Raw genomic sequence first — 71,818 nt, forward strand, 5'->3', positions numbered from 1 at the left:
AGAGGACTCCTAGTGACTTACCAAGCTGTGATGACTGGTCCCAGTCACCTGAGGACTTCTCCTGAACTACAAAGGGTTAATCTGGGAGGAGGTACATGCTAATGAGAGATGACATCACATGCTAATGAGCTGTAGCATCATAGCTGATGTAAGGTCTAACTGACCAATCAGAGAGTAGGACCGCGAGATTCAAGAACTTTCTATGGGAAATCTTTAAAAGGCCCTTTGAGGCCATGCGCTCCTTTGTCTCTCCCTGGATCCTCTCCTGAGGGGGAACCAGATGATGTCTCTTGGAGTCTGGGAGGACCCAGACTCAGGAATGCAGGTAGAGTTGGCAAGGAGCCAGCTCCCTGGTTCCAAGAACTCCACAAGGACTACAAATCCCATCATTGTGTGAGTAGTTCAGGAACAGTGTTAGTCAGTACGTCTAGGTCTTTTTGTTATGTTTATCTAATAGCTTGCCTGAAATGAATATCTTTGTAACTGTGTTTTCTGACCTGCAAGGCAAGGAGGCCTGGCATGAGTGATACCTTCCTATTCTCTATTATTTCCTTAAAATAAACTCTTTCTTTTAAAAGCATCTGCTGTCTCTTTGCTCCTGTACACGTGCCTAACTCGGTTACTGATTGCTCTGGGTTAGTAAGAAAGGAAACTAGATCTCTCTCCCAAGCAAGTCTCAGTGTGTGCTTGGGAAATATAGTTCATTGACAATTCACTGAGTGGTGGCAGCGGAAAAATAGTTCTTTTAAGGGATTCCCTGAGAGTAAGGGCCACGCACAGGGCATTGCTCGCAAGGGGAACCATCACACAAGCCTTTTACCTTTTCCACAAAAAAATTCCTCTCCTCTCTCCCAATTCTGAAACGTAATCAAATCTGTTAAAAATGGCTTTTCAGATCGAAGTCTTACCGAGAGGAAGGCGCTTGGGTTGTTCAGTTCCTTGCAGCTCTTTCCCTCAGTCATCATCTGCTTAACAGCCTGGAGTCTCTGTCGGATCTGCTCCAAACGGTCTGTCATGTCCTTCTGGGCCACCTTTCCATCCCTATCCAATCTGGCAAGCATTGTAGATTGCCTCTGGTGCAGTATCTGGTGCAATTCAGAGAACTTGGCCTGAATGTCTGCACGAAGTACTGCCGCTGAGTTCTGAAATGTATTTATGGATCTGAGTATTTAAGCAGTAAATACTCAGTAAACAGATAATACATTAGAAGTGTACTTAGGTGTTGGAAAATGGGGGAGGTGTTCCTGGATATGTGGTGGAATAAAGTGTGGGACTTATGGTTACTTGAAAAACTGTCTAACAGAATGGCAGGTTATGCAGGATGACCAAGACCAGAGTTTTTCTTTGATTGATGGCTTTCATTCATTGACTTGGTAAATAAGGACAGGAACAGGAAAATACAACCTTCATCTCATCTGGATCTCTGGTCAGATGTTGAGGAACATATCCACATCCAGACAGCACTGGATTTGGAAAAGATCAAACGCTTCAAATAATACAGAATTCAAGAGGATGACTCTAAACATTGATTGTAATTGTGAGATTTGTTATCTTGTTTTCTTTTACTGTTTTGTTATTCTATGTCCATACCTATTTACAATAAAAATTACAAAAAAGAAGATGTGCAATCCCACATAACTCAATAGTTCACAAATTAGTGTCCCCTATATCATTCTCCCCAAATACTTCCTTAGTGGCCAGCAAGTCAGAGCATATCCACATTGCACAATTATAATGGTTTGATATCACTTTAATTGCCATAGCCTCATCTACAGAATCCTTGAGATTTGTAGCTTGGTGAAGTGCTGAGTATTCCCTGCTTGAAGAGCTCTAACCCAATTCCCTTGAACTACAGCACTAGAGCTTCCTCATCAAACTACAAATCCCAGGATTTCATGAAATGGAGCCACGCCCAGGGTGACCAGAAGTCATCACATAAAGGAGGATAAGTCAATGTAAAATGTAGGTCATCCAAGAAAAATGTAGGGCGTTAGAAAATAAAAGCTGAACTCACTAATAGGAATATAAATTTATGCCTTTTAAGTTATGCTCATCATGCTCCAGAAATTCTTCATAGTCAGAAAATTGAAATGTAGGGCAGGTCCTGGAAAAGGATGACATCTGGTCACCCTAGCCACAGCCATGAAAACATGAGCAAAGTGCTTGAATAGTGTCATGTACACACAGCCCTGAAGACCTCTCCAGAGGGTTTCATGGCAATTCTCCAGGCCCAGAGCATCAAAAAGTTATTTTTTAGGTAACAAAACTCCCAATATCTTCTAGCCAGCATGCCAAAGGGATTATGGGAGTTGTAAGGTTTTTCAAGCTCTCATGTTACCTTCCTCTGACTTGTTATTAGTTGAACCTTTACATTAAAGATACTGAAAAGTAAATATAATAGTTTCTTCATGAAGGCTTTCTTGTGTATCTTACCTACAACATGAACCATGGGTGTTCCTCAGCAATCTGTTGTATGTTCTAGCACCTTATTTACAGTGCAATGTGAGGATAAGAGAGGATGGAGGGAACAGCTGTTATGGGAACAGAACTGGGAAACATTTCAATTTTTTTTATTACACATCCCCAAATATTCCAGCTAGCATGGCCATTGGTTGTGGTGGCTTGAGGTATTCTGGGAATGATAGCCTAAACTAGCCCATTTTACCTACAGCCTAAGGACTGGAGCGCAGCTTTGGCGCAGCTTCTGGCCTCTTAAGGTGTGTGTGCCATTTAAACAGCGTACCTGCAAAGTGACCCGAAGCAGCTTTATTTTGGCCTGTCTGTTCGGGCCCAATTGTCTCCAGAAAGAATGAGAAGAAAATCAAGACAGAGAAAATGCATGCCCTTCTTCCATTGATCACAACCTCTGACATTATACAGATGAAAGTGAGGTAACATGTGTGGTAAAGTATGGCAAAAGTTATTAATGAAAAAGAACACACAAGCTAAGAAAGAATGCAGCAGTTTGCTTTTGCCTGAACCTACTGGGAAAAGCAAGATTCCACCCATTCCTCTCCTCTCTTCTCCTTCCTTTTGAGTTAGTAAACTGAGTGCAAACTACTTCTGTACAGTGTTACACGCTGGGATTTGGTTCCAAGATCCCCCGTGGATAACAAAATCCGTGGATGCTCAAGTCCCATTAAATATAATGAGATAGCAAAATGGTGTCTCTTATAAAAAAAAGGAAAATGAAGGTTTGATATTTGAAATTTATACTTTTTTTGAACATTATCAAACCGTGGATGCTTGAATCAGTGTATAAAAAATCCATGTATAAGAAGGGCCAACTGTACTTTGACCTCAGTTTGCAGCAGCTGAAGTAAACTGAGAAGGAAGAGGAAAATTGGGTGGAAGAAAAACAGAGGTACTGTATTTTAAAAGCAGTTGAAAATGTGGGTTAATAAAAGATAAATAAGGTCATCCCTGCCAAACTGGAACAGTTGGAAGGTATGCAGTAGTCTTAAACAACCTATACTGTGGTCTTTACAATGTACAAATATATTCAATGTCATTACTTAATCAATTCATTAAATAATATCTTAACCCACTGCTTTGTTTTTAATAGCTAATCTGGCTAACTTGTTTACTATGCATTTCAGCATATTTTACAGCAAAGGATTAAAAACGTCTAAACACCAACAAGCTATGGCCCCACTCTTACCTGGAGAGAACGTATCTTTTCTTTTTGCTGTCCTTTGTTTTTCTCTAGTCCCATAATTCTGGTTTTCAGAGACTGCAGGGCCTTGTCTAGTTTCTCCTAGGGAAGGAAGATAGATTTATGAGGTGAAGGAGACCTATGTGCTTTGCGGTGTTCCCCCTTCTTCACAGCACCTTTCTCTTGCCCACTCACCTTGTAAATCTGAGCCCCATCCTTCAAGGAGCTAAAGTTGTGTCCAGAATGAGCAAATGAGTTGATGCAATAAAAGCAGATTGGGATCTCGTCGGTGGTGCAGAAGAGCTCCAAACTCTCACCGTGGACTTCACAGTGTAGTTTATGCTGCCCATCTTCCTTTCCCCCTTTTGTCTGTCCATTCTCCCTGATTTCTGGAGTCTTCTGGGGAGTGCTGCTGTTTGTTCTCTCTTGCATTTCCCATGCTTTTTTGGCCAAGTTGCCCAGCAGCCGATTTGGGGTGTGTTGTCTATCAAGACAAGGTGCCCGGCACTCCGGACAACTACAAGCTCCGTTTTGTGCATCCCAAAAGGCAGTGATGCATTTTTTGCAGAAGCAGTGTCCACAACCAAGCAGCACTGGCTCCGTGAACAGATCCAGGCAGACTGCACAAGTGAGGTCCTGATGGAAAGCCTCTGCCATGTGTTCCAGATATACAAACAGTTTCTACAAGCTAAAGCACCAGCTTTTTCTGTCCTTCTTCTGCCCACACCTTTAAGGGAGGAACTAGGAGCTGCTGTAGCTTGTGAATTAAAGAACTGAAAGAAAGTCCAGGTGACCATATGTTCAAGAGGGTGGTGTCACCTCACCTGCAATAGTTTGCAGGTGTGATTTCAGCAGGTATAGCTTGGGGTATAAGCCACACCTGCTGACATTCTCTCTTCTGCACAGATATTAAAGGTGCATGAGCACCTCTTTGGAATCTGGCCATTCAATAACAGGAGAGCAAGTGGGAATAGACTACAATAACCATCATCCCCAGCCAGTATAGCCAATTATGAAGGACAATGAGAGCAGTACACCATCAATATCTGGACAGTCCCATACTCTGTATCTCAAGGGAATTGGTTTTGTGCTTTTAGCAGAATGCAAAACACAGTCTGGTCTGGTCTTTTCTCAAATGCATTTGTGAACTGAACAAACACCCTTGAGGTATCCATTTCCCTCAAATTAAATAAACTCTTTAAAAATGCAAACTGTAACATAGGGTATATTGGAACATATCTCAATATTCCTTAAGAGTAAAAGAGTGCATACTTTGGCTATAGTAGCAGACCCCAGTAACTCAAGTTAAAGGATCTGTCAACTAGGCTACAAAGAGTTTTCTGCTTGGGACCCTCTTGTAGAGAACATAATACTGTGCTTAGTTTGTTAAAGGTAAAGGTAAAGGATTTGCTATATAGCCAACATGGCTACCCCCAGATAGGGTTGCCATAAGTGAGGACCTCCAAACCGGGACAAATGTAGGACAAATGCAGGACAACATTTTCAAATGTAGGACACATTTTATAAAAATGGAGGACACTCAAAAATTGAGGCTTTTTTAGAAATGTTAATATAAATGCATGTTTCTTAGGCATGATCAAAATGGAGGACATTTTGACATAATTCCTAGACAGATCACGGAAATGTACTTCCCTTTCTGGCCACCCCCCTCTCCCCATTCCAAACAGCACATTTGAGCATTGAACATGGCTTTATTTTAACATTGCCTCTTGCATATTTCAGAGGCTTATTCCACAACCAAACCCTTTGGTCAAGGGACTTTGGTTTTTCTTCATTTTGGCTTGTTTTGTCCGTATTCCTCCCCACTAAATAAAGGAGACATGAAATGGAGTTAATGGGTACAAGTTGTTCAACAAAAAAGTCTTGTGAGACTCTGTAGGCAAGAGGTGCACCATGTTAAGAACTGCATTAAGCACACTTAGGCTGCTGCCACACTGCTTTCACTCTCATCACTCCATCCTATGGAATCCTGGGATTTGTAGTTTGTTGTGGTGCCTAGGCTGGGCTTTGAAATCTCAGGCATAAGAGAGGCAAAAGGCTTGGGCTGCATCTACACTGGAGAAATAATCTGGTTTGAGACCACTTTAACTGTCTTGGCTGAATGCTATGGAATTCTGGGAATGGTGGTTTGTTCCAGCACCACAGCAGAATGGCAGTTAACCCCTGGAAAGCTCTCTGACCAAGGTGACCAATGCCCTCTCCTCAAAATGTAGGGCACCCAAGCAAAAATATGTAGGACATGGCCAAAAATAAAAGCTAAAAACACCCATGTACTTATAAATCCATGCTTCTTAGCCATGATCCAAATGGAGGACCTTTTGAAATTTGACCGAAGAGGACATGTCCTGGAAAAGGAGGAGGATGCCTGGTCACCTTGTCTCTGGTCCAAAACACACTGCAGAAATAAAACAATGCTGGACTGAAATGCCCAGAGTTCCTCACCAAAGCTGCATCCACACTGAGGAAATAATCCAGTTTGAGAGTGACTTAACTGTCCTGGGTTAGTGCTGGGGAATGCTGGGAATTGTAGTACATTGTGGCCCCAGAGCTATCTCTGACAGGGAGTCCCATAACCCTCCAAACGTAGTTGAACTGCAGTGCCCAGAATGCCTCTCCAGGTGCAGCATCCACACTGAGGAAATGGTCCAGTTTGAGACTGCTCAGTGCTGGGGAATCCTGGGAATTGTAGTCTATTGTGGCCTCAGAGCCATCACTGACAGAGAAGTCTCAATGTCTCCCAAACACTAGCATTCCCAGGATTCCCTAGCACTGAGTTAAAGCAGTCTCAAAGTGGGTTATTATTATTCCTGCAGTGTGTGAGAAAGATATAAAAGCTAGGGACTGGATTCATTTGGAGGATCTCTGTGTCCAAAACACACTGCTTGGACTGCCAGGGCTCAGTGCTATGGAATCCTGGGAATGGTAGTTTATTGTGGCACCAGAGCTCTCTGACAGAGAAGGCCAAATGCCTCACAGACCCCAGAATTCCAGAGCATTGAGCTTTGGCAGTTAAAGGGGTCTCAAAGTGCAGAGGGGGGGGGGGGGGGAGAGAAAAGCCAGGGAGTGTGAATGAGCTCTGAGAGGAGGAGGAGGAGGAGGAGGAGGGAGGGAGCCAAGGGGAGTGGCCAGGACCATCCGGAGGAGCCCCTGCTTTTCCTCATCATCGCAGCCTCCTCTCTTCCACCGAAGACTGCTGGCAAGAGGCTCTGCCCCCAGGCAACGCCTCCTCTGTGGACCATTCCGCCTCCTTTTGTCAAAAGAGCTCTGGTGCCACAAGAAACTACAATTCCCAGAATCCCATAGCACTGAGATATGGATGTTTAAGGGGGGGGGGTGTCAAACTATTTCTGCAGCCTTTGCAACCCCAAAGCCTTCTATTATTTACCAGCAACTTGCAAGGCAAAATCTCTTCCTTCCAAGCCATTGAAAACCAACCCAAATGGAGGGCTGATTGCTTCTTTCCCATTGGTCAGCTTCCGGAGAAATTTGCATATTACAAGGAAAGGTGTTTAGGGCCTCAAAAACGACCCTGTGATAAAGAATTACAAGAATACTGAGTGGTAGACATTTAAAAGATGAGGCATTTAGACTCCCAGGGAAACAGGAACAATTGATGGACTTTTTTTCTTTGCTCACTGTAACCTGGAAAGTAATGCCTCTTGCTGGGTATATATACCAAGTGGGCTGGCAATAGCTCTGGGTGGCAGATGTCTTGAAGACCTGCTCTCTAGGCTAAGCCAGGCAGGGAGGCGGGGAGGGTGGCACACAGCCATGGGGAGGGATGGAGCTGCCTCCAGGGCCTTGCTGGGGGGGAAGGTCCCGGGGAGGGGCCAAACTGGGGTGGGACCGTGTGGCCCCGCCCCAAACTGGGAAAGTCCTGCCCCCAGGCGGGATATGGCAAGCCTAACTGGGACCTTGCCATCTGGGGCTTTTGCCTCCAACAAAGGTAAAGCAATTTCCCCCCTAATATCTGGACTAATTGGCATGCTTTGCCTCTACACTACCTAGAGTTTTCCTGATGCAAAACATGAAGATTTCTTGAGAAATTCAGTGTTCTCTACCTACATAGGAAGGAGACGTGCTGGATTTCAAGGAATCATCTTCTTTGAATTGCAAATGGACATAAAATTTCCTTGACTTTGAAAATCTCCCAGTGACCACATGGCCAAAGGGGGAGGTGCCAGCCTGCAGATAGCCTTCGCTACCGTATGAACTAGGACCAGAAACAGAAAATGCAGGCCTGTGACCAACATCTTCAATTTCTTTCTCCTGTTTGCCTGATGAAGAAGCCAGTGTGACCTCAAAAGCTTGCAACATGTAATTGTGCTTTTTGGTTGGCCCAATAAAGGTATCATTGTTTGGATGCTATTGGATTTGCTATATGACCAACACAACTCCCCCCAGATGTTTTTTAAAAGGTAAAGATAGCCTAAATGTAAGTACAGTGTTTCCTCCATTTTCGTAGCCTTCAAGTATGTGGACCATCAAGCAGGGAGGGTTAAAATGGTCCATGTGCCAAGCCGTGTGCAGGGCCATGCGGTCATTCAAGCCAATGGGGCTTGAATATGTGCAAATTTCCATTTTCAGGTGGGATGGAGGTCCAGAATGGATCCACTGCAAAAATGGAGGGACAACTGTATTGTTAGTTACATTCATTTGCCCCTTTTCCTCCAGTGAGTTCGTGGTGGTGTCCTCAATGCTCCTCTGAACTTTATCCTCACAACAATCCTGTGAAGTGAGTCTGGCTGAGAGGAAAGTGGTGTCAGACTGGATTATTTCTGCAATGCGGATGCAGCCTGGGAAGAAGAAATTTATAGCTGACGTTTTGCAGACTCAGCAACAGCAATAGCAAGCAAGTACATTTCTATGCTGCTTATCAGTGCACTTAAGAACTCCTTAAGCGGTTTACATCATGTAAGGTAATTGCCCCCAACAAACTGGGCATTCATTTTAGCAACCTCAGAAGGGTGCCAGGCTGAGTCAACCCAGAGCCCCTAGCTGGTATTGAACTCACAACCTTGTGGTTTGTGAGTGAGTGACTGCAGTACAGTGGACCCTTGTTATACACTGGGGTTTGGTTCCAAGATCCCCCGTGTATAACAAAATCCGTGTATGCTCAAGTCCCATTAAATTTAATGACATAGCAAAATGATGTCCCTTATAAAAAATGGAATATCAAGGTAAATTTATACTTTGTTGGAACATTTTCAAACCGTGTATGCTGGAATCTGTGTATAAAAAATCAGTGTATAAGAAGGGCCGACTGTACTGACATTTAACCACTGCATCACCAGACTCAGTTCACTTCATTAGATGCATGAAGTGCAATCTCTGTGGGCAGACATATTTGTAAGGGGTGGAGGAGTATGAAAAGTAATGGAAACACAAAAACACATGGCAGGTGTAATCAGTATCAGTTTATTGATGGTCTTGGAGAATACTTAAAAGGAGAAAGCTGGGAAGCAGCTATTTGCATACAAGTTCAGATAAGCAGCTAAGCATGATATACAGTAGATGAAAGTCATTTATGTAGCACATTGGAATGGGTGCAGGATCAATAAAATATTGTAATAAAGCAGGCATGTGGATAATCCTTTTTTGTGTGCAACTGTGCTGAAAACCAGAGTTGTAATACTTGCAGTGTGCCAAGAAACAATTATGTCTGTTCAAACCATTGCTAATAGATCTGAATTTATATATCTTAATTCAGTTGTTTTTCTGTCCAAATGTTTATTTTTTCCCTCTTTGTTTTGTTCAGGATCTGCTACAGAATGTACAGGAAGGTTGAAATGTTCTTGTTTTGAGGTATTCCCAAATACTGCCTCAACTGGAGTAGCAAAGGGTCAAAGTAGGTACATTGTTGTTCATAAAAACAGCAAGTGTTTGGCTTTCAGAAAAGGAATAACCAGTATGTCCCCAGTCTAATCAGGCTGGTGGTTTAGAGGAGTTTTAGACCACTGCCTCCTGATGTTGTTGTAATCTAGAATAGGCTCCAACACCTGCTATTTAACTCAGAAGCAGTGTGTTCCCCTGTTTATGCCAATGGGAAATGTTCTTCAAGAGCAAATGACAACATCTAAGTCGTCTGAGGAAATTTTGCAGTTGGTTTTCGACCTAGGGCCTTTCCATACCACACAACTAAAGCACTATAATTCTTCTTTAATAACCAAGCCTGTGTCCTATGAAATCCTGGGATTTATAGTTTGGTGATGCACTAGAGCTCTCCAGGAGAGAATTCTAGATGTTCCTTTCTAATTGTGACCCCCAGGGTTCCCTAGGATGTAGCCATGGCAGTTAAAATGGAATCATACTGTTATAACTGTGTAGTGTGAAAGGGCCCTGAATGTCAGATTGCACTGAGCATGTAACCTTGACTCCAAATGTAAGCACTATCCCAGTGGTTCTTAAACAGTGAGGTGGGAACACCAGGAGAGATTTGGAGGCCCAATCTGTCTTCCTCCTCTTCCCAAACCTTTTTATGAGTAAAATTTACACATGTTGATTTAAATACTGAATTTACTTAAATGAAACTGTTCTAATTTGAACAATATTATAAAATGTTAAAATATGAATATACATGAAAATATGCACATTAAATAAACAAAATATTTTTATTCATATATTATGGTGCATGGGTGGGGGTGGCACAATATCTGCATGTGGATGTAAAGAGGGGTCCCAAGAATAAAAAGTTTTGTCTACCACTGCACTATCCTAAAGGATCAAGGAGATCTGATATTCAACTTGAACTAGGTTATGAACTACACTACAAATATATTTTCATTTTATTTTTCATCTCTCTGTCTAATATGATTGGGGAGGGGTAGGAGGACTAATTGTCTTAAATCACTGAAGTAAAAGCTGCAGCAGACATTCCAGTAGCTGTGGACTGCACACATGGAAAGAGATTATACCAAAAGGTACTTCAGGTGTCCTATTTCTGACAAATGGTCAGAGACCCATCTTTAAAAGGTTTTGTTGCAATAAAATAGAAAAAGGGATAGACTTTCTCTTTGAACTGAACCATGAGTGTATACATATGAGACCCATCACTTGCTCTATAAAAAGAAACTTGACCTTTCTCATAGTCCAGGTACACCCCAACCCTCATATTAATGCCTTTCTCTCTTGTTACCGGTATAGCCCAGACTTTGCTTCCAAAATGCTCTAGCACAGTTTTTCCTTTCATGGACTCTACAGCTACACCAACCCACCACACTGGTTCACCTTCAACCTCTATTTCCCAGTAATGTCTACCAGAAAGGAAGCCATTTTTAGCAAACACAGTCCAAAACCTGTTCTTCGCATATTCTATACACGTTTTTAAAAGTCTATTATTCTCCATGCTAAAGATTACACGCGTTTCCTTGTTTGTGATTTCGAGCAAGGGATGAGCAGTGTTGCAGTCCAGCTGGACAGGTTGTAACCCTGGTAAGTAAAAGGAAAGAATTATATTCAAGAAGGGATTATCAACCCAATCTTCTTCAGTTTAGCATTCCCCCCCCCAAAAAAACAAACAAACATGATCTGGAGAAATAATCTGTGCCTGCTTCTTTGTCCTTTACAACCTAACACTTAATGGAGCAGACTGGCAGGGTGTCAGGATCTGAGTCCCTGGTGTTCCTGTCATGCTTGTTAATTAATTAGGCTTTGTCTTTTGCCTGCTTTGTTTCATGTTGGTGGATGCTAGGATATGTCATGCTGGTGGTGCTGGATGGAAGGGAACAGTTATCTATCCATGGGATGACTAAAGAGCAAATGTGAAGGAGAGGTGATAGGCACCAGGAAACTGTCAGGGATGATGGGAGTTGTAGCTCTTCACCTCTGGCTCGAACTCACCACCTTGTTACGCACCGGCGCTGACCAGTTTTGGCCAGTGGTTAAAGCTTTGCTCTAAAGCAGCAGAGTTACAGAGAATAGGCTGAAGACCCTGACAAACTCTCCAAGCCTTCTCACTCTTGCTTCCACAGAAGTCTTCACACTTCTTCAGGATCCAGCTGGCTCTTGTATCTTCACCCAAGACACCAGACAACTCAGTAGTCTTATATAAAAGATCTACTTTATTCTACTATATACAGCTCCAACAAAACTCCAATACTCCACTACTACTACCCACAAAATACATTGGGATTCATAGCCATTATTATAGTCATTGGAAAACACCACCCACTCTTGTCAGTTTCCACCCAGTGGGCGTGTACATCCATTCTCATTGGTTCTCTTGGTTCATCCCACAATTAATGATTTCATCATCTCACCTTGACCACTTAACAATTCTCAGGTGTGTTCAATTATCCACTTTGCATTTCTGTCCTTGGCATTTAGGACTTGCTAATTACATTACCTTTTACACCTGTGTGGCTTCTAATTGCTTTTGCTGAGTCATCCTGACTCTCACATACATGTTTTATTTCTTTCACTGTATATCCCATGTTGCATTTTCCTTAACAGGTCAGTTCTTTGGTTATAATAGAAAACAACTGGGAAAGAAAACGGTTTACTTTATGACAAATGAGATCTGTGTGAAAAAGTTTGAATTGCTTTGTGCTTTTAGTATACTGTGTAACCAAAATGCCTCAGTCCTAACAACATCACCATTCTGTGAACTCCTTTGGCTTCCGAATAAAGCTTGCTGCTTTACATTTTACATTGAAGTTTAGGGTTCATGAGTCAAAGACTGCCATTACATGGATGATAACGTCTCCCAACATAGGACCTGACACAAAATGCTGCAGTGTATTCTCACTGTTTTAATTATAATGCTCCTGTCCAGAATTTGCACTGGCTAGCCATATTCTCCATCAGAAGGAACCCTTCCTTTCACACTACACAATTATAGCATTGTGATTCCACTTGAATTGCCATGGTTCCATCCTACAGAATCCTGAGAACTGCACAGGTCCCATGTTTGTCTTTTTGGCCATCTATGGTATTCTCAGCACTCTTCTCCAGCACCACACCTCAAATGAGTTGATCCCCCCCCCCCCCTTATCCACTTTTTTCATTGTCCAGCTCTTACATCCGTAAATAGATGAGGAATACAATAGCTTGGATGATTCTAACTTTAGTGCTCAGTTGTATATCTTTCCATGTTAGGATCCAGTTTAGTTCTTTCATAACTGCCTTTCCCATTCTAGCCTTCTTCTTATTTCTTGGCTGCAGTCTCCATTCTGATCACTGTTTGATCCAAGATACAGGAACTCTTTAACTATTTTGATTCCCTTGTTATTTAGGAGGAATGTATGTAGATCCTTCTTAGTGGTTATTTTTGTTTTGTTTAGGATGCATCAATGGTTAGAGTGGAATCACAGTACTATACAGTAGGCCCTTGTTAATTGCTGGGGTTTAGTTTCAGAACACCCCACCCCCTGGATACCAAAATCCGAGGACGCTCAAGTCCCATTAAATACAATCACATAGTAAAATGGTGTCCCTTATATAAAATGGCAAAATCAAGATTTGCTTTTTGGAAATATATATATATATATATATATATATATATATATTGTATAGTTTCATGCTGTGGATGCTTGAATCAGTGGATAAATATCTGTGGATAACGAGGGCCAACTGTATAAAATGGCAAAATCAAGGTTTGTTTGCTTATTGGAATTTTTTTTTTAAAAAAAAGTATTTCAAGCCATGGATGACTGAATCAATGAAAAAAAAATCTGTAGATAAACAGATATATCCAAAGATATACAACTGAGCAGTAAACTGTAATTGCATAGTGTGAAACAGCCCAAGCTCTTTTCATTCTATCATTCCAATTCAGTTTTCCAGTTTCTGCTGCCATTACAGTCAACATCTATGGCTATTAAGCATGCATAAGAATATAGCTATGGGTGGCTAGGGTGGTGCTGCTGCAAGATGAAGACTTTATTCTGTCAAATATAAATTCTGCACTCAATAACATTTTCCTTCAGTATTCACATTTGTGGCATTGCAGAGAGTGAGGCCCAAAACACACTGCAGAAATAATTGAGTGTGACAGTGCTTTAACTGCCCTGATTCAATGCTGTGGAATCCTGGGAACTGTAGTTTGGGGAGACATTTAGCTTTCTCTGTTAGAGAGCTCTGGTGCCACAATAAACTACAATTCCCAGGATTCCGTAGCACTGAGCCAGGGCATTAAAATGGTCTCAAATTTTATTATTTCTGCTGTGTGGATGGGGCCTTCATCTTGTGGGTTTTTAATAGCTAACTTTCCCACCCTTGTTTTTACTTAGCTATCTTTCTGTCAGGTCTGTACCAGGAGAAGCAAAGTGGCTTCTTGTTCTGATAGGGATGACCCTGTTAAAGGAAACCTCCACCATAGTCCATTACTCATCCAGTTTAACCCCCTGCCAAGTGGGAACATGCCATCAAAGCACTCCGAACAGATGATCATCCATCCTCTGTTTTAAAACCTCAAAGGAGACTCTATCACACCTCCAGGCAACATATGCCACTGTCAAACAGCTCTTACTTTCAGGAAGTTCCTTCTAAAGTTTAGGTGTAATCTTTTTTCCTGTAGCTTGCATCCACTGCTCCATGTCCTGTTCTCTAGAGCAGCAGAAAACAAGCTTGTTCCATCTTTAGTATGACATCCCTTCAAATATTTAAACATGGCTATCATGTCACCCCTTCACTTTCTCTTCCCCTGACTAAACATATCCAGCTCCCTAAGGTGCTCTTCATAGGGCATAGCTTCCAGACCTTTCACCATTTTGGTTGTGGCCTTGTGATGGTCATTTAAACAAGTGCCTCATCTATCCGGAAAATAAAGATCTTAAAAAAAAATCAGAACAGAGAGTATGGTACTTAGCAAATATTCCCATTTTAGATAGTCTTGCTATGCAGGCATCAGGGTTTTAGGGACTAAAAATTCTAGAATTCCTCAACCAACACAGTCAACACAGTAGGGAGTTACAGTTTAAAAAAGGGAATGTTTACAAGCTCTCAGTACACCTTACATGTTAGTTTTTTCACCACAGCAAATACTATGTACTGTGCACAGTAAATGTATACTATCATTGCTATAATAGAGCTATACAACTATACATTATAGAGCAACTGCCCATAATCTCATGCCCCCCAGATGTGCGGACTAGACAACAAAGCATCCTCAATCAGTGTCATATTGGCTGTGGATGTCATACTGGCTAGAAATGGAAGAAACTGCACTAAAACACCTGTAGAAGGGAAGCCTGCTATACTGCAGGATAATGACATCAAAGCTGATCCTCCTGGATACCTTGTGCAAAGAGTGGAAACAGTGGTCTACATGCCAGATGCTGGATGGGGCCCTTGAACTTGCCCAGCCAGAGATTCCTGTGAATCACCTTAAGACCATCTCTGTCTTCTTCACAGTGGGTTGCCTTCGTTGCTACCAATCTAGTGTGGTGAAAACAGAAGGACAATTACACATTTTTAATGGTCTCCATTCTAGAAAAATGTTCTTGTATGAAGTTTTTTAAAGAAAATACAAAGAAACAAGAATCCAAGTCGAGGGTAGATTTGGGGGCCAAAATTATGGATTTTGATACGACCCATGAATAAGTTGAGGGTGAAATTTAGGGGCATGTAACAATGGATGTAAAGCAGAGGAAAACAATGTTTAAAAGCCTACAAAAATTGGGCAAGCATAACCATTTTGTGCTCACTTTAAAGGCTGGCTGGATGGGGAGAGAACTACAGTCAATGGTGGAAGAGACTACCAGGCGCAGACAAAAAGCACCACACATGCCAAAAAGGACAAAAATGCAAAACAAAGAAAAGGAAGACTACGTTAGTAGTGATTACAGCCTTTAACATCCTGGGGGTGTTGTACTGTTTTAAAGTGCATGGTTTTTAAGTGTTTTTATCTTGTTAAACTATTGTATTTTTAAACAAATACAGTCAGCCCTCCATTTTTGCAGGGGATCCATTCTAGACCCCCCCCCCCCCCATGAAAATGGAGACTCACCAATATCCAAGCCCCATAGGCTTGAATGGGGTGCATGCCTGCAAGCACATGCAGAGCGCGCGCAGTGGAGACACTCTCCATTGAAAATAACTGAGATTGCTTCTCTGTGAATATTCAAGACGGCAGATCTCAAGTCTGTGAGAACGAAGGGATGACTGTAATCTGTTTTAATATTGTAATAGTTTAATTCTATTTTAATTTTCACTGTAAGCTGCTCTGAATTCCAGTTTTGGGGGGAAAGCAGGAAATAATAATCTATATAAATAAAAACGTAAATGCTTGTTTGTCCAAAATCTTAAATCTCCGAAAGTTCTTCACGGATTGCTTTGAAATTTTGACACAACATTCCATTCAAATACACACATGTTTTTATATACATATACCTACTATTATATAGATGTCACACCTGTGACAGGTAAAAATATGTTTTTTTTAAAAAACAGCCATCTCTTGGATGTAACAGCAACAGACATTATACTAAATATTCGATTGGCATTTGTAATCATCATCAACAAAGCTCATCGCCAATCTTTAGAACTGTGCACTTTAGATCTAGACACGGATTGCTTCTCACATGGACAATTATATGCTGCGTGTTCTACAGTCAGCAAACCAGACAATCTCTATATCTACACAGACAATGGAACAACAAAAAATATTGTATACCTACAAGCATTGTGAAATTAAATATTTCAGAAATGTGCACTTTCCCTTTCCTTTTCCATTTAACCAAACTGAGCCACAGCAATGCGTGGCTGGGTACAGCTAACAACAACAACACTTTAATGTGATAACTTAGCCTGATTTTAACCCCGGAAAAACTGACAAACCTACACTTTGGAAAGAGTGGTGAAAGGTATGAATTTAGTCTGTCCTGAAAGAACCTAAAAGAAACACCACCCCCCTATATTCTCTTGGTGCTCCTTTGTGGAGAAGCACCAAAGATCTGTCACCACCACCATTTTCCTGCCCAGACATTGAAAAGGGCCAGAAATGGCACCGAAGTGGAGAAAGTAGAGGGGATCAGTGCTTCTGTTAGGTTCTCCCAGGACAGATTAAGCTCTTGCCTATTACTACTCTGCTAAGAGAAGGAGGTGGTTCCTTTTTTATATATATATAAGACCTCAGGGACAGTACTTACATTGGCCTGTGAATAAGATGACCCTGCTTTTTGAGGTCAAATTTTGACTAAAATTTCTTGACTTATACATGAGTATATAAAATGTAAAAGTAAAGGTATTCCTCTTTGACAAGAGGTTGTCAAATCACGTCTGACTGTAGGGGGTGGTGCTCATCTCCATTACTAAGCCGAAGAGCCAGCATTGTTGAAGATGACTCTGTGTTCATGTGGCCAGCATTTCTGCACAGAATGTTGTTACTTTCCCACCGAGGTGGTACCTGTTTATCTACTTTCACTTTTACATACTTTTGAATTGCTAGGTTGGCAGAAGATGGGACGAGTGATGGAAGGTCACTCCGTCATGTGGTACTTGGGCCTTGAACTGCTGGCCTGCCAGTCTTGCAATCGTCAGAGTCAGCGTCTTAACTGCTGAGCCACCACATCCCTACACAAGTATATATGGTATTTTTATTCCCCACACTACCCTGGGTATTATTATAGATACATAAGTATACAGTATATGATATCTATAATAACACCCAGGGTACTGTAGGGAATTGAAATTGTGGTTCATCATCTTCATGATCTGATTCTTGTATGAACTAGCAGCTTTGCAAATGTACAACAGAATCCAAGCAACTTGCAAGTAACACTTACTTTTCCAGCAACGGTTGGACACCCTAGAAAGAAAGGGTATAAAGTCAGACAGTTCAGTTTCCTCCTAGAGCTGGTACACTTTCTTCCTCAAGAAAGTGGAAATGTGTCCCCAGTATATTTATTCTTGTCTCCCAGGTATATGTAGATAACATGCTAAACTTTTCTTAAACCGCTGGACTCCAATAATAGAATTATGGAATCACAGAGTTAGAAGAGACCTCAAGGCCCATCCAGCCCAATCCCTTGCCATGCACTAAGACATAAGAGATTATTTCATGGAGAAAAAAACCTGGAATAGATTTGAGATTGCAACTCAAAAGTGGGCATTATTGCACAAAAATTGATGCTGCTGCCACCAGGTGACTACAACCCGAGTCCCAGCCACATCCAGCCAGCCGCTTTGTTAAAAATGAAAAGCTCCCGTTTTTGCAGAGTGCTTGGCTGAGTGCAGCTAGTACCTGGGTTGTAGTCACCAGACTGCAGCTGCAGTGATTTTATGTGCAATAATACCTGGTTTTGAGTTTGCAATCCTGAATCTATTATGGGTCTTTTTGTTCATGCGATAATCTCCTATATCAAAGTACTCCTGAAAGATGGCCATCCATTCTGCTCATCAGAACTCCAGAATGCTAAATTTAAGCACCTCTCTTCACCAATATTTCTCTAGAGGTACAAAGAAGCTGCCCTGTGCTCCTTTCCCCACATATTAAGGCTACATTTGCACTGCAAAAGTAATGCACTCTTACACCATTTTAATTGCCACAGAATCAAGAAATCATAGACTCATAGAGCTGGAAGAGACCACAAGGGCCATCTAGTCCATCCCCCTGCCATGCATGGCTCAGTGCTATAGAATTCTGGGATTTGTATCTGTTGTGGCATCAGAGCTTTCTGACCAGAAGACTAATAAATATCTCATAAAACTACAAATTGCAGGATTTCACAGCTTTGAGCCATGAGAATTAAAGTGGTGTCAAACTGCATTATTTCTGCAGTGCAGATGCAGCCTTAATTCTCTTCCCAAAGAATCTGATCACCTCTGTTTTTTCATGTTACTTTCATATTACATTTCCTTGTTTTATTATTTCAGTGTACATCCCCCTGAGAGCTTTCAATAAAAGCTGGCATGGAGATGTGTAAAATAATAATAATAAAAAAACATCAGTAAACAAAGACTGCAACCCTCACTGATGAAGTAATATAATAATATTATTATTAATAATAATATTGATTTTAGGATTTATTACTATGCAAATTGTTTAGATTGGATAAAAGAATGGATTATTTTGGAAAACAAAGAATGTTAAATTTGGAGGGATATAATATAAGATTTGGGTGGCACACATACCGGTGGTATGATAAATTAGATCAAAACAAAGACTTTAAGGAAGTCTATTATAAGGAAGTCTCTGCTGAAAATATGGATGAAATACAAAGATAAGATATATAGACATATCCCACAATGAGTGTCACTCCAAGAGGCATTTCTAAAAAGTGGGAAATTAGAAGGAAAAGATTGGCTGAGATATAATATTCTGCTAAAAAAAAGAAAAAGGGAAGTTGAAAAGTAAAGAGGAATTAGAAAATGAAGATATAAAACTAAACTGGTTCCCATATAGGCAGATATTAGAGAGATATAAAAAGATGTAATGCAAGAAGGGATCACCTTGGAAAAAACAGAATTAGATGAAATAATGAGTAATATTAAAGGGGAAAACATTGCAATATGTGCAAAAATAGAATTAGAAGAAGAAACAGTTAAAAATTGTATGACAGAAAGGGCAAAAAACATCGGGAGAAACATACAATTTGAAAGAGGGGAGAGGGTATGGGAGAAAGATTTAAACTTTACCTGCTGTATGGATATGAAAGAAAATTGTATGAAAATGTTACACAGATGGTACCTACCCCCCTCGAGAATAGCTAAAATAATAATAATAATAATAATAATAATAATAGTCAGAAACATGCTAGAGATGCAACAGTCATTATGGTTCATTCTTCCACATCTAGTGGACATGCCCTTATATCAAAAAGTTTTGGAAAGAAGTTACTAAAATAATTTTGGAAGTATACAAAATTAATGTAAGACTAGAACCAGAAATAATCTTGTTTAAATATGGTAGAGGGGAAAGAATTAAGGAAGCATTTAAAATTAATCCTGTACCTAATAACATCAGCAAGAATTATAGTGGCAATAAAATTGGGAAAAGTTTGGAGAAACAGATATTGAAGAATGGTTAAACAAAGAATTAGAAGCAATAGAAATGGATAAATTAACAATGTTGTTACGTGAGAATGAGAATTATGACCAGATAAAAAATGAAATGGGGAAACCCTTGGTAAAATATTGTGAAGGAAGATGGGGAGAACATATATGATAGAACTGCATAGAAAGAATCTCAATTATGTGATATCTTAATATTATGAAAGATATAACATTGTTTTGTCTATATCCTTTATTTGTATTTAGTGGCTGAGAAAATTTGTTACAGTTGTTTTAAGTATAACGTGGCTAAAAAGAGGAGGAAAAGACGCCTTCATCAAAAAGGAAATGAAAAGAGTAAGATGCTTATAAGGAAAACATTAGAGCAAGCAGGGAGAGAAGGAACGGATGCAAGAGATAAATGCACATCCATTCTCCTTCTCATCTGATCACCAAAGCCACTCCCAAAGCACCCAAAGCATGCCCACTGATCTCCCGCAAAAGGCACAGAAGCAGAACTGGACTATTGCACAGGGAAGCCTGGCAGAACAGTCATGGGAAAGGAGATCATTCACGTTTTCTTGTGTTAATATTGTGCTTGCTAAACAGTCTCTCACCAGGAGAAGAACAGAAGAGGAACAACATCATGTGATCAACCCCAACCAAAGACACTATTATCCTGAGACAATTGCGATTTTCCTGCTTTGTGTGATAAAAGTCCTGAGTTCAGTGGGGCTTATTTCCAAGGAGGCATGTATGTTGTTGAGAGCCACTGTGGTGTAGTTTGTCCGCTGCAGTTCTCTTGCGCTGCAAACATGGGCGCCGGCAGAGCACCCTTTTTGGGCGCTCTGTAAAGTGCCAGGGTGACCTTGGGTGAGACACATGCTCTCAGCCTCAGGGGAAGGCAATGGCAATCCTCCTTTGCACAAATATTGTTTGCCTTAGGGTTGCCCTAATGACTTGAAGGCACACTACAACAACATGTATGTGGTTGCACTAAATATCCTTTTCATTTTCCAGATAAAACCTCTGTTACTCCCTTCCTGTCCCAGGATTTTAATTCACTCTATTAAAGGGAACTCACCAAGAGGAAGCTGCTTAGATTGTTCAGTTCCATGAAGCTTTTTCCTTCAGTCACCACTGTCTTGACAGCACTGAGCTTCTCTTGGATCTGCTCCAAATGGTCCGCCATGTCCTTGTGGGCATCCTTTTCATCCTTATCCAATTCAGCAAGCATCTCAGCTTGCCTCTGGTACAGGATCTGGTGCAATTCAGAAAATGTGGCCTCAATGTTTGTGCGCAATGATGCAGCCAAGTTCTGAAATAAGAAAGGAATGTGCATGTCTTAGAACAGGGACAAAGTGAACTTATTTTAATGGTTCTGTTAATTGTATTCTTGGTCTTAGGAGAATGAGGGGATCTCTGAGAGATGAAAATTGGGCTGGCATCTGTGGCTGGCATCTTCAGAGAATGCTTTGCCTGGAAAAATTGGGTGTATATATACTGTGTGAGCCTGGGAATGCAAGAGTGATTTGCATGTGTATTGTTCTGTGTTGATGGCTGGCCTCAGCCTGGGAGGCTAATGCAAATGAGGATTAATGTCTGCTAATTGGTGATCAATTATCTGCTGGGAAAGTCCCTGGGAAACCATTCAGAGTCAGGGGCTCACCCAATTTTTCCAGACAAAGCATTCTCTGAAGATGCCAGCCACAGATGCTGGCAAAACGTCAGAAAGAAACTCTGCTAGAACATGGCCACATAGCCCGAAAAACCCACAAAAAAAAGCAAAGGACCTTCTTTCAACAGAGATACAGGTGGGGAACCCCTCCTATTTCAGTTTGAGTGTATTTTTCCACATAGTAGATTTAGGTCTATTTGACAGCATGCCTAGCACTCAGGGCAACTGGGCAACTCTCTCTTAGCTGTCCCAGAAGGACATTATGAATTTGTTGCACAAGTGGTGACACTGCAGCTAAGCAGTACTGGCTCAGTCAACAGTTCCAGAGAGACCAAGCAAATCAAGATCGCTGTGAATACCTAGGAGCTGCTGCTTTTTTTCTTTTTTTTTTACCTTCAAGGAATATATTTTTTCTTGCTGGGATCCTTCAAGTTTTTCTAGTTCCTTAATTCTTATCTCCAGAGGCTCCAGAGCCATTGCCAGCTCGATCTAGAGAAGAAATGGAGAATTTTTGAAACGCCGGTCTGCAATTGTGACAGCTCCCTTTACCCAGGTTGAACCTAACATTTTCTTGGATTGGGTCCCTGGGAATCCAAGTGACCTCAGTATGGACATGTTTATGTGTTAGCTTTGTGTTCTTTATGGTAATCATGACCACTCCTTAATTTGAGTTGGAGAGTCTGAGGGTGGGTGTATGCTTGCCAGAATTCTTCAGGCTGCCACAAAAGTATTTTCACCCTGAATCCCCCCCCCCCCCCCCAATTCACCCCTTCACTGCTCATTTTTGCTGTGGGCTTTCAGCTCTAGCAGTGAGCAACAGATGGCTGCCTTCCCTGCAGCCCCTGTATATTGTCTGGTGCTGCTGTTGAGGTCAGAATGAAGGGCCCAGCTATGTTACTGATGCTGGGTGCCTTGTGGCATCACCACAAGGAGCCCTTGTGGCACAGTAGTTAAACGTCTGTACTGTAGCAACTTGCTCACAAACCACAAGGTTGTGAGTTCAGTACCAGCCAGGGGCTCAGGGTCGACTCAGTCTGGCATCCTTCCGAGGTTGCTAAAATGAATACCCAGCTTGTTGGGGGCAATTTGCTCACACATTGTAAACTGCGTAGGGAGTGCTTGAGTGCACTGATAAGTAGTATAGAAATGTACTTGCTATTGCTATTCTGACTTCAGAGTGACTTGTGACTGCAGTAATAGTGCCAGACCAGGCAGTTCGCACAGACCACCTGGTAAAGCAGCCACTGCCATCACCGTGAAGAGAGATGGAAATCCTCAGCAAAAGGTCAGTTATTTAAACATGGGTTATGGTGAGGAAGCACTGAATTGGGTGTGGGAGTAATAAAGACAGTTCAGATCCAGTTCAGGGTTTTGGCTCCATATAAACAGGGCACAGTGAACCTGGTGGAAATTTGAGGTAAGTCACCCATGTAAACAAGCCCTTAGTCAAAATTAACAAAATATCAAGAGAATTAATGTGGTTTATTATGTTCTGTAGAATAGCAAATGCTTTAACAAATTCCATTACTTAGCTCCGACCATATAATGATATTCAACCTGAGCTATGTCAGACCTTGCCCTTCCATCAGGTCAGGCAACCAGTATACATTCAGTCCCCACTGACTTGCCCATCTGTCTCATCCAGTTGCCAGCTCTCAACCCAAAACACCACCTGAATTCCTTGAAACACACTCCTTCTTTTTATACTTTCTGATCCTCTGCAGCCCCCTTCATAGAAGCCATCTTGTATCCAAGCTTGTCCAGTGGCTTCTTCACAGCTATGCTCCTTCTTTTCAATGGCATCCCTAGAGTTGGCATCACATGGTGCAGTAACTCAGGGTATCACTTCCCACATATTGGATTCCTACGCCACACCATATAGAATCCTTAGTAATATCTTTTGTACTAATGTCAGTAGTGTAGACTCAAGTCAATTGATTCACACTTAAGTTGGACTCAAGTCATTTCAATGACTTGGCTTGGACTTGACTTGGCAAAAATGACGACTTGACTTGAGTCTTGTATATTTTTAGTGAATGACTTGCTAGTGCCATTCAGTTTGAGGCAAGGACCTCCCTCAAAACATAGGGCACATATCCCAGAAGGAAACAGCAAACATGTGAGGCAATGGGATTGAGGCTGAAGGAGCCTTCAAAAGCTTTTCAAAAGCCTCTGATGTGCAGGGGGATAGGGTTGACATAAATACCAGACAACCAGGAATATCCCAGAGAATCAAAGGCGGGGTACAGATGGGCAGGGGAAGACGTCTTGGAGGTGTATTCTGCTGAATACGGAGCCTCCAGACCGCCCGCCCTGGGGGCGTGGCTCAGGTGATGGGGCTTCCACATGGGGGGCAGTGAAGACGCCTCACCTGGGGCCGTTTCTGACCCGCAGTTTCCAAACCGCCGCCTCGGAGGACACTGCAAAAGAGAGGCAGCTTCCTCACGGGCGGCCAAAAACGGGGCTTTTTTTTTCTTTTGCCAGCTGGCGGATGCGCCGCTGCGCAGCTGCGGCGCTCAGCAGTGGCGGCAGAAAGCCTATGTGCACATTTAAAGCGCCCAAGCCCCTTTAAAACTTTTTCCCTCGCCCTGCCCAAGAACAATGGTGGTCTCCTGCCAGCTGGTGATCAGCTGGTGTTGGCATCCTTGTCTGCTTGCACGTTGCCAATGTCACCAGCATCATGGATGCCTCCTCTCCTTTGGTCCCCGCGCTCTTGCTGAATCTGCAATGCACAGCCACAGCTGTCGCCGCTGCCACCACTGTCCCCCTGCCATCCCCCATCACCTCCCTTGTACATATGTACATATTTAAAGTTTTAGGGGTTTTTTATTGTTAGGTGAAAATGGCACAGGAATGTGTGTAGGGGTTCACTTTAAATTCCAAACTTTCCCCAATTCTAGCAGCGCATGCGTACATGTTGCTCTAGGGTTAGGGTTAGGGTTAGGGTTAGGGTTAGGGTTACGAGCATTAAAATAGAGTGCAGCTGTGCTGCAGCTTCCACATCTGCATGGCATCTGACGCTCTAATTAGAGCCTCGGTGCAAACTGTGCATGTTCCAGGACCCCGACTCATTATGCGACGCAGCTGACTCGGAGCTTTTAAATGGGCAACTTAAATTAGCAGCGTAGCAATTCTGGCGTACCGGTGCAGCAGCTTACAGACGGAGCTGCGCAGCTGCGCAGTATATAGAAAAGAAGCGGGGAAAAGCAGCACCTTTTTGATGCCGCTTCTTCCCGCTTGGGGCGTGCGGGTGGTGTGTTCATGGCGGCATTCAGGTAAGGGCCGTCTGAAGGCTATACCTTCATGACGTCATGAACACACCCCTTTTTGCCCGTCTGTAATCCGCCTAAAAGATTGTCCCAGTGAGTTGGACATGTTTAAAGAAGCACATCCCAGATTCCTCCTTTGTTCCAGGCTGCATTTTGTCAGACACCTCAATCATAGAATCATAGAGTTGGAAGAGATGTCAAGGGACATTACGGCCAATCCCCTGCCATGCAGGAACTCACAATCAGTGCAGCCCCACCAGATGGCCATCCAGTCTCTGTTTAAAGACTTCCAAAGGAGACTCCACCGCTCCCTGAAGGAGTGGGTTCCACTGTTGAACAGCCCTTACTGTAAGGAAGTTCCTCCTAAAGTCTAGGTGGAATCTCTTTTCCTGTAGCTTGCATCCATTGCTCCAGGTCCTATTTTCTGGAGCAGCAGAAAACATCCATCCTCAGTATGCTCAGTATGCTCCATCTTCAGTATGACACCCTTTCAGATACTTAACAGGGCTATCATATCACCTCGTAACCTTCTCGTCTCCAGGCTAAACATCCCCAGCTCCCTAAGTCACTCCTCATAGGCATGATTTCCAAACTCTTCGCCATTTTAGTCACCCTCCTTTAGACACACTCCAGCTTCTCAACTTCCTTTTTGAATTGTGGTGCCCAGAACTGGATACAATATTCCAGGTGGGGCCTGACCAGAGCAGAATAAAGTGGCACTATTACTTCTCTTGATCTAGACACTATACTTCTAGTGATGCAGCCTAGAATTGCATTGGCCTTTTCTCCAGTCTTTGCACTAAAACGTGGATCTGAGTGAGGTTCCCTCTCTCCCCCTTCATCTCCTCTTATTCTTCTCTGCAGGGACAGCTAACAACACAATGAATAGAAAAGCCAGGTGATGCAAGATAACCCTTTAACAGATAAGCCCTTTGGCTAGTCTTGGCAGCTGTCTGCAAAGGGAAAAGGGAGCCAGCAGTCACCGCTTTAAATGTTGGATGGACAATGAAGTTGAGAGTGTATCTCTTTCACGCTTTCTTTCCCTCTTTTGTTGGACTTTCTGTCTGAGAGAGATAGAGAAGGGGTTAAAATAAATAAAGGCAGTTTTGGTTTTGGGTGGAGCTTGCTGAGACAGGAGGGCTGTGTGAGAGAAGAAGAAAAAAGAGGTGTAAGTTCCACATAGAAAAGGTAGTACATGCACTGGTAACCTCTCGTTTGGATTTCTGCAATGCGCTCTACATGGGGCTACCTTTGTATCAGGTTCGGAAACTGCAGCTGATTCAAAATGCTGCAGCCAGGTTAATTATGGGGACACCAAGGTCCGACTATATAACACCTGTTTTAAAATCCTTGTACTGGCTGCCTATATGTTTCCGGTCCCAATACAAAGTGTTGGTTATTACCTTTAAAGCCCTAAATGGCTTGGGCCCGGGTTACTTGAGGGAACGCCTCTCCCTACATAATCCTCCCCGCACGCTCAGAACTACAAGAAAACGTTTACTCGACCACCCTAAGGTGAGATTGGTAACAACACAGCAACGGGCATTTTCAGCTGTAGTGCCCTCCTTATGGAATGCCCTCCCTGAAGACATCCGCCACAGTGGAACGGTGGAAGCCTTCAAGAAGGCTTTAAAGACTTATCTCTTTCAACAAGCCTATCCTCCCAATTCCATCTAAGATTCTACCTCCCCTATTGTTCTTGCAGTTTGGTTTTAATAGATTGCTATGTTTTTAACAGTTTTTTATCTGATGTTTTTACTGTCGTTTGAATTTAATTCTATTTTAATATGTATTTTATGATGTAGACTCTTTTTATTGTTTTTACTGTTTGATTAATGACATGTACACCGCTTTGATCATTGGAAAAGTGGTTTATAAATAAACATTTATTATTATTATTATTATTATTATTATTATTATTATTATTATTATATCCTGCAAACACTTAAGCCTTAATGAGAAGATGGTAGAGACAAGAGGGGTGGGAGCGGTTCAGGATCTGGTTTGTCACCATTCCACACTGTCTGCTTGACTTGAGGCTTGACTTGAGATTTGGACTAAAAGGCATGAATACAACTGTTGTAGAAGAAACTGCCAACACGCTACAGGTTCTCACACCTTCCTCACAACAAGCCTTGGTCTGACAGAATCAGATAGGAGGGGACCAAAGACGAATTCGCCAAACACAGATTTATTTAAGACAGCTGTCACCCTGGGAGGAATTCACATTCCAACAAAGTTCCCAGGGCCCAGAACAAGAAAAAATGGCTTCTTTATATAGCCTTGAAACAAATGACTCCAGTTGGCATATCCCATTGGACATGGCAAAAGTTAACATATAGGATTTTCGTAAAATCAGAGTGCAGATAACGTGAATATATTAAAGGTACATTTTGGTCACGTCCCACTAGCCCATTAGCCTTATCTTTAGCCTAATCTGTCTTTGCAGAGCTTCAGGATTTAGGGCCCTCTGCTAACTTCAATTTACAACACCACAAACTCCAGATGGCCGCTTTGATCTCTCAGGCCATAAACCTTACTCTTTGCCTGCATTCCTGAGCCTTTCAAATTCCTTTCAATGTATGTTATGTACCCTTATTTCTACAAACTACATTTATATGCATACCAAATATGAAACTTTAAAAATCTTCTACTTCACATCATTGACTCATATTACTCATAAATCCTAATTCCTATATATCACTGAATGTTAATAGTTATGACATAAACAACTAACAAAATTGAAATGATATCTTTAAATTACAATATTGCAGAGCCTAAATGTGCGCACAGCTTAAATGCATTTACATGTACATAGTTTCATGTGATGAAAGTGAAAATGTGGTAAAGCATGAAGTTTTAAAAGAAAATTTAAAAAGATTATTTTTTTTTAAAAAAAATTAAAATAATAATAAAAGAAACCCTGAGGCTTCTCCTTTCCCCTTCCATTGAGCCTCACCCCACTCGCCCTATCTTTACCACTGAGGTTCAGTGTTTTAAAGGGATGAAGCTGAGCACCACAGCCTGTTTCTGACAAAAGGTAGATGTTTGGGGAGCAGTGGTGTGACGTCACCCTGCTTGTTAGGGTGTCACCTGGTGCAGTCTACACCTCTCACACCTCCTACTGATGCTCCTCCCCCTTTTAATACTGTAGTTTTCAAAGAATCTCTTGTAGCATAAAAAGGAGGAAGAGAGGGGAGGAAAAAGGAAAAGGACCCCACCTTTAACACTAACAGGCTTTTATTTTAGTATTTCATGGATATAAACTCACTTTTTCAGATGCAGTACAGATAATGTCTACTTGCTCACTCACCTTGCAACTCTGGGCCCCATCCTTCAAGGAGACAAAGCTGTGTCCAGCATGGACAGATGAGTTGATGCAGCAACAACAGATTGGGATCTCATCAATGGTGCAGAAAAGCTCCAAACTCTTACCGTGGACCTCACAAAGTCCCTTATGCTGCCTTTCCTCTGTTTCCACCTCTCTCTCTTCCTTCTCACTGATCTCTGTAGTGTTCGGCAGAGTGCCACTGTTTGTTTCATGTCGCATGTCCCATGCTCTTTTTGCCAAGTTCCCCAGTAGTCGACTTGGGGTGCATTGTCTATCTGGACAAGGTGCCCGGCACTCAGGGCAACTGGATACTCTCTCTTGGCAGTCCCAGAAAGAGAGGATGCATTTCTCGCAGAAGCAGTGGTCACAGCTGAGCAGCATTGGTTCCACAAACAGATCCAGGCAGATGGAGCAGGTGAGATCCTGGTGAAATGCCTCAGCCATTTCTTCTAGTGGCTGCTGTGGTGCATATGGCATCAGATTTCACTTTCCTTTCCTAGATTTTCTCCTCTTTCTGCCCACACCCTTAAGGGAGGGACTAGCAGTGGCCTGTAGCTTGTGAATTAAAGGCAGACAAATCTCAAAGAGGACATGGCGTCTATACATGCAATACAATTGGCCCTCTATATCTATGGATTCTTTATCTATGGATTCTAGCATCCATGGCTTAAAAATATTTGTAGATTGTGTGTGTGTGTATAATACATGAAGAAAAACTTGATTTTGTAATTTTATGTACGGGATACCATTTTACTATTCATTGTATCTAATGGAATTTGAACATCCACAGATTTTGATATCCACAGGGGATCCTAGAACCAAACCCCAGGGCTTATTCCCACTTACATTTAAACTGGTTTTGGATTTGCCTTCCCTCTATGTTGGTGAAATGATTCCAAAAGGTCCATCGTTCCCACAATGAAATCAGTTCTTTTCTGTAATCACTTCTTTTTTGGCACGATTGTCGTCCTCACTGGTTTGCACTGCTTCAAAATGAATGCCAATCATCCATGTGTCATCAGTGTCGTAAGCAGCAGCCCGGGCAGTCCGGCTTGGGAACTATAGGTTTTTTTAAAATTAAATTAATCGAAAAATCGATTCATTGGTATTGCAACTACACGTAGGAGAAGCATGGCAGAGGAGGGAAAGACACCCACAGGTCCCCTCCCGACTCTTGCCATCTCTGTATCACCCAATTCAGGCATGGCAGGCAGGAGAAAGATGTCCATGGGTCCCCTCTGGACCTCTGCCATCCCTAGATCACCCGATCCAGGCATGGCAGGGGGCAGAAAAATACCCATGGGGCCCCTCTGTACCCTTGCCATGCTTGGTTCACCCGATCCAGGCATGGCAAATCATGGCAGAAAGACCACGATGGGTCCCCTCTAGACCTGTGCCATCCCTGGATCACCCAATCCAAGCATGACAGGGGTCTGGAGGGGACCTGCAGGAGTCTTTCTCCCCCCTGCCAAGCCTGGATCAAATATAGATTTTTTAAAAAACAAATTCATAGAAAATTCGATTCCTTGGTTTTGCAACTACTTGCCTTTGCAAGAACAGTGGACCCTTGTTATACGGTAGGGTTTGGTTCCAAGATCCCCTGTGGATAACAAAATCCTTGGATGCTCAAGTCCCATTAAATATAATGACATAGCAAAATGGTGTCTCTTGTAAAAATGGAAAAATCAAGGTTTGATACTTGAAATTTATACTTTTTTTTGAACATTTTCAAACCGTGGATGCTTGAATCCATGTATAAAAATATCGGTGTATCAGAAGGGCCGACTGTAGTTGCAAAATCAATGAATCAAATTTTCTATTAATTTTTTTTTAAAAAAAAATGCACTCATAGACTGCACCACAAGCACAAAGGCAGTGCTGAGAGATGGAAAGGATGGTGGGTCTACCAAAAACTTAGGAGGGATGGTAAACACTCCTCTGCATTAGTTCCTCCTCTCCAGAATGATGCAATTCAGGTCCGTCATTCCCACTTACTCCCACACTCCAGAATTGATTCCTTCCAAAACCGCCAAAGTACTAGTGTCAGGAAAAAGCGGGTTTTTTGCATTTGCCTCACCTCATCACAACTGAAACCAATCATATCAGGATCAGAACCAGTTTCAAATGGGAAAGACAGTCATTTAAACCAATCAGCAATTTGCTTTGGATCGTAGTGGAACGAGACCCCAGGATACCAAGGGCCCACTGTAGTGTAAATTCCATGTAATCCATGACTTTCATTATCCATTCCTTTCAGGAGGGTATCGCTTCCCCTTTCCAATGTGCTGCGAGAGTTATGCGTGCAGCAGAGATCATATAAAAGAAGATTTTACCATATTTGGCCTCGAGACTATTATCTGTAATCATATTTAGGAGGAAAAGTTTAGGATCAAAACCAAAATCTTTTTTGACAATTAGCTTCATCTTACCATAAATCTGTTTCCAATACTTATTAACCATTTTACAATTCCACCACATATGAAAATAAGAATCTGGGCAGTTGCTGCATTTCCAACACATTGGGCTCTGATCTTTATATATTTTACAAAGTTTCATAGGAGTGAGATGCCATCTATTTTGCATTTTATGGTAATTTTCTTTTATGGCTATACACGTGGTATATTTAAGCCTAACATTCCAATTTTTTTCCCATTGCGATAGTGGTAATACTTCCTCCAGTTCCTGTGCCCATTTGATCATACAGGGTTTTATGGTTTCCTCATGCATTTCTAGATCCAGTAAGAGATTGTAAAACTTAGAAATCTTTTTCTTATTTACCCCCAGAATTATTTTATCCACAGTCGAGTATGTTGTGTAGATGTTAACGGATTTCAAATCAAATAAAAATCTCTCTCTAATCTGACGATATAAGAACCAACTAAGATTATAACCCTCTGTTTCCAATTCATCCTGTGCTTTCATAGTTATCTTATTAGTTTTTTTATCTATTAAAACTAAGTCCTGATAAGTTACCCATCCGTTATTACAAATTACATCATTTCTATGAAAGGCCTCATTAATTGAGGTCCAAAGAGGCAATTTCGGGTATAACATCAGCTTGAACTTATTCCATACACGAAACAATGCCTTTCTAATTGTATGGTTTGTAAATTCTTTGTTGGCGGTTAATTTATTATAAAATAGAAAGGCATGAATCCCAAACACCGTATCAGATAGTTCTAAATTCAAAAGCTGTTTGTTTTGCAAATTAAACCAATCGACCATCCAATCAAAAGCACAGGCGTAGAAATATGTTTTCAAATCAGGAAGACCTAAACCGCCCCGAGTCGGTTTATCACATAAAATTTTGAATCTGACCCTGGGTTTTTTACCGGCCCAAACAAAACGGCTAATATCCTTGTTCCAGTCTTTAAAGGGTCGGTCATTTTCTAAGATAGGGATCGTTTGGAACAAAAAAATAATTTTGGGAAGTACGGACATTTTAATCATTGCGATCCTACCCAACCAGGAGAGTCCCAACTTACACCTTTTGTTCAGATCTTTTTTGACATTTTGCCAGAGTTTAACATAATTATTTTTAAATAGTTCTGAGTTTTTATTAGTAAGCCACACACCCAGGTATTTTACCTTGTCTGTTAATTTATAACCAGAACGTCTGGATAGATCTTCTCTATCCGTCTTATCCAAATTAATGGTCAACCAAACAGTCTTATCTCTATTAACTACAAGTCCAGAAACATTACCAAATTGTTTAAACAATCTATTTGTTCTTTCAATGTCCTAAAAGGGTTTAGAAAGTGATAACATAACGTCATCAGCATAGGCTTTGAGTTTCATCGTATCCCCTCTTAATCTAACGCCATGTATTTCATTGTTGTTACAGATTTCTGTATTTAAAAGCTCCAGAACCAAAATAAATAACAAAGGCGATAGAGGGCAACCTTGCCTAGTACCCTTGAAAATATGTATTGTTTTAGACCTTTCACCATTAATAATTAAATTGGCTGATTGCTTCTGATATATCCGATCCAGCCAACTACCAAAGTTTCCTCCCAAACTGACCTTCTTACAAGTTTCCTTTATAAATTTCCAACTGATTCTATCAAAATCCTTTTCATAATCAACAAATAATAAAGCCAATATTCTATCACAACTTTTACCATGATAATCTATAAGGTTTAACACATGTCTAACATTATCTCTTAACCTTCTTCCTGGTAAAAAACCGACTTGGTCAGGATGGATATATTCTTTAAGTACGAATTTAAGTCTGTTGGCTAGAATGGAGGCAAAGATTTTATAATCCGCGTTAAGTAGAGCGATAGGGCGAAAGCTTTTAGGTTCCGGTGTTTCATCCTCTGTCTTTGGGATTAAAGATGTGAAAGATTCAAGCCAAGTTCGTGGGATGTCACCATGGGATACATTGTTCATGACTAGTTTTAAGGGGATAACAATCTTGTCTATAAAGGTTTTATAATACTCAATTGGGAAACCATCCGGACCAGCTGCTTTTCCCGATTTAGCAGCCAAAATCGCGGCTTGTATCTCCTGTGTTGTAATTTCTTTATTCAGCAGATCATGATGTTCCAATGAGATCTTTAAAAAGTTCTTATCATTCAGGTAACGTGTTATTAAATCTTCAGAAATATTATCTTCCTTGAATAAACTCGAATAGTAATTTATGAATATCTTCTCAATCTCTTTTTGCTTAGAAAAGATGCTGCCACCATGTTTTATCTTAGTTATTTGTTTCCTGTGTATTTCTTTTCTCAGCCTATACACTAAGAATTTACCTGGTTTATTAGCAGAGTGAAAAAAATATTGCTTATTGTATTTAATCTTTTTGTTTGTTTCTTCTGTCAGTAAGATGGAGATTTGTTTCTTAATTATATTCAATTCCAGAATAAGATTTTTATCATTTCTATTTTTAGAATATTCCTTCTCTTTTATCTGAAGTTGGTTTTGCAATTCGTGTAGTTCTCGCTCCCTTATCTTTTTAATTTCTGAACTCTTTTTTATGAAGAAACCCCTCAGGACAGCTTTTGAAGCATCCCAAATAATATCGATTGGGGTTTCTTCCAACATGTTCTCTTTAAAGTAATTATCCAATTCATGTTAACTTCATCCACTATTTTATCATCATTGAGAAGGGTTGTATTCATTCTCCAATTGAATTTGCGGGAGCCAAATGATAGTTCCATACTGACAGATTTATGATCAGATGTGAAATTAGTGGACATGTTTATATTTTTAACTTGTGTACAAAGGGAGGGAAAGTTACTTTCGAGTCCTGAGAGCTGTGTTTTGGTAGTGAGCAAGAGGCAGCATACCTGCAGTAGTTTGGAGGACATGTGGCTAGAGGGCAACAAAGCTGGCTGGAAGTCCTCCTGTTTCTCTTAACTTGGCAATTCCTCTAGCTTGTAGGCAATGGTTTATTTCAGAAATCCCATTCCCCTTGCCTCCATCTCTCTCCTGAGGGAACAGCCCCAGGGCTGCTGGAGAAGCATCATATATAATGCACAGCTGGGAACAGTTGAAGAAGTTAGGCTCTGTCTTTACTGGCCAGAATACTCTGGGCTTTCTTGATGTTGTTGTTCATATAGAATCAAGATGGAAGAGACGTCAAGGGCCATTATGTCCAACCCCCTGCCATGCAAACAATCAAACAATCAAAGCACCCCTGACAGGTGGCCATCCAGCCTCTGCTTAAAGACCTACAAAGAAGGAGATTCCACCACTCTCCGAGGGAGTATGTTCCACTGTTGTACAGCTTTTGCTGTCAGGATGTTCTTCCTTATGTTGAAGTGGAATCTTTTTCCCTGTAGCTTGCATCCATTGTTCCGAGTCCTAGAAGATTATCACACAGGGGACGGGATAGGGACAAGATTGCTCCCCCATCCTTAACCCTGATGGCATGAAAGGCTTTCAGATCATTGCACTGATCCCGTCATTAACTGACAATAACCCGTCACTGTATTAATGAGAACTTCCATTAATCAAAATTCCGGCCAATGTTGCTTTATTTGCAGGTTAATGACAGGATCTGCACTTCACCTGAAAGTCTTTAGCGCCATCGTCATCATTTGCACTTCCCAGATGGGATAAGCACAAATGCGGTGTGAAAGTCCTTCCCACAATCATGAGGGAAGGACGGGATAATGACAGGTAGGCACAGGACGTCCTTCGTGTGATTACACACTTTTCCCCCTTTTTGAAGATGTGGACATTTGATTTCTTCAGTCCATTGTGCCTTCTGTTCTCCAGTAGTTCTCAAAGATTATTGCCAATAGCTCTGAGATTACTTCTGCCAGTTCTTTTAATGCCCTTGGGTATAGTTCATCTAACCCTACAGACTTGAACTCATTTATATTAACCAGGTATTCCTGTACTACCTCTTTACTTATTTTGTGCTGTGTTGCCCCTACAGTGCTGTAATTCCTCCCATTTCCTGCATGATTCCTTGTTTAAATGTCTTGGGATGAGGTGGAAGAAAAGAGAGCTGCTACCAGGCATTTCAATCTGCTTGCTGCCAGGACTTTTCTGCCCCTGTACTAAGCAGGACATTGTGGGCAGAAATGGGTTGCTGTGACTTTTGGGATGTGCTCATCTGAAAAAGGGAGACTGGGTTGGGAGTGGGAATGCTTTCCACAGCCAAACAAGGCAGAGCCAGCATGGACCAGTCCATTTCCCAAGCTCTGTACCAAAACAGCTGCATGCAGTTTCCCCAACATCTGCCATCACTGTGTAAAGCAAGCAATCCCTGGGGTTGGATTAATAATAATAATAATAATAGGTTTTATTTATATACCGCCCAATCACTGGGAATCCAAGCGGTTTACAATAGAGGGGATAACAGACAGTTCCCTGCCCACAGGCTTACAATCTAAAAGACACGACACAAAAGGAGAAGGGAATGGTGAGGGGGGGAGGGAATCAGGTCCAGCATTCTTCTCTCCCTCTGAGGCCTGGACCAAGGCAGATGGACCGGAGGGAGGGCTCTTCTTCTTCAGGCTAGCCCCTGATGGAACTGGGCCAGCCTACTCTCTCCCCCAGAGGCCGAAAGATGACAGTTAGGGAGGGAGGAGCCTCTTTCTTCAGGCTAGCCCCTGATGGTACTGGGCCAGCCTTCTCTCTCCCCCAGAGGCCGAAAGATGACAGTTGGGGAGGGAGGAGCCTCTTTCTTCAGGCTAGCCCCTGATGGAACTGGGCCAGCCTTCTCTCTCCCCCAGAGGCCGAAAGATGACAGTTGGGGAGGGAGGAGCCTCTTTCTTCAGGCTAGCCCCTGATGGAACTTTTCCCAGAGAAATAAAAACACTGGCTGCACTGTAGGTGTAAGAGTGCACCAAAAGTGTGGTTGTGCTGAGAGCATGGAGCAAGGGGGAAAGATGGCGTTTGTCTACTGGGACAGGGAGGGGGAGAAAAGGCAACACAATGACCGATAGGCAATGATTTCCTAAGGGCTAGTAAGTGGGCATGCGCTGATTGGAGGATTCTGGGAATGATAACCCAAAAAAGCAGCTTTTACAGTTCAGACTTTTTGACAGTTTGCCATGGACACAAATCCATCCATTTGGAGAAAAAGCACCCTTCCATTGCAGAGCAGCACACACATTAAGGAAGTCCTCAACCCCGCTCCAGACCCAGGTTCTAATAAAAAAGCACACCACTGATCTTATTGTAGCACTTTATTCTAAGGAAAATTCTGACTGATTTATGCCTGTCCTCGTGTCTGTCCAGCCTGTAATTTAGAATTCAAAAAATGGGTGACTCAGTCATAAGTGGACACAAACTGGTTCATATTAGATCATGCAAGCGGAGGAAACATTTGGATCCCAGAGAAGGAAAGGAACAAGGTTAAGCTGTGTAGGAGCTGCTGATCCCATGTGCTGGAGGTTGTCAAGGGTGGCACTTCCAGGAGAGGTGTAATGGGAAAGCTCTGAGGATGGCTTGGTAAGTGTCCCATTTCATCAACTTTTCTTCTGCTGGACATTTCCAAAATTGTATTTCTTGTTGAATTTACTTCCCCTCCATCTTGCTCTTCTCACAGCTCAGCACTCCCTGTTTACTGAGTGCTTAGGAACCACCTAAGGACAAAGTTTGAACAACTGTCATTTGTTTCATCAGAAAGAAAGGTGCAAGCTCACCCCAAACTCTTGCAAAAAAAGACCCTTATCCCATTCCTTATACTCCACTTTAAACTCCACTTCCTTCCTGTCCCAATCAAGATTTTAAAGCCTTCTCTTCCCATCAAAGAGCCACATTTTAACTCCACTTTAACTCCCCAATCTGATTTTCAAACCCCTCCCCCAGTACCTGGGAAGTGGTGTCAGGTGGTCAGGAAAGGTCCAGAGAAGGAGAAGGAGGGATGGAAGTGACATTTTCCCTTCCATCCTTATAGCCCCCTAAATTTTACCTCTGGCTTATCTACAGGTCATATCAAAACCCATGATTTTTACCCTGAAACCTTCCCTTGACTTATACATGAGGTCAACTTGTACATGAGGGTATACGTTACTTTCTTGGACTACAACTCCCAGCATCCTACAGGCAGCTAGGTTATTTTGAAAGCTTGTAGTGCCAACAAAAGAACATTTCCAAGCTCTGCTATGGAATGGAGAAGTTTCCAACCACATCTTCTGGAACCTTCCTGATAGCCAGAAGCAGACACCACATTAGTGCAGGGGCTCTGACCTTTAGCCATAAAAAGGCCTAGGAAGATAGCACTGAATTCAACTGAGAAGTCTTGGAGAGAATATTTGGGAAGGGGAATCAAATCATGAGATACCCCTCCTGCAGCCTTTAACCAGTATAATTTGGAAACAAATTTACCATCACCCATAAAACTCCCACAAGGTTCTTGGGGGTATAAACCTTAGAATCATAGAAATTGAAGAGACCACAAGGGCCATCCAGTCAAACCCCCTGCCATGCAGGAACTCTCAATCAAAGCATCCCCAACAGATGGCCATCCAGCCTCTGCTTAAAGACTTCCAAGGAAGGAGAGTCCACTACACTCCGAGGGAGTGTGTTCCACTGTCAAACAGCCCTTACTTTGGCCCCAGACCTTCCACACTTACCCTAGTTTTGAGGAGGGATGTGTCCAAATTGCCTGTTCCTACTTTTTACTGTTATGGCTTCATAATACTGTCAAAAACAGTGCCTTCCAAAGTTCAGAAATTCCAGGTTTCAGTAGTAAACTCAGCAAACCTTTATTCAGTAACTACAGGTTTGCACCAAAGACGTTCACTGTCAGAACTAAACAGGAAACATGTGTAAACATTAATTAAAGCACACACAATTTCAAATCATTGGCAGGCAAATTTTCATTCCTTACCAAAGCAAAGCAAACTTGTTCCTCCCACATTTCCATGTCACCTCCTTCCTGGTTTCTTTCCTGAGGAAAATAACTGTAGTTATTCTCAAGCCAGAGGTACTCCGTTTTCTCTGTTATTTCGAAGGGATGTGATCAACATCCCCTGTCAATAAACACTTCACTACATGCCCCATCACATATTCCTTCTGTCCTACCCCATCCACCATCTAAACACGCCATTAACTAGCTAGTGCCTTCAAAAAGGATGTGTCAGAGTTAAGACCTTGCTACAGCCTCCCAGGCAATAGCTGTACTCTTGCGGTGTGGTCTTAATTCTTGTATTCTACCTCCAGTTCTTACGTGTCTAAACATGGGAGGAAAAGACACGCCTTCGAAGGAGATACCCTGGGTCTAACCTCATCCCCTTTCCTATCTGCTCAAAAGCCTTTAGCTGAAGCTGGAGCAAAAGAACCAGCATTTTAAACTTGCCGGAGCAGGAAACATCTATCAGTTTAAATGGCCAAAGGATTCCTTTCTTGAAAAATTCCATCCCCAAGCATACACCGAGCAATAGCCAGAGTGAAACATTTGACTCTATACAGATGACCCACAACTGCTCAGAAAAGACATTTTTATGAACTACACTCCCAGATTCCCTCAGTCGGCATGGACAATACTGGGAGATGTCATCCAAAACAGTAATTCAACCATTTTGGGTGGAAATAGCAATAGGGTATTGGCCTCTGAGTTCACCATAACTCTGTCCTTACAGAATCATAGAGTTGGAAGGGGCCTCTCAGTCCAACCCCAGCTCAGTGCAGGATCTCCAGCTAGAGCATCCCCAGCAGTACTTCAACCTCTTTCTGAAGATGTCCAGAGAAGGAGGCCCCATCACTTCTCTAGGCATTTGGTTCCATTGTCGAAGTGCTTTCACTGTCAAGAGGTTCCTTCTAATGTTCAATAGAAATCTACCCTCCTTTATCTTAAAACCATTAGACCTGGTCCTACCCTCTGGGACAGCAGAAAACAGGCCTACCCCCTCCTCTCTGTAGAAGCTTTTGCTCTCTGTGGCAGCTTTTGAGGTATTTAAAGACTGCAGTCATGTCACCCCTCAGTCTTCTCTTCAGCCACCTCCTTCAACCTCTCCTCATATTTTTGTTCTCTATATCTCTTATCTTCTTTGTTGCTCTTCTCTGAATCTGCTCCAACATGTCTATACTCTTCTTAAAATGAGGCATCTAAAATTGGAGGAAGCCAGATGAGGCCTGATCATCACAGAATATAATGCGACTATTACCTCCCTTGACTTGGAAACTATGCTTCTATTAATGCAGGCTAAAATCACAATCATCTTCTTTGCTGCAACATCACAGTGCTGACCACATGCCCCAAATCTTTTCTTGAAGCTGTAAAATGCACATTCACGCATAGCTAGAACAGTCAGATCTTCTGATCATTGAGCAATAGGCAAATATTTATCATTCCAGCCTTGGAATATAAGTCTTGGAGTGTACGTTACCCTCCTCTAACTTAAAATCATTTGATCTGGTCCTACCTCTGGGGTAGCAATGAACAAACCTGCAGCCCTCTCTGTGACAGTCCTTGAGGTACAGTATTTAAAGACTGCAATCATGTCACCCTGAGTCTTCTTTTCACAAGGCTGAGCATAACCAACTCCTTCAACATTTCCTCATATGATTTGTTCTCTCTATCTCTTATCTTCATTGTCTTTCTCTGAACTGTATCATGTGCATTAATATGTCCTTATTATGACTGATTCAAAGTTTCTCATTTTCCAGAAAAAAATCCAGGCAGAACAGTAGTCACCCCTCCAGACATCAAGAGAGAAAGCATAATTACCTCTCCAAAAGACAAGGACACTTGTGATACAGAGATTCAGGATTAGGCTCACTTTTCAGATGAATAAACAGTGACAGGATGAGTCAGGATATTGAGAACCTATAAATAACAGGTAACTTGAAGGCACGTACACATAGTATTCTTTTAGATGCACAACTTATAGGTGTTTGCCATAGACCATATAGCATAGACTTCTACACACCCACATTGCCAACCCAACCTGCAAAAAAATCTGGAGGCTTAAATCAATGTACGGACTAGCTGCAATGTAAATATTGTTATCTCTACACATACATTTGACTGAACACAAAAGATGCAGTGCACTACCGCACCTTTGCAAACATGTACAGACAGGGTGAGAATAATTCATAAGGGGCGGCAGAGGCAAATCCTTCTATGCTCAGATGCAGCCACAAGTAAATTCATCTGGCAGAGTTAGGCACATACATGAGCAGTCTAGATCACTGCTTCATATCTAGTTTGATCTTTCCAGTTCAATCCTGCCTTTGACACAGCAGTTTCCAGCCTTTGGTCTTCCATTTGTTTTGGACTTCAGACCCCAGAAGTCCCAGCCAACAAGTGAGGAATCATGGTAGCTGAAGTCCAAAACATTTAGAGGACCAAAGGTTGCAAACCACTGCACTAACCCAATCTTTTCAGGTCAGGTGCCTTCCAGATGTGTCATGCTACTCTTCCTATCACTGCCAGTCATGCTGCTGAGAATTATGGGAGTTGTAGGCCAACAGATCTGTAGGACACCAGAAATCTGCAACAAGGCCCAGCTGGTTTTGGGCAAATTTCCAGTGGGGAACTTCTTTATGACAAACATGGGCTCTAACAGTGGATCTCTATAGATGTGAAGGGTGTAGACCCATTTGTAATCCAAACTAGTGCCTGGTAGCCATTGCAGTTCAGATGAAGCACCAACACAAGCAGCCAGTCCTCATTAAGGTCCATTGTAGCTCCTCTAGTGCTTGAAACATTACAGTGGTTACATGCTCTGTCTCTCCTGTGTGCCAGCTGTAAGGGCACAGGGGGCATCTCGTCATTTAAATCTCTCTTAAGGTTCACTTTTTCTAAGTCTTGTATAGTAGTGGTTAGAGCACTGGACTTTGACTCTGGTGATCAGATTTCCCACTCGAGCATAAAAACTCACTGGATGGCCTTGGGCAAGTCACACTTTCTCAGCCTCAGAGCATGGCCATGGCAAACTCTCTCTGAATTAATTTGCCAAAAAACCCTCCGATCAGTTTGCTTTAGGGCCACAATAAGTTGGGAATGACTTGAAGGCATACAACAAAAACCTAGACTGTTCTTTTGACCCGAGAGCCACTTTGAGCTCCAGTTTATTTTGGGGGGGGGGGGGGGGGGGAAGCGGGATACAAATAAAATGCCATTGTTGTTGTGTGCCTTCAAGTCATTTCTGACTTGTGGTGACCCTAAGGCCATCCTATCATAGGGTTTTCTTAGCAAGATTTGTTCAGAGGTAGGGTGACCAGACACCCTCCTTTTCCATGATATGTCCTACATTTCAGCCTTCTGTCCAGGAGGAATTTCAAAACATCCTCCATTTTGAACATGATTAAGAAGCACAAATTTATATTTACAGTGAGTCCTTGGTATCCACTCTGTTTGGTTCCAGAATGCCCCCCCACCCCCGGCGTAGATACCAAAATCTGTGGATACCCAAGTCTTATATGCATTGTATAAAATGGCAAAATCAAGGTTTGGTTTTTGCAATTTATGTATTTTTAAATATTTTCAAGCTGTGGATGGTCGAATGCACAGATAAAGAATCTGTGGATATGAAGGGCCAACTGTGTATTAATGTTTTTAGCTTTTCTTTGGTCATGCCTTCCATTTTTCTGGAATGCTGCAGTGCCTTGTCCTCCTTTGTGGTTAGGCCATCTGGTCACCCTGTCTCTGACTTGTTGTTGTTATGTGCCTTCAAGTCATTTCCAACTTCTGGTGAACCTATCATGGGTTTTTCTTGGCAAGATTTGTTCAGAGGTTTGCCACTGCCTTCTCCGGAGGCTGAGAGTGTGTGACTTGCCCATGGTCACCCAGTGGGTTTCATGGCCAAGCTGGGAATCAAACTCTGACTTCCCGAGTTAAAGTCCAACACTCAAACCACTATATCAGTGGTTCCCAAACTTTGTTCCTCCAGGTGTTCTGGACTTTAACTTCCTGAAGCCAAAGCCAGCTTGGCCAGCAGTCAGGAATTCTGGAAGATGAAGTTCAAGGCATCTGGAGGAGCAAAGTTTGGGAATCACTGAATAATAATAATTGCTAAGCCATTAAAGTTGGCTTTAACCCAGGGTGACTAAATGTCCTCACCACAAAAGAGGAGCAGGCGCCGCAAAATGGAGGACACGACCAAAGAAAAACTAAAAAACACCCAGAAATGTAAATTCATGCTTCTTAGTCCTGCTCAAAATGTAAGATGTTTGGAAATTCCTCTTGGGAAGAGAGCTGAAATGGAGGACATGTCCAGAAAAAGGAGGATACCTGGTCACCACTCATAGAAACGCAAAGCCATGCTTTTTGCCATGGTTCAAAATTGGAGGACCTTTGAGGAATTCCTCCCCGGCAGAAAATAAAAAAAGCTAAAAACACTCCTTGAAATCCATGTTTCTTAGCCAAGGTTCAAAATGGAGGACATTTGGGAATCCTTCCTGGGCAGAAAATACAATCTAAAAATGTTCATATAACTATCGATCCATGCTTCTCAGGCATGCTCAAAATGGAGGACATCTGGGGACTTCCTCCTGGGCAGAAAAATGAAAAGTTAAAATGCCACTCCTAGAAATATTTCTATGCTTGCTTGTTAAGTCCTACCCCAAATGGAGGGCGTTCGAGGAAAAAAATGGAGGACGTGCCCAAAGAAACGCTACAAATACACACACACACCATGCTTCTTAGTCCTGCTCCAAACGGAGGGCATGGGGGGGGGAATCCCTCCTGGGGCAGAAGGCTGGAAATGGAGGACGCGTCCGGGAAAAGGAGGACGGGCCTGTTTCCCTCCCTCCCATGTCCCTATCTATACTCACCCCACTTACCAGACCCCACAGCTGGGGGGGCAACCCCAGGAGACTGGGAAACTGGGAGAAAGAGACACAAAATGGGGGCTTGGGGGTTTCAGGCCCTCTGCCCCCAAGCCTCCCCTCAGCCTCCTGGTCTGCCTCATCCCTGCCAGGCGAGGATGGCGAAGGATGCTCCTCTGCCAAAGCCCCCATATGGCCAGCTGCATTAATGGCCAAGCCTTTCCCTTGCGTTGCAAGGCATGCCGGGAAGCTGCCCAACTTTCCTCCCTTCTTCCCCTCCCATTGGCTGGAAGGAAGGGGCCGGGTGGGAGGAGGAGCTGCCAAAACACCCTCCAGAAATGCTCCCCTCCTCCCTCCACAGTTGCAGCTTTGGCTTTTGCAGATGTGGTTATGCACGGGTTTTATTAATACGTTTTCTCAAAGAATATCTAGGTCCTCCAACGCAATTCTGTGGTCAACTTTAACTAAAAGTTGCACTGAGAGAGATTCCTAGAGAGAATACTAGGCATTTGCAGCAGCACCTCCAGCACAATGTCTGGCAGGGGTTGGTCACAGAGTCATGGGCGGGATACAAACCGCCGCTTTGCGGCGCTTCCCCGCCGCCGCCGTTTGCTCCGCGTGGGAGCTGCAGCAGCCAAACCGCGCGGCTCCCGCGCAGAGCAAAAAAGAAGCTCCATTTCGGAGCTTCTTCTTGCGGCGCACTGATGACGTCGCGAAGCGCCGCTGGCGCATTCGCGACATCATAGGCGCTGCGACAGGTCTGGACGCTATGCGTCCAGTACGTAAAGATGGCGGCGCCCATGTGGAAGGGGCGCCGCCATCTTGTATGTATAGGATACGTACTAGGGTTAGGGGTGTGTGGAAGCACCGCCCCTTCCTAACCCTAGTATGTATCCTATACATACTATATGGCGGTTTGTATCCCGCCACAGAATCATAGAGTTGGAAGAGACCACAAGGGCCATGCAGTCCAACCCCATTCTGCCATACAGGAACTCTCAATCAAAGCATCCCCATTGACAGATGGCCATTGACAGCCTCTGCTTAAAGACCTCCAAAGAAGGAGACTCCACCACACTCCAAGGAAAGAGTGTGTTCCACTGTCTAACATCTTACTGTTAGGAAGTTCCTCCTAATGTTGAGGTAGAATCTCTTTTCCTGGAGCTGGCATCCATTGTTCCAGGTCCTGATCTCTGGAGCAGCAGAAAACAAGCTTGCTCCCTCCTCAATATGACATCCCTTCAAAGATTTAAACAGGGCTATCATATCCCCTCTTAACTGTCTCTTCTTCAGTCGCACCAGAGGACCTAGAGATTCCTAGAGAGGGGTTCTCTCAGGTTAAAAACATAAGTGTTTTTGTTATTTGTGGTCCTGTGGCCCTAACCCCATCAAATGTGGAGAGACGAGTGTAGTCCACTTTGAGACTGCTCAAACTGCCCTGGCTCAATGCTAGGGAATTCAGGGAACTGTAGTTTTGTGAGGTATTGAGCCTTCTCTGTCAGAGAGCTCTGGGCCCACCACAAACTACAGCCCCCACTCAGTTCAAGCAATCTCAAACTGAGTTATTGCTGCAGGGATGTTTCAGAGCTAAGCAGAGGAGCCTCTTTCTCCTCAGCCAGGGGGACCAGGTGTCCCAAGCGCAAAGAAAGCTGGACTTTTCAGAAAAAATGGAGGACGTGACAACATAGGAAAGTGAAAAACACTAATAGGACATGGAAAATTCATGCTTTTTAGTCATGGTCAGAATGGAGGACATGTGGGAATTCCTGGACAGGAAATCAAAGCTAAAAAACCACTCATAGAAACACGAATTCATACTTCTCAGGCATGTTCAAAATGGAGGACATTTGGGGATTCCTCCTGGGCAGAAAAAATAAAAGCTAAAACCATTAATAGAAATATAAATCCATGCTTTCTAGCCATGCTCAAAATGGAGGACATTTGGAAACCCCTCTTGGGCAGAAAATACAATATAAAAACATCCATATAACTATAAATCCAAGTTTTTTAGTCTTGCTCAAAATGGAGGAAATTTGGTAATCCCTCCTGAGCAGAAAATACAATCTAAAAACACTCATATGAATATAAATCCATGCTTTTTAGCCATGCTCAAAATGGAGGACATTTTGGAATCCCTTCTGGGCCAAAAAATAAAAACACTCATATAAATGTACCGTATTTTCCGGCGTATAAGATGACTGGGCGTATAAGACGACCCCCAACTTTTCCAGTTAAAATATAGAGTTTGGGATATACTTGCCATATAAGACTACCCCTTTTCCAATGCACACCAAATAAAAATTAAAAAAACATCAGATTTGATTTCAATATGGTAATTTTAATTAAAATGCTTATGACATGCAGGTACTTAGCAGGAAAACTTGTTGTATGCAAAGCCTGCTTGGATTGGTCAGCTCTCCCTGCCTGCCCAGCCCTCCCTGTCTCCAAGATTTTCTTCCAACGTACTTGTACAGCGCTGCCCTTGCTGCTTTCATACGGTCGCCACATACGGAGGGGATGAGGCCACAGCCATTTTTGAGTTCCCTCCACCATATGCAGTGACCACAGATTCTCCAGTCCGGCTCGGAGGTTTCAGCACCCGCCCTATAAGACAACCCCTGACTTTTGAGAAGATTTTCCTGGGTTAAAAAGTAGCCTTATACGCCAGAAAATACAGTAAATCGAAGCCTCTTCTTAGTCAGGCTCCAAATAGAGGACATTTTGGAATTCCTCCTGCGCAGAAAAGAAAAACTGAAAAACACACATCTCAATTGAAAAGAACAATACCATTAAAAACATACAAAAGTGTTGGGGGGTTTTCTGCAGTATTTAGCCTTAGTCCCACTCTCTCAGCCTGAGAGCATGGCAGGGGCAAAGAAGAAAACAGCAAAGAAAACCCAGAGGTAGGGCCACTTTAGGGTCGCCATAACTCGGAAAACAACTTGAAGGCACACAACAGCAACAACCACCACAAGTCAGAAACAGGGTGACCAGGAGGACAAGGCACAGCAATACGTAGCGTAGGTCATTCGAGAAAAATGTGGGACATTACAAAACAAAAGGTGAAAAACACTCATGGAAATCTAAATTCATGCTTCTTAGCCACGCTCAAAAGGGAGGATGTTTGGGATTTCCTCCCAAGCAGAAAATAAAAGCTAAAAACACCAATACAGTTGTAAATTCATGCTTCTTAGTCAGGGTCAAAATGGAGGAGATTTTGGAATTCCTCCTGGACAAGAGGTTGAAATGTAGGGCATGTCCTGGACAATTAGAACATCTAGTCACCCTGTCAGCAAGTACTCTGCTTAGGTCTTGCAGATTCAGGGCTGATTGTGTCCAGCCATCTGGAATGCAGTCTTCCTCTTTTCCTATTGCCTTCTATCTTCTTACAAGCATTATTGTCTTTTTTAGTGATTCATATTTTCTGGTGATGTGGCCAAAGTATGACAGCCTCAGTGTAGTCATCTTGGCTTCCAGGGAGAGTTCAAGCTTGATTTACTCATCAGCCCATTTATTTATCTTCTTAGTAGTCCATGGTATTCACATAGGGTTGCCATATCCCGCCTGAGGGCGGGACTTTCCCAGCTTTGGGCGGGTCCACATGGTCCTGTCCCGGTTTGCCCTTTGTCCCAGGATTTCCCCTGCCCCCGGGCTTTGTTGCAAAGTCTGCAACAGCGGTGGCGGGGGAAAGAGAGAGGCCTGTGTAGGCCTCTCTCCTTTGGCGGGGGGGGGCTTCCATCCCCTCTTTGGCTCTGCCGGAGCCGAGGGAGGGAAAGAACCCTCGCTGAGGCCAGACTTCTTTCCCTTCTTGGTCCCCGCCGCCATGGACGGAGCCCAGGCAGGGAAAGAAAGCCTCCCTGAGGGGAGGATTCTTTCCCCGCCTGGGCTCCGCCGCTGAGGACAGAGCCCAGGCGGGGGAAAAAACCTCGCCTCAGCGAGAATTCTTTCCCTGCCTGGGCTCCAACGCCGAGGACGGAGCCCAGGCAGGGAAAAAAGCCTTTCCTCTTCTTTCTCCTCCTCTTTATCTTCCTCTTCTTCTTCCTCCTCTCCTCCTTCTCCTCCTCCCCTTCTTCTTCATCTTCTTCCTCCTCCTCTTCTTCCCCTCTTCCTCCCCTTCTTCTTCCTCTCTACTTCCTCTTCTTCCTCCTCCTCCTCTTTTCCCCCTCTTCCTCCTCCTCTTTTTCCTCCTCTCCTCCTCCTCCTCCTCCTCTTCTTCCTCCTCCTCCTCTTCTTCTTCCCCTTCTTCCTCTTCTTCTCCTCCTCTTCTTCCCCCCTCCTCCTCTTATTTTTATATTATTTTTCCTATTCTTTCTCCTTCTTTTCTTCTTTCTCCTTCTCTTTCATTTTTCTTCTCCCCCCCTTCTTCCTCATCTGTTGTTGTTGCTGCTGTTCTGTGTGCCTTCAACTCCTTTCCAACTTATGGCGACCTTGGTTATAGAATAAGCAACTGAAATATGTAATAACCTATGTTAAATATATAACCATGTTAATGTTAAACCCAAAGGGATTGGTTATGCAATAAGCCTCTGAAATATGCAAGAAGCCATGTCAAATGCCCCAATGTGCTGTTGTGTGTTTTGGATTTGGGGGGGGGGGTGTTTGGCCAGAAAGGGAAGTACATTTCTGCCATCTGTCCTCCATTTTGATCATGCCTAAGAAACATGCATTTATATTAACATTAAAAAAAAAATCATTGAATTTTTTCACGTGTCCTCCATTTTTAAAAAATGTGTCCTACATGTGTCCTACATTTGTCCCGGTTTGGAGGTCCTGACTTATGGCAACCTTATATTCACAGGACTTTCCTCTACACCACATTTCAAATAATTCTCTTCCTCTTAGCTTTCCTCATTGTCCAGCTTTCGCATTCATACATAGAAACTGAGAATACAATGACATGAATAAGCATCTCTCTTTGGTATTCAATGCTATATCTTTACACTTGATTTCAGTTCCCTCATAGCTGCCCTTCAAGGTCCTAGCCTTCTTTTGATTTCCTAATTGCAGTCTCCATTCTGATTAATGATTGAGCTAAAGTATAGGCAATCTTTATTTCAATGTCTGCACACTTGCTTAGAGATTGCACCTCCCAGGCATGCCTAGCTAGCCAGTGGTGAAGGAAGGGGAGTTATTGGTCCAAAACACACTGCAGAGATAATCCAGTTTAAAACTGCTTTAACTGACCTGGCCCAGTGCTAGGGAATCCTGGGAATTGTAGTTTATTGTGGCACCAGACCTCTCTGACAGAGAGAGCCAGGGCAGTTAAAGTGGTCTCAAACTGGATTATTGATGCCTTTTGTTTTGGACCCTTGTCTTCTCTTCCCACAGTCACTTTCTCAATCTTCTGGCATTTCTGTTGCTATCAGTATTTTGTGAGCTGCTTTAACAATTGAGCACAAAGACAAAGGGCTTGAGCTGTTAGTGTAACTGAAGTGGCAGGGTTGAAAATGCACTCCCGCATAAAGAGACGTCCTCACTGCTGGCATTTAATGTAGAGTCATGTGTTTTAATTGATGAATTAATTTGCATACCACCTTGTATACAAATTAATTTATGTAATTATTTAATTAATATGTATACAAATTAATTTGCATGCTGTTGGCCACCCATGTTGAGGAAGAGGGGTCCTGTTTTTTGGAACTGTTCCAGGGCTCCTTGTTGTTGTGGATGTTGTGTTTCTGTGCTTTTGATCCCATATTAGGGTTAAGGGTGGTATATAAGTCAATAAAAATACAACCACACATGGCAAATGTTTGAAATTTGTAGAAAATTGGTTCCGACCATTGAGGTGACAGTGTTGTGGGATGTCTCCATTGTAGGTCTAATTCAGGTGGATTCTGGAATGGCACATCAGTAACTAAAATGTCTTTTAGTGAGTGAAGGCTAAATTCCATCACATTTTCTCCTCCCTCCCAAACCTCTGTGAAAAGATCACCAAAAGGAGAGCCAGCTAATGAGAAAAATGGCCATGTGTGGCATCACATAGCACAACCTGCATGTATCCCAGCCCCTCTGCATATTTTATTTTACTTTTTCTTTACTTTGTAATGTTGCAGCTTCTACTCCCCTTTCCCCCTCCCTATTCTTTCATTTCTTTTAGGCCTCATTCTTCTATTCTGCTTCATTTCCTTTGTCCCAAATCTGTTCAGAACCAACTGCACCTACTCTGCATTTTGCTGTGTCTTTTAGCATTGCTCCAGGGGGATCTGTTTATAACTCAAGAGCATCTGGGCAGATGAAGCGTGGTTTCAAAATTGCTACATTCCAGCTCTACCTCATATTTTTATTCTGAAAAGGATCTCTCTCTCTCTCTCTCTTACTCACCAAATATATACTGTATATTAGGATCACCATAAATCAGAAAGGACTTGAAGACAACAACAACATATATATATATATATATATATATATATGGAGAAGGCAGTAGCAAACCCCATCTGAAGAAACTTGCCAAGAAAACCCCATGATAGGGTTGCCTTAGGGTCGCCAACAACAACAACAATCATATCAACCCTCTGTCTTCTCTTCACCCAGCTCCTTCAACTTTTTCTTATATGTTTTGTTCTCATCTCCATTGCCCTTCTCTGAACCTTTTGTCAATTTGTTTATATCCTTCTTAAAATGAGGAACCCAGAATTGGAGGCACCCATATGAGGCCTGACCACCATAGAATATAGTGGGACGCTATACATTTATTAATGCAGGTTAAAATAGCATTCACCTTCTTTGCTGCAGCATCACACTGTGACCCATATGTCCTAAATCTCCTTTTCTTGAAGCTGTAAAATGCATATTCATGCATAGCTAAGCAAGATCTTCTGATCATTGAGCAATAAATGCTGAATGTTTATCTTTCCAGTTTTGGAAAAGCCTTTGTTCAGAATGGAGCAGATAAAAACATACAATGGAGTCGTTCCCACTACCATTCACTCCGAATCGTGATTCGAGGTATATGCCCCTTTCAATAAACCTTATTGAAAGATTGCTATATTGCTTAAGCAACCACTTGCAAAGACAAATACAGTGCGCCCGCATTATACGTGGGCGCACTATATGCGGCTTTGAGCGTATGTGCTTAAGTCATGTGGGAGCGTGCGGGCAAAAAGGGCAGTGCATCCCATTCAGATGAGCATTGGATTATGACTGCAGACCAGGGTTCGAATTCCTGCAAAGCCATGGAGGTGACCTTGGGCAAGTTACACTCTCCAGTTTCAGAAGGCAGAGCCAAACCCCCGCTGAACAAGTCTTGCCAAGAAAACCCCATGGTAGCTTTGCCTTAGTGTCACCATAAGTATGAAGCAACTTAAAGACACACAACACCAACAACAAGAAACAAATACACCAGTATGTCAGGACATGTAGGTCTGAAGAAAAGAGTCTTCAATATAGATCAGAATAAGTACAGTTGTGTTTATTACCGAAACAGCCACTTCTTTTCATTCTGTAAAGGAGGATGTATCTTACATATGTGTGTCTGTGGGTCTATGTGTAGGGTAAGGCTGGAAAGACTTTAGCCTTTCCAGTGTTGTTCCATTGCAGCTTCCATCAGTCTTAGTCAATACAGCCAGTGGCAAACTGCAATAGACATTATTGTCCTTCAGCCACATAGGGCACACGTTTTCCAGCCTTACTGTAAGGAGTACATTTGTGAGATGTTACACAGAAATAGCCACTAGATGTCCATCTCGGGCCTTCGTTTTGCTATTCATCTTCAAGGCACTTCTGAAAATTCCCTGTTGGAAAATTGCTTTCAGTTTCCTTTGTTCTTTGATACAAAGTTGAACCAAGGCTATCGCCTTCCTGGGCCATTCCTTTCTTGCCTCCCTCATCAGACTCAACAGTCCATCCAACCATTCTGTCCCAATGCACTGAATCCCAGGCCTTCAACATGGCCAATTATAAAGGACTGCAGACTCCAGGGTCATGCTAGAACATCTTAATGTTTTAAGGCTGCACTTTGCAAGCATAGAATTGGATGATTATCTTTCAGGGATACAGTCAGCCCTCTATCCACGGATATTTTCCCCCATGGTTCAAGTATCCATGACTTGAAAATATTCAAAAAGTATACACATTCCAAAAAGCAAACCTTGATCTTGCCATTTTATAGAAGTGCCATCGTTTTACTATCCATTGCATTTAATGGGACTTGAGTGGATTTTGGTATCCATGAGGGGCCTGGAGCCAAAACCCAGTGGATGCCAAGTGTCCTTTGTATTTTAGAGCCAGTGTGGCATAGTGGTTTGAGTGTTGGATTACAACTCTGGAGACCAACTCGGCCATGAAAGCCACTGGGTGACCTTGGGCAAATCACATTCTCTCAGCTCCAGGGGAAGGCAATGGCAAACCCCTTCTTAAGAAACATACAAAGAAAACCCTATGATAGTTTTCACTTTGGGTCGCCATAGTCCAGAAACTACTTGAACACATGCAATAACAATCCCATCCTAATGATGCAGGAAAATCCAGGTCTAAAGTATCTCTCTGTGTGTGTGTGTGTGTGTGGTTGTGTGTTGTGTGCCTTCAAGTCATTTCTGCCTTATGGCGACCCTAAGGCAAACTTAACATGGGGTTTTCTTGGCAAGCTTCTTCAGAGGGGTTTGCCATTGCCATCCTCTGAGGCATAGAGTCTGTGACTTGCCCAAATTTTCCCAGTGGGTTTCCATGGCTGAGCTGGGATTCAAACCCTGATCTCCATAGTCATAGTCCATTGCTCAAAGTACTTGCTGCTGGATTAGATGATCCTAGAAGTTCCATCTACATTTGCAATGCTGTGATTCTGACTCCATTCATTACACTTATCTAGACTTTTGAGAGAGTCCACTGTTATACCAATGCAATACAACAGTGGTTCTCAACCTTTGGCCCTCCATATGTTTTAGAGTTCAGCTTGCAGAATCGATCCCTGACCATTGTCACTTCTGGGAGCTGAAGTCCAAAACATCTTGAAGTCAGAAGGATGGGAACTGCAGCAATCAGAGTACAGTGGGATGGATTTGGTTTGTAACAGTAGCCTAGTAGTGCCAGGGCTCAGGGGGTTGAAGCCAAAGGACTTTTTAATTAGCATCGTCATGGCCTCATTTGTCAGACTCCAGTGTTACCTGAGCTTAGCCATGATCCCTACAGAAAGAGATTTTACTAGCAATAATGTATTGGTATGAGATGTTTCTCTTAGTACCCACATTATAAGTTTTTTAAAAAAATTATTCACAGCTACAAAAACAATTACATAAAAATAACAAAAACAAATACAAACCAGACACAACAGAACTGTATGTTCTGAACACCTTACCTCTCAATTAGTTGTTCAGTTTTATTTAGTTAGTTTTGGTTATTTAGTTTTACTTTCTCCTTCCTGATACTTTCTCAGATCTTCTACCTTAAATAAAATTTAATTCATCTTCAAAACCTAATATTACTAATTTCCCCTATAGTTGTCTGAAATATACTATCAATATATTCTAATCCTCCTCGAAATTCAACAGTGATCCCTCATTCATCAATCTTGTCAGCTTGTCCATTTCAGTGAGGTTGTAGAGCTTCATTAAACAGTCTCCTTGTGTAGATACTGTGTTGTTGTTGTTGTTGTTGTGTGCCTTCAAGTTAGATACTTAAGACTTATGGCATCCCTAAGGCAAACCTATAATGGGATTTTCTTGGCCAGATTTGTTCAGAGCAGGTTTGCCATTGCCTTCTCCTTAGGCTGAGAGAGTGTGACTTGTCAAATGTCACCCAGTGGTTTTCATGGTTGAGCTGGGAATCAAACCCTTGTTTCCAGAGTCATAGTGCAGTGCTCAAATCACTATTAGCTTTCCAATTTTGTGTGAATAAAAGTCTTGCAGAAGTTACCATGTATTGCAAATCTATCCAATATTTTCATCCTAACTGCTCTTCTATCATATCTAAGAGGAATTATTTTGTTCCTTTTGAATTTTAACTTTCAAAATTTCCTCTAATACCTTGTGAATCTGAACCCAGTATTTATTTATTGCCTTTTCACACAGCTACCACATGTGGTAAAATGTTCCTATTTTATTTCCACATTTCCAGCACTTGTTAGATCTTGTATATATTTTTGAAAATCTGTTGTTGTTGTTGTATGTCTTCAAGTCATTTCCAACTTATGGCAACCCTAAGGTGACCCTTTCATGGGGTTTTCTTGGGAAGTTTCTTCAGGTGGCGTTTGCCATTGGCATCCTTTGAGGCTGAGAGAGTGTGACTTGCCCAAGGTCATTCATGGCTCAGTGGGGATTCAGACTCTGGTCTCAAGAATCATAGGCCAACACTCAAACTACTCTGCCATGATGGCATCATCTCCTGCTAATTTTCTTTAAGACTGTAGCTCAATGTTAATTTAGTCCAAATTTTCTCCCATTATTCTAAGTGTATTGCATGACCAACATTCTGGGCCCACTTAATCATACAATCTTTAATTTATTCATCTTCTGTCTCTATTTTTAATAGCATTTTATAGAATGTAGCTTGCAATAAGGTGTTTTTGCAACCCATATTGTGGCTTGCTTTCACAATCTAGACCCATTAGCTTTACAAAAGACGTGCATCTAGGAAGGCAACACAGCTGCCTGACGTTTTGGATTTCCCTTGAGTTGCTGCTATAGAGACTGCCACTTCAGGATTTACCATGATACCACAATGACTGAAACCAATTCACATTTCATTCCCCAGCTGGTGTCTTGACCCCATTGCTGAAGCATCTGTTAGTGGATAATTTGCTTCATCTGACCCTGACACGAGAGAGCACACTGTGCCACCCAAGATGGCCTTTCATTCATGCAAGTCCAAGTAGCAACAAGCAGGATGAGAAATGAGTGGGAGAACTTCTCCACTAGGGAACAGGTGTGCATCTTGAACGCATGCCCCAGCAGTAATCCCCTAAACCCCTTTTTCCTCTCCAGAAAGGAGACGTTTGTGTAACAGCCAGGCCTGTCCTGTTCTATTGTAATATTTTCAGACTTGAACTAATTGCCTTATTTCCTTCAAAATGGGCTTAGGCCTTGCTTGTGCAATGGCTAGTACAGTGCAGAGTAATTAAATTATGAACAATATGAATAAAGGTCATTTTCTTTTTCTCATAGTAAGCCAATATGGTGGAATGATTAGACCAGCCTCTGCATACCTGCCATCCCTCCAAATCTATTGGATGACAGGTCCCACCATCCCCAGCCAGCTGGTGGTGGATGATGGGAGTAGCATGCCAGCACATGTGGGGATGCTGGCTTCAGGATAGCAAAGTTATATTGTCAACCCTGAGACAGTCAGAGTGAAGTCAGCTCAGCCATGAATTTGACTACATATCCTTGGGCCAACATACTCTCCCACACAGGGAAGAATGGAATGCAATGGGTTGGGGCTATATTTAGCAATATTTAAAGTAGACTCCCACTGTAATCAGTGAGACCTAGATCACACCAATTACTAATTTAAAACTCATTGATTTCAGTGGATCTCCTCTAGTGGATCCATCTTGAGATAGGAGCTCCCAGATGAACATGTAATCAGCCTCAGCAATCCCATGGCCTTTAAAAAGATTTATCAGCTTGTCAGGATCCTTGAGATGGTGGGATGACACCGACCCTAGTAATCCCACTGCCCCCCATTAGGATTCAAAGATATAGCATTGTTAGTCTGTGGATTCAGTATGTAGAGAGATCTTGTAACACCTTTGAGAATAACTGAAAGAAAGAAGTTGGCAGCATGAGCTATTGTAGACTTAAGTTTACTTTCTCAGATGCATTTAGCCAAATACATTGGAGGAAGTAGATTTAAGTCTACAAAAGCTCATGCTGCCAACTGCTTTCTTTCAGGAAGGCCCAAGACAGACAGGCAGGAAGTGGTGTGCCGGCACCGATTCTAGGGTTCAGGAGTGAGCACCAACCCTAGCACATAACAGTGGTGCCATGATGGTGGTCTCCCATCCACACAGGAGCCACCATCATGACATAAGCGACACACAGCATATAGACGTCGCTGCATGTTGCCTATTTTTTGCCCTCTAGATGTTATTGGGTTGCACCTCCCTTCAGCCCTAGCTGGCATAACCAATAGTGAGGCATGTGGAGTGCTGTAGCCTGACAACATCTACAATGCAAAGGGATCTTTTCTCAACTTTGAGACTAACTGAATCATAGAATCATAGAATCGTAGAGGTGGAAGAGACCACAACGGCCATCCAGTCCAACCTCCTGCCATGCAGGAAATCACAATCAAAGCATCCCCGACAGATGGCCATCCAGCCTCTGTTTGAAGACCTCCAAGGAGGGAGACTCCACCACACTCCGAGGGAGTTTGTTGCACTGTCAAACAGCCCTTACTGTCAGGAAGTTCCTCCTAATGTTGAGGTGGAAACTGAAAGAGAGAAGCTAGTAGCATGAGCTTTTGTAAACTTGAAGCTACTTCTTCACATGCACCATAAGACTGAGGAAGTAGTCTCAAGTCTATGAAAGCTCACACTACCAACTTCTCGCTTTTAGTAAAGGTGCTACTAGATCCCTTTGCATACTGATTTTCCAGACTAACACAGCTATGTCTTTGAACATCTTGAGAGCCACACTTCACCCATCTCTATCTTATAGACTTGTTTGCAACATAACATGGGAGCCAGCATGGTGTAGTGGTTTGAGCATTGGACTAGACTTTGGAGACAGGGACGTAGCCAGGATTTTAGGAAGGGAGGGTCCAGACTAAGCGCCACTATTATAATTGGGCTTGGGCGCGGCGGCGCAGCAGCACACACCTTTGATTTTTCTAATGGAAGGGGGGGTCCGGACCCCAAGAACCCCCCCCCCTTGGCTACGTCCCTGCTGGAGTCCACTGTTTGACTCCTAGCTCAGCCATGAAAACTCATGAATGGGCAAGTCACATTCTCTCAGTTTCTGGGGAAAGCAATGGGAAACGTACCAAGAAAACCCTATGATGGGGTCGCCATAAGTCAGAAATGACTTGAAGGCATATAGCACACACACACACACAAACACACACACACACAACATAACTGCCTACATAAGACTAGAGTGTATCTCCTGGTAGCCAAAATAAAACCCCAGTAATGCTAATTTAAAATGCAGAACAGCAGAGGAAAGCTACTTTAAGGCCAGGTTTGTAAGAACAGCAAGGAATTTGGCCAGCCATGCATAGAAACAGAATATTGGGCTGGGTAAATCTTGATCTATGCATAATCATTGTTGCCCAAAGTGTGCTGTCACATGTTTTCTGGTTCAATGTTTGCTACGCTTTCTGGTTTCCTAAAAGAAACGATTCACTCTGCCAAAACTCCCACAATTCCCTGGTGTATAATTTCCTTCCCTCTCTTTTTTCACAACTTCATGTGATCATTCTTAATGGTCAAACAACATTAAGACACATCAGGATACACATGTCTAAGAAATGCTTATGCTTATAATTGACGGTAAAATTTATTGACAAAGTTTCATTTTAGTCCATCTTTCATGCTGGCTTTTCTTATCAGGAAAGGGTCTGAGACAAGAACAAGAATGACATATAGATCAGGTTTATTAATGGAGGATTAATAACATGGTATCTCTGGGATTCTGAGAATGGTAATCCAAAAGTAACTTTTCCAAGGTATGGTTAAGAACTGGATTTATTTTTATCTCAAGATTATAATGTCTTCAATATCATTCTAGACAGAGACTGCATCTGCACTGCAGAAATAATGCAGTTTGGCATTACTTTAACCACAGTGGCTCAGTGCTATGGAATTGAGGGATTTGTGGTTTTGTACATACTTAGCCTTCTCTGAGAGTGCTCTGGTGGCACAACAAACTACAAATCCCAGGATTTCATAGGAATCAGAGCTCTCTGACAGAGAAGGCTAAACATCTCACAAAACTACAAATCTCAGCATTCCTTAGCATTGGGCCATGACAGTTAAAGGGGTGCTGAACGGCATTAATTCTGCAGCCTAGATGCAGTCATAGCTTCATCCTATGGAGATAGGAGAGGCATTCCAAGTTTTTAAGAAGGGGAAACAACACATACAAAAGCTAAGGAACTACCAGGCAATAGGAATGTGGGGAGTGGCATGGTGTGGACATCTAGAGACCTCAAGAAGACTCTGTTGAAGGACCAGAATTGGTCCCAAGGCCTGGGAGCTCCTGCCTCCATTTGACAAGGTAGTGTCAAATGTTAATGTTATGTAATGGGCCATCTTGAAAGATATTTAGTACAAAATTTAGGAAAGCACCAGTCAATAATGACATGCAGAAAGGGATATGGCTATCTGGAGAATCCAAGAAGGCCAGATTAGAGGATCAGATTCAGGTACAGAGTTTCCAAGGTGGTGTTGATGGCAATGGATTGGAGCATCCTGGGAGATGGCTTGGCTAATGGGCAGGATGGGGTTGTAAACTACTCCTAAGAGCAGCCTGTTGTGCAAAAATGGCCGCAGCCATGGTGGAGAATGAATGCTATTTGATACCACTTTGACTGTCATGGCTCCATCCCATGGACTCTTGAGATTTGTAGTTTGTTGTGGCACCAGGGTTCTCTGATAGAGAAGGCTACATATCTCACAAAACTACAAGTCCATGCAAAATTCCATAGCATGGTGCCATTGCAGTTAAAGCGGTGTCAAAGTGCATTAATTCTGCAGTGCAGACACAGCCATAGCTGTATGAGTCTGGAATATCAGTATGCAAAGGGATCTTGCAGCACCTTTGAGACTAAGTGAGAGAAAGATGTTGTAGCATGAGCTTTTGTAGACATGGTGTACTTCCTCAGTTTATTCCATGCATTTGAGGAAATCGATATATATTTTACAGGATACGGCTGCTGTGTTAAAAGTGCAGAAGCAAGGCCATTTTAAAAACGAAAAAGGTAATCCTCTACACTCCAACTGACATTCCTTGGACACCCCTTTGGCTCAAGTGTAGCCCTTAATGTTTTTAGCCTCATGGCTTGAATCCAGCAGCCCCAGCCGGCCTTGTAGCCGTGCGTTTGATCCCACTGACCTCCAGACAGCATCCATAGCAACCGCCCTTTTCCCATAGAGCTGGGCCTGCATAGCTCTCCATCAAAGCTTGCGGCCCTCATTAAACTATTAACTTGTTCTCTCTTTGGATCCCTGCCATGACTTTGGGCATGTCAGAAGGACTTATTCCCCACCCCATACACACACATTTTTTCCCGTCTCTCGCAGAATGCAGCGTATTCAAGTCACAGCTCAGTTCCTTTAAGTCCGTGCACCCTTTTTCTTCCCAGAGGCCAAATGCTAATTTGTGCTTTTCTGGAATGTCTGTCCCATGACTTGACTTCCCTTCTCTGCCTTCTTTCTGTGGGCTTGAAAGGGGAATGAGGTCTGCCTTCTCCTTGGGCTAATCTTGGCTGGGCGGGGAGAGGATTTTGTGGATTTGATCAGGTGGATGATTGGAGACCCAAGGACAGTTATGTCTTTGAGATCACAATTCTTAGGAACCCCTGAATCAAAAATGTAACTTCCGCCCCTTCAAACTGTGCTTGATGCAAAAATGGCCCTTCATTCCTGACCAAGGGGAAGTCAGGAAGGGTTCATTCTTTTTGAGTTTCAATGGGCAGCGAAGGCTGGTTTACACATGGACTTCATACAGCATGACCAGATGTCATAACTGCAGAGGAGGACAAGGCATTCCAAAATGAAAGACACTTGAGAAAAATGTAGGGAATGGCCAAATAAAAGCTAAGAACAATCATATGAATAGTTTTTTGTGGGTTTTTCGGGCTATGTGGCCATGTTCTAGAAGAGTTTATTCCTGACATTTCGTCAGCATCTGTGGCTGGCATCTTCAGAGAATGTTGGCACAGATGCTGGTGAAACGTCAGGAATAAACTCTTCTAGAATATGACCACATAGCCCGAAAAACCCACAAAAACCTATGGATGCCAGCCATGAAAGCCTTTGACTTCACAAATCATATGAATGTAAATTCATTCTTCTTAGCCATGCTCAAAGTGGAGAACATTTTGAAATTCTTCCTGGACAGAAGCTTGAAATATGGGACATGCCCTGGAAAAGGAAGACATCTGGTCACTCCACTATCATACCCTCTAACAGTCCCCATCACCCTTTTCCAGCTGCTTGTAAAATACAGTGAGCCCGCGCCATACGTGGGCGCGCCATACGCAGACTTGAGCGTATGTGTTTAAGCCGCAGCGCGCGCGCGGGGCGGAATGGGCGGTGCGTCCCATTCAATTGAATGGGCGCCCGCGCCTGTTGTGCCCTGCGCGCGCCTGTGCCGCCACGCCGCCGTGCACGAGCCCCATTGTTTCCAATGGGGCTCGAGCATAGGCGGAATTCGCCTTACGCGGAGGGATCCGGAACGGATCCCCCGCATAAGGCGAGGACGGACTGTATCCCACTTTGTATCTCCTCCTCTTGCTTTTCCCATTAGTCTTCAGCTTACTGTATATACTCATGTGTAAGTTTAGAAATTTTAGTCAAAAAATTAGCCCCCAAAACCAGAGTCGACTTATCCATGGCCTGTTAGACTGCCAAAATAAAGCTGCTTCGGGTCTCTTTGGAGGTATGCTGTTTAAATGATGCATGCATCCTAAGAATCTGGAAGCTGTACCAAAGCTGCACTCAAGTGCTTAGAAATGGAGTGTGGCTTTGGCGCGACCTCCGGACTCTTAGGACCCATGCATCATTTAAATAGCATACCTCCAAAGAGACCCGAAGCAGCTTTATTTTGGCAGTCTGTAACAGGCCCATGGGTCAATTTAAGTACTGTACTTTAACTCTTATTATGAAAAAGGTACCATCCCCTGTGAAAGGCAAGAGTGTAATCTGTCCTGGAAGCATTCTCTCATCCACCCAGCTTTTAGGAGGAGGACAAACATTTATGCCTGCTGGAATTTTGCAAGTTCTTTGGCATTGTTTTCCTTTGCTTCATCGTTTGGATCCTTTGTTACATGCCCCTAGGTTTTACCCTTGACTTACCCTCAGGTCATATCAAAATCCATAATTTTGGCCCCCAAATCTTCTCTCGACTTATACTACTTGAGGGGTTGACTTATAGTCGACTATATTCTACTTTTACTCCTCTGACATTCTGGGGTTTGTAGCTCAGTGAGGCCGAAGAGCTCTCTGGCTGAGATTTCTAAATGCCTTTCCCTAAATGGGAAATCCCAGAATGCAGCCAGTGGAGTTAAAGTGGAATAGCAGCACTGTAAGAGTGTATTGTGGTGACCTCCAAAGAGGTGTCAAACTGCATTAATTCAGCAGTGTGCCAGCAGCCTGGGTTCAAAGTACAGAGGTAATTCACATTTATTACCTCAGCAGCAAAAGGGAAGGAAGGGCTGAATCTTGCTCTCTCCAGTAAGGGCAAGCTGCTTCAGTCTCTCCTAGCTTGTGTGTTCTTCCTCATTAACTCAGCTCCCTCCCTCCCTGAGCCCTATCTTGGAGTCATCTAAAGCCTGCTGCGATGATTTTAACAACTTCTTTGCGGATAAAATCTCTCGGATAAGGGCTGATCTCGACGCCAGTATTTGTGCAGATCCTGTAGGAGAGGTGTCCGAAGCGTCCGTGGCCCCTGTTATACTGGATCACTTTGAGTTTGTTAGTACCGAGGAAGTGGACAAGATCCTTCGAAGTGTTAGGAAAACGACTTGCTCCCTTGATCCCTGTCCCTCATGGCTGACAGCTCAGGGGGGAGATGCGGTGCGACTTATGTTGCATCGCATAATTAATATATCTCTAAGTGAGGGTCAATTTCCATCTAAATTAAAATTAGCAGTGGTCAAACCCCTGCTAAAGAAGCCCTCCTTAGACCCCCTGATTCATAACAACTATCGGCCCATCTCGCTGCTGCCTTTTTTGGGGAAGGTGATCGAGAGAGCAGTCGCTTTCCAGCTTCAGTCGATCTTGGATGACACCGATTTTCTGGACCCATTTCAAACCGGCTTCCGGGTGGGCTATGGAGTTGAGACTGCCATGGTCGCCTTAGTTGATGACCTCCGTCTGGGCATGGACAGGGGGAGCGTGTCCCTGTTAGTGCTCTTGGACATCTCGGCGGCCTTCGATACCATCGACCATGGTATCCTTCTGGGACGCCTGAGGGAGTTGGGAATTGGGGGCACTGCTTTGCGGTGGTTCCGTTCCTACCTCTCGGGCAGATCCCAGATGGTGGAGCTGGGGGACTGTCGCTCCGACAGGAGGGCCCTGACATCTGGTGTCCCTCAGGGAGCGATTTTGTCCCCTATGCTATTTAACATTTACATGAAGCCGCTGGGAGAGATCATCCGGAGACATGGGGCGAGGTGTTATCAGTACGCTGATGACACCCAGATAGTTTTCTCTATGTCTCCGACTGATGCAGTAACTAAGGATGGCATCTCTCCTCTTGATGCCTGCTTGGCGTCGGTAATGGGCTGGATGAGGGAGAACAAACTCAGTGTGAATCCAGGCAAAAACGGAAGTACTGGTGATAGGTTCCCCGGCTTCGGGTAGTGAGATCTGTCACCTGGTCCTGAACGGGATCACGCTCCCCCTGAAGGACTCGGTGCGCAGCTTGGGTGTACTCCTTGACTCGTCGCTCCAGCTGACTTCTCAGGTGGATGCGACGATCAGGCGTGCTTGTTATCAGCTTCGGCTGATACGCCAGCTGCGTCCCTACCTGGACCGTAAGGACCTTGAATCTGTTGTACATGCTTTGGTAACCTCTCGATTGGATTTCTGCAATGCGCTCTACATGGGGCAACCCTTGTACCAAACCCGGAAGCTGCAATTGGTGCAGAACATGGCAGCCAGACTGGTCGCTGGTAGTTCCAGGTCAGACCATATAACACCTATTCTAAAAGATCTTCACTGGCTGCCTATTCGCTTCCGAGCTCAATACAAGGTGTTGGTTTTGACCTATAAAGCCCTAAATGGCTTGGGCCCAAGGTACTTGGAGGACTGCCTCTCCCCATATAATCCGCCCCGCACTCTCAGAACATCCGGGACAAACCTGTTGGAGGTCCCTAGGTCTAACCTTGTTCGGACCTCTCAGAGGGCTTTTGCCATCGCTGCCCCTTCATCTTGGAATAAGCTCCCCGCAGAGCTTCGCTCTGCCGCCTCACCAGCTATCTTCAAGAAAAATCTGAAGACGTATTTATTTCGGTTGGCCTTCCTGCCTTAGTTAGATTGTTTATTTCCCTGCCCCTTATTTTTCCCCTTTTGACCCCGGTTTGCTGTAAATTAACTCTTCTTTTTCTTTGCCCTTGACACGCGTATTTTATTGATCTCCTGTTCCTGTTTTTTGTAGTAATGTTTTTAACTTTTATATTTGAATTTTCCTTTTCTATTGTACTGTTTTTAAATTTTGTAAGCCGCCCTGATCATATCTATGGAAGGGCGGGGTAGAAACAAATTTATTATTATTATTATTATTATTATTATTATTATTAACAACTTTTGCCATCTTCACCACACTCTGATATTGCCATTGGATACATGTGCCCTGGTTTTCATCGGTGAAATGTTGGGAGGACATGGGCCTTTGATTCTAAAAATAAGGTCTGGCTGTTCTGCCTAGTTTGAGTGTCTTTTGTTTTTCAAGAGTTTTTAAGAAGCAAATGTAGTTTGCATTTATGTATCTGTATGGTTTATATTTTAAATATTTTTAGCTGTTGTCTATCAGGGCCAGCATGGCATAAGTGGTTTGAGAGTTGGGCTATGATTCTGGAGATCCAGGGTTTGATTTCCCACTTGGCCATGGAAATCCACTGGGTGACATTGGGCAGGTCACACACTCTCAGCCTCAGAGGATGGCAGTGGCAAACCTTCTTGGAAGAAACTTGCCAAGAAAACCTCATGATAGGTTCACCTTAGGGTTGCTATAGGTTGGAAATGACTTGAAGGCACACAACAACAACAACATCTTGGAGTCCCTGGTAGGCTAGCAGCTATTGAGGTCGGAAGGAAGGAAGGAAGGAAGGAAGGGTTGTGACTTGAGAGCAGCATTTTGAAGCTATGGTGGCTATACAAGGATAGCAAAGAGTCCTTGTTCCCTTAACACAGGAATAGGCAACTGTTGAGGGTTTGTTGTTGCTGTTGTTGTGTGCCTTCAAGTAATGTCTGATTTATGGCAACCCTAAGACGACCCTATCATGGGGTTATTTTGGCAAGATTTGTTCAGAGAGGTTTGCCATTGCCTTCCCCTGAGGCCGAGAGAGTGTAACTTGCTCAAGGGCACCCCTGGGTTTCCATGGCTGAGTAGGAATTCAAACCCTGATCTCCAGTATACACCCCCCCTTTTTTTTTTATAATAGGAAATGGCAGAAGACAAATTCCCAGTTACTTTTGGTGGTTAAAAAACAAAATGAAAAAAACATCTCTTGAACCTAAAATAAGAAGCAATAATGTAATGAAAATGCCCCTCATTCCACCTGGAGGCATGGGGGCATGTTTTGAACCTTAGGAAGCCTAGGGGGCCACCAAAACAACCTGGGAAGCTTCCTATGGCCAATGGGCTGTATTTTCTCCACACCTGCCTTAAAAACTCACTATTAATTATAAAACGCTGGAATCTGTCACTTAAAGACCATTATGAATGTATCGCAAGAAGAAGCACATCTTCCAGGAAACAGGTCAAACAAAGCCACAACCTGCTCTTCGCTTTTTCTTTTCTCGTTAATTTTTTAAAAAATTCCCCTTCCTCCCTAAATTCCACATGTCATGGGAAATTTCTCTCAATATATGCACACATTGTAAGGAGAGGTCACTTGATAGGGTTGCTGGCCAACTGTGGTGGGGACAGGAGGGAAGCCCAGCTGGATTTTGTTGTTGCTGTTGCTGCTTTTGGGCCAGTTGCCATAAGCGCAAAGGTCACAGTTACTTTTAAAATACGCTATTTTGGAAAAGAAAATCACTCCTATTTTACAGCCAATAACAAACCAAATGAACCACATAATTGCAGAATAAATATGTGTTTTAATGTCAAGAGTGGCTGTTTCATTCTCAATCTAGGACTGCAGAAATAGTAATATTAATAAAATCATAACAGATTGGGGAATTGTGTAGTTTTCCAGATGTTGTTCGGCTGCAACTCTCAGTAATCCTCACCAGCCCAGCTCCTGGTAGTGAATGCTGGGAGCCGCAGCTCATAAAGGGCCACATGATTCCCATCCTTGCTTTCCAAGATAATGTATAGTTTTTGGTAAAATGACTATATGGAATCTTTGTTAACACATGGTATTGATGCTGCCATTTTTCCTGCAAAGGAATCTGACTAGCTACACTTATCTGGTGGCCAATGCTGGCTGGGAAAGATAGGAGCTGCAGTCCAACCTACCCAAACAAGGCTCCAGATAGAAGTTGTGTTCAGTGGTCCCATTGTGAGACCGAAGTGGGCCAAGATCCTACACTTATCACTTATTTACAAATGCATAGCTATGGTGATTATCACACGGAGGCTTACTGTCCTTAAAGTGTGGCTTAATCATTCCTAAAGTGTGATGGTGTGATCACTGATCACTCTTGTCTCCTGTGATGACATCGTCACGGAGGTGTCTCATCATTAAAATGTTCATGGAGTCACCATGTCTCTGCATAATGGAAGTTCCCATGCCGATTTCCTCACGGGAGACAAGCGAGACCAGCGATCACACCCTTGTGCTTTAGGGATGATCTAGCCACGTTTTAAGGATGGTAAGCCTCCATGTGATAATCTCCTGGCCCAATCCTTAAATCTACCTTAACAGCCAGCAGCCATTCTGAATGATGGAGGTCAGTTTTGATGATGATCAAGGCACAACAGAATGACATCTCCATCCACCTTCTGCCAGCAAGTGAGATTGCAATGAGGAATTGTGACAGTGTCCTGTTATTAATTGTCACAGCCTCATTCGCTGGTAGAAGGGGACTAGAAATGTCATCCTGCTACACCCTGATTCCCAGCAGAACAGACCTCCATCATTCAGAGAGATTCCTTGGAGTGCTGTGATTGTGAATACAGCTGACCCTCTATATACACAGATTCTACATCCATGGATTCAACTATCCATGTCTTAGAAATATTTTAAAAGTGATAATTCCAAAAAAGCAAACCTTTGCCATTTTATGTAAGAGACACCATTTTACTATGCCAATGTATATAATAGGGATTGAGTATCCATGGATTTTGGTATCCACAGGGCCCCCAGGAATCAAACTCCAGTGGATACCAAGTGCCGACTGTCCATAGGACAAATGAACACAGCACAGTTACAGATCCATTACCCTGGGTTACAAATTTGTAACTGAAGTACTGACCATAGTTTGTTTTGAACAGCTCCTCCCCCTGAGATGCTTAAAACAGCACAAGCTTTACCTTTAGACTTGATAAAAATTGACCATCAAGATTAAATTCCTCTATCTCTGCCTCTCCGATCATGTCAGCACCATCCTAAAGTCATTTTAAAAAATAAATAAATAAACACTACAGCACTGGATTGGGGTGTAATATCTGTGCATTTAAAAGATGGGGCAACTTTCATAGTAACATCAGTCCCTCTGAAGCATCAGCATCCCTTTGCCACCACTTGAGACTATGGACTTTATGACACGAACTTCTGTCTCAGAACGTTATCAGACAAGGGAAATTGGAAGTATAATCCAGTGGCAATCCAAACGCAATCATGGGGTTTAACGTTATTGTGTGATAGACTACCACACGCAAATTTGGGCAATGGGAAGTCAGTCTGAATGAAATCATGGGGTTTCACATTATTGCGTGAGAGATGATCACATGCAAATTCAGGCAATGCCATGCTATTTTCAGGCAATGGGAAGCCAGTTCGAATGCAATTCGCATTCATGTAAATTCGCTAAACTAGCGAATTCATGTAAATGTGTTCTGGCCCCACTTTCTTTTCATTTGAAATTAAGAGAAATTCCTCACGTGTGATAACATCCCCAGTCTCACCACAATTGTATTATTTAAAGAGAACAGAAACATACCAGTTTTGGAGCTGTCTTATCATACCTCACTTCAATAGTGTGACGGGGGTGACTGATGACAGTCATAGCCCCTCGCACTCTCTTCCATATTCCTCCTTAACCCTGCCTTCCTGCCCTATGCCAGCATGCCTTTTTTTTTTTTTTTTTAAATTGCTTTGTAAGACAGTTCTGGGGTTATGTCACAATTTACTAAAAAAAGGATGAAGGGAGGGGGGTGAGTGAAAGAAGTTTTAAAAATAGAAAATAGGCCTCCTAGGAATAGTGAAAGAGAGGGAGAAATGGAGAAAAGAGGAGACTGGGACCACATGACTGCTTAATATTGGGACTCCCACAGATTGTCACTGAACACACCTGTGGAGTAATGGGGTGGCAGTGCAATTGGCCACTTGTTGATGGGTTTTCCCATCAATGAAAGATGCCTTCTACCAATACTTCAGAGGAACAGCAGCAATGAGTCAGGGGTGATGTCGTGTGATAGGAACTACCAAAGGTATGATTCTTCTGCTACAACTGCAGTTTAACATATGCACATTATTATCATTATCATCATCTTCATTATTATTATACTAGTATTTTATATTAGTGTTTTAGCATTTTATAGTATTGTGTTTTATCATCCATTCTGGATTGTAGTCAGCAAAGTCTCTGCTTCCTCTTCATTTGAGGGGACGCTGTCCTCTCCCCAATTGCCCTTCCAAATCTTGGGGTTGTCAGGGTAGTTATTTCAGTTTTTAAAAAATTAGTGGGGGGGCTTGATGCCTATCAGAAGATGCTGCTATCAGGGTGGGAAATTATTCTGCTCCCCTCTGTTTCTTTGTGACCTTATTGTTCTATTCCAGGTTGCCCGAAGCAGGAATCTGGAGCTTAGTGAGCTCCTCTGAGTCCTCCTTGCCTGGAGGGCTTCTTGGTTGAGCTGGAAACCCCCAAACCAACCTAACACCTTGGTAGGGGAGTGTATCTCGGCTCTGCAGTCCAAAACATGACTCGATGCTCCACCATTACCAACTGGAAGTCATCCATTTTGGATTGGGTATGTCTGATGTTTCACTCTTTGGTGGAAAGGGCATTATACGACAATGAAAATGTTGCTTGAAAAGTATTATTTGAAATTTTAGAAAGAATATAAATGGGTTCAAATTATATGAATTAGATAAAGAAAATGTATAATAAACAGAGAGCACAACATTATAAATGGGGAAAAATCGACTATTTTTGAAATACAAAAAGGAAAGGGTGTTTTAAATAAGCATTGTTACATGATAAAGTCTTATTTTTCACCAATGAGCCTCAAAAATCTCTGAGTTATTTTGCCTCCAGTGGTGGCAACCAAATCTGGTTAGGTCACCCCCTCAACACATTTCCAGTCAGAACAGTGATGTCAGACAGACCTCCTCCTTTGCAGTTAAGTCTGACCTTTCTTTCCAGCTGACCTTGATTTCCCATTAATCAGAGTTCATTGTTAGGGGTCAAGCTACTAAACAGGGCAGCATCTGGCTTGTAACAGATGGGCTCTGGATACAGCTCCCCTTCCATCATCATCACGATCCCATTATTCTCCATAAAAACATAAAAATAATGGCTCATTCTCATCTCTAAGGGATTATCCACCTGACTTCATCCCTCCTCTGGGATGGGAACATGACAGATTGAGAAATCTTAACTATCATTGTTCTTCGATTGGAGACAGTTTTTCAGAGAACTGAACATCATCTTGAAGAGCATGACGTTTCAACCAATGTGTCTATATTCATTTTGTTGCTCCATTTGCCCCTGGCCAAATAGGTTTTACAGGTTTCTGAAGCAATATGAAAACTTATTAACCCTGCTTTACCAGAGTTGAAAAGGGCAAGAGTGTAGACAGCATGGTTTTGTTCTTTCGATTCCCCTGAAAAATTGTCTGATTGTCCATTTCCATCCTTATAGGGAGAACCAGCATGGTGTCGTAGTTTGAGAATTGGGCTATGGCTGCATCCATACTGCAGAAATAATCCAGTTTGACACTACTTTAACTGTCACGGCTCAATGTTGTGGAAATCTGGGAATTGTGATTTGTTGTGGCACCAGAGCTCCCTGACAGAGAAGACTAAATGTCTCACAAAACGACAATTCCCAGTATTCTATAGCATGGGGGGAGAGGAAAGCGAGATATAAATGAATTAAATAATGTAAAAAAAATTGAAGCAACTTTGGCAATTGGCAGTCTGCTGCAAAAGGGGCTTTTAAAAAAGTACTGCACTTTTTTGAAAAGCTGATGTGTTTTCCAACTGCATTTTAAGTTAATCCTGTATTAATACCGCAGTTTAACTGTGACTTCATCTTCACTGCAGACATAATCCAGGCTGAAACAGCTTTAGCTGCCATGTCTCAGTGCTATGGAATTCTGGGAACTGTAGATTTGTAAGACATTCTGTCAGAAGGCTCTGGAGCCACAGTCAACTATAAGTCCCTGGATTCCATAGCACTGAGCCATGGTAGTTAAAGTGGTGTCAACCTGCATTTATTTCTGCAGTGCACATGCATCCTGAGTGATTATTGTTTTTTGTGATATTTCATAGGGGCCATTTTTATTTACCTTGCTGTGTGAACTGTCCTGGGTCCCACTCTGGGGAGAAAGGCAGCATATAAATAAAATAAAACAAGGAAACAAACAGGGGCTTGGAACCCTGGATTCCTGGGTTTTCTAATGAGCTCCAGCTTAGAAAAACTCCCGCACAGTAGTAACTTGTGTCATTTTTTCAGCAGGCCCAGGGACACGGATGAGGGATGGTGCATTGTTAGCAGTCAGACAGCAAACAGTGTTGCGTTATCTCTCCTCTGGGAACTCAACTAATGCTGCTGCTGGTGTGACATTTACTGACCTTGGAAACAAACAGTGTTGTTTAAGCTTGAATCAATAGGAGCATAGTGTTCAGATCTTCTTTTGGACTTCAGTTTTCAAAATCTCCCAGCCAGCATGGTATCCACAAATTCTTGCGTTGATGCATGAAACAATGCAGTTGGCTTCCAAGCAAATATGATATACCTTGTTTAAATGTGTTTTATTTTTCTTTTCATCGTAACATTGATCTTGTTTGATCCTGGTTGTAGCATGGTGTAGTGGTCTGAGCATTAGCCTGTGACTCTGGAGAACAGGATTCAAATCCCCGCTAAGACATGGTGATCCTGTGGAAGTCACACTTTGTCAGCCTCAAAGGATGATGATAGCAATAGCAATAGCATTTACTTTCTATACAGTGGACCCTTGCCTTACGCGGGGGATCTGTTCTGGACCCCCCTGCATAAGGCTAATTCGATGTATGCTGGAGCCCCATTAATTTTAATGGGGCTCGTGCGCGGTGGCGTGGCGGTGCAGAAACTCAAGGGGCGCCACGGGCACATGCCCCATTTATTTGAATGGGATGCGCCACCCCTTGCGCCCTGTGCACTCACCGCGGCTTGAGCGCGTACACTCAAGTCCGCAAAAAGCTCACCTGCATATAATGCAGGTGCACTGTGCCACTTATTAGTGAACTCAGCACTCTCTAAGCAGCTTACAGTCTGTAAGCCAATTGCCCCCAACAAGCTGGGTACTCATTTTACCGACCTGCGATAGGATGGAAGGCTGAGTCAACCTTGGAGCCCTGGGATCAAACTCACAACCTTGTGGCTACAGTACCGGCATTTAACCACTGCGCCATCAGGGCTCCTTATGGCAAAGCCCCTCTGAAGAAACTTGCCAAGAAACGCCCGTGATAGCATTGCCATAGGATCACCATAAGTCAGAAGTGACATGAAAGCACACAACAACAACAACGCCATCTTAGATTGTGCATCAGGAAAAGGCCAGCTATTCATAAAATGGGGATATTAATAAAATAAAATAAAATAAAAAATACGTTCAGCCACACTCGTTAGGAGATTTTGTAGGTTTCCCAAGCAGCCTTTCCAAGCCTCTGCTCTAAATATAAGTGAGGGTGATTCTAACAGCAGAAGGAGGTGTTGTGAACCTGACTTTTCTCCACAGGTCAACTTGGAGAAGGGGGTTTCTTCTTTGCTCTGCCTTTGACACCTCCTTTCCCACCTGTCTCCCTTTCAGCAGCAGTTGCCACTCTCAGGCAAATCTGCATTTCACAACTGTCTCCCATACAGTTGTCTCTTTATGAGAGGTGTTTGGAAACAGTTGTCACACACTCTCTCTCAATCTGGAGATTTGGGAGGAAGGCAGCTTTGAGACAGGCCTGCATTACCCCTCCTTCAACACACATAGAAGGGGGAAGATGAGCTAACCGGTCTCTTGAATCTGAGAATTAGATCCAGAGGCACGAACACCAGCCTGACTTTGTGAACTTGCACAGTTCTTATCAAATCATATCTAAAGCTCTCATCTTCAAAGAAACACACAGGGAGAATCACTCTGACAAATGAGTTAAGTGAAGAGGTAAGGCAAGGACAGAGTTCAAGGGACAAATTAGATAAGAAGGCCTTAAATGTATCAAACAGAGAGTGGCACTAGAGTCAAGTGACTAGAAGGAGGGTTTTTTGAATCACTAGGTGGTGGTGGAAGGCAGTGGCTTCCATGTCAATGACTCCACTCCAGGTTCTAGTCCAAACGTCAAAGGAGCCATTCAGTTTCCTATTATCTGCAATTTTTGCTATCCGTGGTACATGTGGGGATGTATTTCCCACAGATATGGGAGATATGGTAGGGAAAAGTGCTGAGGCTACTGTGGACAGACAAAAAGTCAAACAAATGGATCCTAAAACAGATCAAGCCTAAACTTTCCCTGTAAGCCAAGATGATGAAACTGAGGCTGTTGTACTTTGGGCACACCACGAGAAGACACTATTCAGTATAGAAGGCTAGGAAAGGTGAAGGGTAGCAAAAAAAGAGGAAGGATGCATACTAGAGGATAGACATACTGCCCTGGGCCTGCAGGAACTGAGCAGAGCAGCTGAGGACAGGGGGGCTTGGAGATGTCTCATTCACAGGGTCACCATGAATGGAAATCAACTTGAAGCTAGTTAATAACAACATCAAGAGGGTTGTATTACTCTGCTTGGGACAGAAGCCTTAATATGCAGGGTTATTTATTAATTAGTTACATTTATATCTGGCCTTTCTTCCAGTATTCTCAAGACTATGCACATGGTTCTTCTGTCCTTCCCACTTTGTACTCCTAACAACCCTGTCAGACTGAGAAAAGGCCCATTCAGTGAGATTGTTGGCACCATGACGACTTGATTCTGGATCTCCCAAGGCTTACTGTGGACCCCAAAAAAGAGGTCTAAAGGAAGCAGGAAGAATGCTGGAACAGATAAGGAATGGAGATATTGAAAGGTCTGTCATATGGAAAAGGACAAAGGCTAGTTCTCCACTACTCCTGAGGCCAAAGTCTCTATCATACTACACAATTACAGAACTATGATTCCACTTGAATTTCCATCTCTGCATCCTATGAATCCCAAATATATATAGTTGTGGATGGTTGAATCCATAGATACAGAATCCATGGATATGGAGGACAAACTGTATTTTAATCTGAAATGAGGAGGACAGAATTTAGATCCATTGATGAGATTTTCACAGGAATTATCTATAGGATGGGGATATCCCCTTCTTCCCCAGTTGACTTTTTTTTTAAAAGAATCACAAGTTTGAAACTTAACTTATATAAAACAGGGCTTTAGAGGTTATTGTATTGTTTTTTCCTAATGTAACTGTTCTTAACTGCTTTTTATTCTTTTCATCTGTAGGTTTTTAATTGTTTTAATATTGTGATTAGGTTAATTCTATTTTCATGATGACTTCTGCATGTGTGTGTGTGTGGTTTTTTGGGGTTTTTTTTAGCTGTATTGGACTTGTTTCAAATTGTAAGCCATCTTTAGTCCTAATTTTGGGGGAAGGGTTTGGTATAAAGTTGAAGAAGCAGACGCAGAAGAAGCAGCAGGTGTAAAAGCAGTCTGAAAAGAATTTTCTAGCCCGCAAGCAGACATCCAACTTCTCAAGAAGGGAACTGAAGGCCGCTTTTGTTTTAACTAACTATATAATGCAAGAGTGAGAATCATGTAGCCTCTGACAGGTCTAATATGAATGCTGGGAACCTCATTGATGGTCCCAATCCTCACACACCCCTGGAAAAGAAATCCAGCCCCCCCAAATTCTTCATAATGCAAGTGAGGTCCAGAATTAACTATTACAATTATTGCCAGCAACCATCTTAATGACAAGTACAAGAACTTGTTCTTCTCACTTTCCATGAAAAGACAGGTGGCTCCCTCTTCAAATATTAATCTACCGCCAGGGCTGGGCCCAAGACACTTTGTTGCCTGAGGCAAAGGGGGAAGAAATCCCCCTCATTCCATTCACAGGACCTGAGTGGATTGTCAGCTTAAATATTCTTTACCCCACAGTGATAACTGAAAAAGAATCTCAATTACCCCTGAGGGCAGCAGGTGTAGTGGTTTGAATATTGGACTGTGACTCTGGAGACCAGGGTTTGAATCCCAGCTTGGCCAGGTAAACCCACTGGGTGACCTTGGGTTAGGGTTGCCATAAGTCTGGACCTCCAAACCGGGACAAATGTAGGACAAAAGTTTCAAATGGAGGGCACATTTTTCAAAAATGGAGGACATGCGAAAAAATTGATTTTTTTAAAAAAAATGTTACTATAAATGCATGTTTCTTAGGCATGATCAAAATGGAGGGCATTTGGGCATTATTCCTAGACAGAGGCCAGAAATGTACTTCCCTTTCTGGCCAACCCCCCTCCCCCCATTCCAAACAGCACATTTGGGCATTGAACATGGCTTTACTTAATATGGCCTCTTGCATATTTCAGAGGCT

General features: G+C 42.8%; 2 protein-coding genes and 1 long non-coding RNA gene across 12 annotated transcripts; all 3 read right to left on the reverse strand.

Moving 5' to 3' along the window:
- Positions 1-745: 745 nt before the first annotated feature.
- LOC149321060 (zinc-binding protein A33-like) lies at positions 746-4,312 on the reverse strand. Its single transcript, XM_089500869.1, has 4 exons — positions 3,851-4,312; positions 3,662-3,757; positions 909-1,142; positions 746-757 (listed from the first exon to the last, which is right to left on the reverse strand). Exons 1-4 carry the CDS (start codon positions 4,310-4,312, stop codon positions 746-748), a joined length of 804 nt encoding a protein of 267 aa, XP_089356995.1.
- Positions 4,313-9,421: 5,109 nt separating this feature from the next.
- Positions 9,422-30,095, reverse strand: LOC149321061 (zinc-binding protein A33-like). Of its 4 annotated transcripts, XM_089515221.1 has the most exons (6): positions 27,867-30,095; positions 21,678-21,773; positions 20,691-20,924; positions 17,401-17,423; positions 14,913-15,052; positions 9,422-11,104 (listed from the first exon to the last, which is right to left on the reverse strand). In XM_089515221.1, the coding sequence occupies exons 1-6, from the start codon at positions 28,359-28,361 to the stop codon at positions 10,611-10,613; spliced, it is 1,482 nt and encodes a 493-aa protein (XP_089371347.1). In that variant the 5' UTR covers positions 28,362-30,095; the 3' UTR covers positions 9,422-10,610. The 4 variants fall into 4 exon arrangements, with proteins under 4 accessions (XP_089371347.1, XP_089371365.1, XP_089371356.1 ...); XM_089515239.1 differs by lacking the exon at positions 27,867-30,095 and having other exon boundaries at positions 21,678-21,989; XM_089515230.1 differs by lacking the exon at positions 9,422-11,104 and having other exon boundaries at positions 11,716-15,052.
- A 5,420-nt stretch (positions 30,096-35,515) lies between these two features.
- Positions 35,516-42,306, reverse strand: LOC149321062 (uncharacterized). Of its 7 annotated transcripts, none has more exons than XR_016280455.1 (6): positions 42,078-42,306; positions 39,019-39,117; positions 38,195-38,396; positions 37,180-37,239; positions 36,923-37,100; positions 35,516-35,929 (listed from the first exon to the last, which is right to left on the reverse strand). It is a non-coding gene; the product is annotated as an uncharacterized LOC149321062 (long non-coding RNA). The 7 variants fall into 7 exon arrangements; XR_016280453.1 differs by having other exon boundaries at positions 42,069-42,306; XR_016280464.1 differs by lacking the exon at positions 39,019-39,117 and having other exon boundaries at positions 42,078-42,304.
- Between the last annotated feature and the right edge of the window lie 29,512 nt (positions 42,307-71,818).

Source organism: Sceloporus occidentalis, unplaced genomic scaffold, assembly GCF_023333645.1.
Source record: "Sceloporus occidentalis isolate IW3139 unplaced genomic scaffold, rSceOcc1.0.p SCAF_1, whole genome shotgun sequence".
NCBI classification, from domain to species: domain Eukaryota; kingdom Metazoa; phylum Chordata; class Lepidosauria; order Squamata; family Phrynosomatidae; genus Sceloporus; species Sceloporus occidentalis.

Bases quoted from the DNA above. Each gene is read 5' to 3' on its own strand.
- LOC149321060 (XM_089500869.1), bottom strand. From the start codon at position 4,312: ATGGCAGAGGCTTTCCATCAGGACCTCACTTGTGCAGTCTGCCTGGAT. The intron at 3,758-3,850 runs GTGAGTGGGCAA...TTCCTTCCCTAG, and splicing joins ATGGGGCTCAGATTTACAAG to GAGAAACTAGACAAGGCCCT. The intron at 1,143-3,661 runs GTAAGAGTGGGG...AATACATTTCAG, and splicing joins AAAAGATACGTTCTCTCCAG to AACTCAGCGGCAGTACTTCG.
- LOC149321061 (XM_089515221.1), bottom strand. From the start codon at position 28,361: ATGCCATATGCACCACAGCAGCCACTAGAAGAAATGGCTGAGGCATTT. The intron at 21,774-27,866 runs GTGAGTGAGCAA...TTTCTTCTCTAG, and splicing joins ATGGGGCCCAGAGTTGCAAG to ATCGAGCTGGCAATGGCTCT. The intron at 20,925-21,677 runs GTAAAAAAAAAA...TTCTTATTTCAG, and splicing joins AAAAAATATATTCCTTGAAG to AACTTGGCTGCATCATTGCG.